The 70,000-nt window shown below is 46.2% G+C and overlaps 3 protein-coding genes across 3 annotated transcripts in view; 1 reads left to right on the plus strand and 2 right to left on the minus strand.

Annotated features, from left to right (window-relative positions):
• march5 (membrane-associated ring finger (C3HC4) 5) overlaps positions 1-19,732 on the minus strand; it is a 26,862-nt gene extending 7,130 nt beyond the window's left edge. The window contains exons 1-2 of the mRNA XM_012819900.3: positions 19,325-19,732; positions 5,229-5,431 (exon numbers count right to left, since the gene is read on the minus strand). Coding sequence (XP_012675354.1) covers positions 5,229-5,431; positions 19,325-19,368 — 247 coding nt within the window. The 5' untranslated portion in view covers positions 19,369-19,732. The remainder of the gene's footprint in view (positions 1-5,228; positions 5,432-19,324) is intronic.
• Positions 19,733-22,326: 2,594 nt separating this feature from the next.
• Positions 22,327-55,789, plus strand: cpeb3 (cytoplasmic polyadenylation element binding protein 3). Its single transcript, XM_031579444.2, has 10 exons — positions 22,327-23,495; positions 29,010-29,094; positions 35,997-36,053; positions 40,081-40,104; positions 41,733-41,900; positions 44,199-44,288; positions 52,236-52,354; positions 52,491-52,605; positions 52,861-53,042; positions 55,094-55,789. The coding sequence occupies exons 1-10, from the start codon at positions 22,467-22,469 to the stop codon at positions 55,319-55,321; spliced, it is 2,097 nt and encodes a 698-aa protein (XP_031435304.1). The 5' UTR covers positions 22,327-22,466; the 3' UTR covers positions 55,322-55,789.
• Positions 55,790-63,085: 7,296 nt separating this feature from the next.
• The window catches only part of btaf1 (BTAF1 RNA polymerase II, B-TFIID transcription factor-associated), a 31,905-nt gene continuing 24,990 nt past the window's right edge, over positions 63,086-70,000 (minus strand). Inside the window, exons 30-39 of the mRNA XM_031579443.2 lie at positions 69,759-69,836; positions 69,517-69,646; positions 68,306-68,447; positions 67,759-67,889; positions 67,113-67,235; positions 66,647-66,799; positions 65,900-66,111; positions 65,021-65,180; positions 64,721-64,891; positions 63,086-64,233 (exon numbers count right to left, since the gene is read on the minus strand). Of these exons, the coding sequence (XP_031435303.1) occupies positions 64,093-64,233; positions 64,721-64,891; positions 65,021-65,180; positions 65,900-66,111; positions 66,647-66,799; positions 67,113-67,235; positions 67,759-67,889; positions 68,306-68,447; positions 69,517-69,646; positions 69,759-69,836 (1,441 nt within the window). The 3' untranslated portion in view covers positions 63,086-64,092. The remainder of the gene's footprint in view (positions 64,234-64,720; positions 64,892-65,020; positions 65,181-65,899; positions 66,112-66,646; positions 66,800-67,112; positions 67,236-67,758; positions 67,890-68,305; positions 68,448-69,516; positions 69,647-69,758; positions 69,837-70,000) is intronic.

Below are 70,000 nucleotides of genomic sequence, written 5' to 3' on the forward strand. Positions count from 1 at the left end.
TACAACGGCTCATTCCGGGGGGGGGGCGGGGGGGGGGTGTGGAGCTGGGAGTAGCCGGACGCTAAAATGAATATTGTTGTTTATTCTTGGGCTTGTCGACAGTGTTGCCACGAGGCGCTGGGTTTAAAGGCGCTCACCCCGGGCAGCCGCATAATCTGAGCCCATCGCTTAATGTGCTCACCTTGTTTCTATGTAGCGAGGGCGCCATAAACAGCACTGCTGCACTGCTTGTGCCCAATCTAGGAAAGAGTGAGGACACGATGAAGTCTACCCCCCCAGACTTTCAACAGGATGAGTTTCCTGATGCAAACGAGTATCATGATATCACGCCCCTACGTCCACTCAGCCTGGAGAGGACACAGGCGAGCCCATCAATCGACCTGGTTGGGTCGGGTTGGCGCTGTCGCAATGTCTTCCGCTTTCTCCCTGCCTAAGCATTACGCCATGGCTGGTCCTGGGGAGCTGGGTATAGTACGTGTGTGTGTGTGTGTGTGTGTGTGTGTGCGTGCTGGTCCTGGGGAACTGGGTCATGCTTAATGGCTATTGGCACAAGAAAGAGCTGAAGCAGTTTCTTTCAGCTCCTGGCAACACTTCCCATAATTAAGATAATTAAAAATAAAAGAAGGGGGGGGGGGGGGCGGCGCGGTGCCAATGTGCCTTTTTTCGGGGGGGAAAGAAGAAGAGCTGGCACTCTTGTTGCACTCTGCTAGTCTGCCACCTCTGTTGCCAGGGGAAGATTACCGGGAGACCGGCGCAGTGGACCTCTACCTGGTGTTACGAGCCGAGGCTCGGTCTCTAATGGAGGACATCCGGAGCCAGACTGCCCTCCTGACGAAGACAATGCCCTGAAACTGCGGATGGATTCCCCTGGCAACCGAGCAACCAGTGGCACAGACACTGCATCACCGCATCACACCACTGCCAAAGCACTGAAGGCGTGATCAGCATCGTCAGTGTTAAAGCAGACACGGACACAGTAGCACCACAGAGGACAACCTGGCAGAGCAGACATTCAAATCACTCATTAACATGGCGTCCTTGTGCGCACCGACTAGGGTGTACTCCTTTTTCATGCCTCTTAACACTTAACACGGTAGAATGACTCAACCAGGCGCACACAGCCTTCCATGACGGCATTGAAGAGCTCCACAGACAGCATATAAGTGAGGTTGTGCCAAAACACGTCTTTACTGCTCGAGCACAGCACAATGGGCCTGTGATCCGCCGTTTGTCTACGTCACACACACAGCGTGATAACACTGGATTGGTGCTGGGCAGTGCAGCGCTCCATGTACCCACCCCCCCCCACACCCTGAGGTGCTCTGGAAAAACACACAGTCACAAACACCAGACGGAAAAGTACACATGTATTTCCCGACACTGACACCTTTTTTTCTACTCAGAGCTGACAGACATCATGACCTTTTTTGCATTGAGCGTTCACCCACAATTAGGAAGACATCACTGCTGCTGTTGCTGCTTCTTCTCAGGCTGCAGATGTGCCGGGGGTGGGGGGGGTGGCATCATTTAAGGTGACTCAGCAGCAGCAGTAAACCCAGCTGTCAGTTCATTTCAGTCTTTTTGCCTAGAGTCGTCCCATCTGACACTTGCTTTCTCTTCATCCTCTTCTCTCTCTCTCTCTCTCTCTTTCTCTTCATCTCTCCCTCCTCTCTTTTCTGACCTTCCAGAGCCTTCTGTGCATCTTTTCCGCTCCCCCACGATGTCTCTATACTCTCCACAGCACTCTGAAACATAAGAACTCCTCAAAAAAGCAGCACCTCTGAGTTTGTGCTCTGTGATCTGTCTCACTCCTTGTCTTCAGAATAACACTCACTAGGAGTCGAGAATGATCCGAGTGGTTTCTTGCCCTCAGTTCAAGGACATCAAAGCAAAGTGAGCTTACATCTTTCTCTCTCTCCTTTAGTTTGGAGTTGAAAGGGGGAGCATATTGGTGCACTAGAGACACAGGAAGAGGAACAGAGGCAATCTAATTCTGGAGAAGACTTGCTAGTAAAGTCAGGGCACACTCGTCACAAGATGAGAAGGAACAGTCAGTGTGTGTGTGTGTGTGTGTGAGAGAGAAACATAAAGGGGAAAAAGAGGAAAGAAACGAACAAGGAGAAAGGGAGAGAAATGACATTTATATTCTCCACACAACTAATGAAGCCCACAGATTAAGAAGAGATGACATCAACACAAAGGCCCACCTCTATTACACAAACAGAAGATAACGCAGGGGTGAAAAAGAAGACCAGAGGAGTATTTCTATCCACGGTCAGAGGGGACTACTATCGCCACTGAAGGAAGCGAGCGCTCCAACTCGGAGCCCAGTGCATCACCGAGCCACGGGGACTCATGAACCCCTGTGACGCACAGGGCCAACACGCATGATTTCTGGGCCCGGGGACCAATTTATTTCAACAGGCCCCCCACCCCAATTAAAGTAAAAAAATAAATAAAAAATGTAAACGCTAGACAGCACACTTGGAATATTCAAGTCCTCGCTTTATTTCTACATCAACTTGACTCTCATTAAAAAATGTCAGGAGTTTGTATGAAATCATATAACAGTTGCCTTGCCTATTAACTCATAAGTTTATAATCACTTCTAATCACTTAAGATATGCATGTTGGTGTTGGTTATTGTTGGTGGTACACTGCAGCCTTGTAAATGTAATTCCAGTCACTGCAGGATGCCTTTGCAAGTCGCTTTGGATTAAAGCATCGCCTAAACACCAGACCTTACCTCATCATCAACCCCTAAGATCACAGTGAATTTGCCCTTATACTGCAATCCGCCACAACTTTTGGAAGCAGTCACGTTTTAGTAGCCAGGCTCCACCAGCCTATTGCTCCCAGCTCAGTTTTCAGGGAATTTGGCTTGCCAGTAAGCTAACGTTAGCCTGTACAGTAGTAGGACCACATGTTGACTAACGTGGCAAACATAGATACAACAATAATGTAGTTCTCATCTTTTCTCCCATTTTCTTTTTGCTTATGAGCGCCAGATACAAGTTTATAAGATATAAGAGTTAACATTTTGATGGCTCGATTTGGTACCAAAGGGGTGTGGAATTAACTAATTAACATATGGCTACCGTTAAGACCAAACCATTGTGCAATATAAAAGGGGAATATACATGCTTGCAGTCAATTCATTCATCTTCATGCTACAATACTCAAAACAAATAATATATACACTTTCTGAAAACATTAAATTGTCTAACTATTCCACTGCCCAGGGACAGCTGACCCCAGAGGTGAACAGCGGGTGTCCCCTTTTGATACGACCAAAAGAGCCATTGCTGATGGGCGTTGTCATGGAAACGACGCGGTCGTCATGTTCTGTATCTGCACAAAGCAGCCTGGGAGATTAGTTTAGGTTTGTCTTTGTTTAGGAAGAGGAGTGACGGAGGAAATGTGCGTGTGTGTGTGTGTGTGTGTGTGTGTGTGTGTGTAAATGAATAAATAAATAAATAAAATAGATAAATAAATGGCCCCATATTCTTTTAACTTCCTGTGGCTGAGAGGCTGTTTGGGAACACAGGGACATTCATGACATTTCAGTCCAGTCCCTGGTGACGGTGGTTGTGCTGACCTGTTAGGCCACCAGCAGCACCCTTTGGTCTGAATGCAGTTGCGAAAGAGCAAGCGACGTGTCTAAATGTAGAGCACAGCGCAACCTCATGGACCTCATGGACACAACCACAGCTCCGAACACTGACCTCGAGTGAAAGAGCGAGAGAGAGAGAGAGAGAGAGAGAGAGAGGGCGATAGAACGGAAAGGGGTGACAGCCCTGACTCAGTCCTCTAGGGGAGCTCCATGCCCTGGGTCAGGGCACTCTCCAGCAGGACTCGCTGATTTTAGTCAGGCTGCCCTTTTAATAGCGCAGAGTGACTGACTGAAAAATACTGGGCTATAAATACTCCAGCCACCATGTGTGTACTGTGCCCCACACCAAGGTGAGGCTCCCTGGCTGACCTCAGCTGCCTGGAGCGCTTTATCTGTACGTTGTTTATCTGTTTTTAATATTAGACGGAGAGAGAGAGAGAGAGAGAGGGAGAGGGGGAGGGGGAGAGAGAGAGGGAGAGAGAGAGAGAGAGAGAGAGAGAGAGGGAGAGAGGGGGAGACAGAGAGAGAGAGAGAGAGACAGAGAGAGAGAGAGAGAGGGGGAGAGAGAGAGAGAGAGAGAGAGAGAGAGAGAGGGAGAGGGAGAGGGAGAGAGCTCAGGCAAAGGTCACTGGGGGACCTCACACCAACGTGACAAGTCTCTTCACATAGAAATCGAGTCAGGTTTGGCGCACATCCTACGGTGTGCAAATCCAACGAAAGAGACTTGATATCCCATCGGGTCTTTGAAAGGACAGTAACCAATTATATGGAGCAGGATGACATTCATAAACAGCTGTTCACACATGGGGGGGTGCAGACAGTTTCATTAGGACACAGGCAGCTAGCCTCGGTCCCAGCTAGCAGATAGAGGACAGACAAGGCTGTCGAGCTTTAGAAATACAGGTGTTAATAACGTGCTCGAACAAAGAAGGGGGAAAATAAATGAATCTTCCTGTCGGTGACTAAGCATGCAGGGCTGGGTGATAGGCTGCACTTTTGTCACGCTGACGTCATGGAAGCCTTGTGGAGTGCGTGGCAGCATCGTCAGCACTGACACTCATTAAAGAGTGTGTGAGAGACATGCTTGGGGGCAGCATCGTCAGCACTGACACTCATTAAAGAGTGTGTGTGAGAGAGATGCTTGGGGGGCACCCCGACAACTTGCTCCACCGTGACGGATCAACTGTTTACTATTATAAACATCTTCTATTATTAACATAGAAGAATTTTACAAAAAATGCAAGGAATACAAACGCAGGTTTAAGCATATGTGTGTCCAAATGCATTGTTTCGTTTTTTTTATCTAATGTATGCTTACTGTGCTTAGACCGAGAACAACAGGAAGTCAGTAGTTTCCTTGCGTTATTTATTCATAGAAAGTAATCAGTAGTTTCTTTATGATGCTTGTTAAGAAAATGAAATGTTAGTTGGTTAACCATGGATGAAACCCCATCATAGACAAGCCCTACTGGATAAGAGCGTAGATTTTTGGGTGCATGTTTGCATGTTTTGTGTGATCTTTTCATGAAGAGAGAAAAAAATCGTAACGACTCGTATCGATATGCAATTCAGTCAAGCAGCGTCACTAAAATGAAGGACTGTACCGTTGCCGTACCGAGTTTTGGGAAGACGATGAGGTACTCGGCGTTGCATTGTGGGCAGGCGACTCTGGCCGTGGAGTTGCCGCGCTGCTTCTCGTCCACCCAGCGCTGCAGGCACGCCTGGTGCACCCACTTGGTGGAGCCACGGCAACGACACGGCCGCACCCACTCCGCCGTCCGGTCATCCTCGTCGGTGGCAAAGCACACCCAGCAACTCCTGCAACACAAAACCCAGGAACACACAAAGCATGAGTAACATTCAGTATTAACACTTGTGACATATTCAAGAACACAATTCTAGGAGTGGGAATTGCATGTAGAAACATGCAACGCTTGTCAATGTAGAGTCAACACCTGGCACGTGAAAGTGTATAAGAGCCACACAACATTGCAACATTTATGACACGTTTACATTTACGGCATGGTGGTCTCCGAAACAACCATTTCCTGACACCTGTGTCTGTGCATCAGCGAATGGGTAAACGGCATATCTCTATCCTATATATCTTATTCCTGCATATAATATCTGCCATAGCATTCATTTGTCTGGCGCAGAAGAGGGCCAGTCTGGAAAGAGATCAGAGATCAGATCTAAACATTACTGAGGAAACTGATCACCTGACTACAACATGGTAGAGCTGGTGACCACGAGAACCACTGGGAATGTTCATCCACAAAACCTGGTCTGTTAAGTTGCTAGAATAGCCTTCTTCATAAACTTTTCATTATTACGACGTCATTTTATCAACGTTTCTGTGTGTACAAGGGATATTGAAGTGCAGCTTTGGAACCGAGAACATCATCAGAAAGAGCTAAACATTTTAGCCATCAAAGACAGCCTTAAAAGACAGCCTTAAAAGCTTTGTGGCAGCACTGTCCATCTAATCTTGGCAAGGACTTCACAGAGAGCGAGGGGGAGAGAGAGAGAGAAAGATGTGGGTGAGGAGTTGAGGCCAAAACGTACTCTTTAAAAGTAGGCACTAGGCAGTCAGCAAAAGCTAGTACCCCAGTGAGATGGAAAAGATAAAAGCTGGGCATCTCCCTCCTGACTAGGAAAATGATCCAGGCCTTTAAGAGGGGGGTGGGGGGTTATCTAGGGAGCCAGTACAGGTATTGGACATTTCACTGGAAAATACGCATGCCATATGGGTTGATGACAAAGGAAAGTCAAAGAAGACCCTTCATATAACCATGACCTAAGGGAAACACACACACACAGTCCGACACACACACAGACACACACGCACACAGATAAATCAATCAGAGTACTACCAGGAAATGTGTCTGCCCTTGCTAGCCCACACAGTTATTGAGCAAACTTGCACAGGCAGGGTTTGACTACTGCTCTTTCGTAAATTGTGACTAAGGTTTATAAGGTTAAACGTGAAGTTACCAAATGCAAAGGAAGTTAGCAAATGTTCTTCTCCCAGGGAGACCATAATGAAAGCCAACGATCCACTCTGAATAAGACCAACGGCTAAATGACTAAATTTGACAAGATATGGGTTTTCCATTAGCTTCTTCATTGTCTCCTGAATTAACCCTCAAGAACTACTTCTACTGCCAATTACCACTTGACTACCTTTGGCCAGTTCCAGGATTGTGATTCAGTAATTATTGGAGCACTTGGTGAGTCATCTGCTTTGCCCTGCGGCTTCATTCAGGAGGAGAGGAGAGGAGAGGAGAGGAGAGGAGAGGAGAGGAGAGGAGAGGAGAGGAGAGAGCACGACTGCGTAATGCCTTGAGCTCTGGCTGCCCTCCTTCAAAATGAAGAGACCATGATGGATAATGGACCCTCATCTTTCTATCCTACTCTTTTTTCACACTCCTTTTTTTTTTTTTTTTCTTACCTTCCAATTTATCCATGTCTCCTGTTGTTAAGTTTTCCACTCTTTGTTACTGTTCCTTCCTATAGCTCTCCGCTCCATCCACCTTAAGGCATCTCCCTCCAACAGTCCTAATCACCTTTCTTTCTCCCCTCCCCTCCACTCTTCTTTTCTCTCCTCAAGCTCCTCAAGGTCATTTGGGTTTGCACTCAGCCATCCATCAGATAGCTACTTCAGCCAGACCTGAGCAAAAAGATTAACTTTTAGGATGCTCAGCCTTTGAGATCTCAGGTACCGGCTTCGCACGCTGCACCGCACCTCCGGATGATGGATTGCTCTCCTCTGCAGGTTCAAAAGCCCACCTCTCATCGCTCTTAAATCAAGAGAATAAGACTCAGTGGACTCAGAGTGGGATCAATTCTGTCTTTTCTTCTTCATTTGTGCATGATGATTACAATGCTATTTTGTCAAGGTCCCTGATCAATCCTATCTTTCAGCACGATGGGTATAGACTTCAGAATCTTTCAGCCGGATGGGTATAGACTTTGGCGCTACTGTAAACAATCTCACCAAACAACAACAACAACAACAAATCATTGTGGTCTGATGAGGAATCTTCACCATGCAGATGGGGCATTCAAGTGACAAAGACAAGATGAGTCCCTTAGAACATCTAATTACAGGGACTTCTCTATGCTGCCCATTATTAGAACTACACAGGCAGCAAAGTAGTTAGTCCTTCTCTCAAGCATCTCTACTGGAGAGAAGTCAGGCTGCATGAGGTCTTTCCCCCAGACAACCATCAGCAGTCATGCCTGGCCATCGCCTACGGCCTTTGTGCACTTAAAGAGGTAGTCCGCAATTCGGTTTCGCAAAAAGGTTGCTGATATGTGCTCACCAGCCAATCAAATTACACCCCTCCCTTACGTGCTCCTGAAGCACCGAGGTGATTGGCTGGGATGTTTCAGGTTCGGTCCGAGCCACTTTTTTTTGTTTCCCATTTACAGGGCCAGGGCTGTGTACAAATATTAGAGTTTTTTTCCGAAGCAATTCGCCAAATTTAACAAGAAGTGGGATTGGGATTACAATCACAAACTGCACCTTGAGCACATGGCCCAAGCAGTCAACAGCCAAAGCCAGTGGAGAACTCCTCCCTTCCTTCCCTCCCTTCTCCCTAGTTTCTTCCTTCCCACTGTGGGCCTCCATAGCTGTGACGTGACAGTGAAAGGAGCAACGAGCATGAGGGAGAGGAAGAGACAGCGATGAAGGGGGAGTGAGAGTGAGAGAGTGAAAGCACGTAAGGAGGGGGGGGGGGAGCAGGGCGAGAGAGAGAGTTTGAGAGGTTCACATCTGGCCCCCATATTTCAGCCGTCACACATGGCTGACCAAGTTATTCTTAGGTCCAAGGAGACAAGGATCTAATAATGCTTCATGGGGTTTCTAGGCCAGGCTCGCTGAAGGAGGTGGGAAGAGGGTGTGTGTGTGTCCTGTGTGTGTATGTGTGTCCTGTATGTGTGTGTGTGTGTGTGTGTGTGTGTGTGTGTGTGTGTGTCCTGTGCACACGTGTCTGTGTGTGCGTCTGTGTGTGCGCCTGTGTGTCAGCGCATCTGTGCGTCTGCGCGTGTTTGTCTGTGCTTGGTGCGTGTTAGGGCTCCCCAAGACGCAGTGTCATCTGCTCCCCGTCCCAGTACACCTGCTAATGCCCCTGTGCCAGCTCCATTGGTGATGCCCCTTGGCTTCAAACACCATGCTTATCTGGCCTGTTTTCACCCAATCTGTCAGGGGATGACATTTAGGTTCCAATCTACATAATTACACCCAACCTTGAGCAGTTGGCATTTTTAATAGATGACTGAGGCCATGTTTTTCCCCCCGACGTATGTCACGGAGATTAATCACAGCCTCCGCAGTAATGTGAGAGGAAATGTGTTCCAACTGATTTGTTTTGGGTTTTCAGGCAATTTGTGATCAGGAAGAGGGAGACAAATGGTGGTAGCATTTGCTGCTGGAGTCCATCGCTCCCCAGTGAGTGTTTGCTATTGATATGGAAATGACAGGGACTAGAAAGTAGGGCATTTGGAAATGGATTCGAAAGAAAACACCTGTGTGCAACTGCTACAGCCAAGCCTGTATTGGCACCACCCTTCAGCTTGCATTGCATTCTACTTCATGTGAGCCTCTGTTTGTTTCATGTCTCCTCCCTCTTACCTACAAGCTCATCTCTCTTTAGCCGTCTGCTTTTACACAGAGATGCCGCTATATTGCTCTTAAGAAGACCCCTTTTGACGGCTTTGCATACTTGCACTGAACCAAACAAGTGTTTTAGACAGCATGTTGGCATTGCAGGAGCAGAGGGCTGGCGTTTGACAGTGTCTATAATGCTGCGTTCTAGACCACTTGGAACACGTATATTTTGAACGCCAGTTGAAGTCAGAGCTCCTACTCAGAAACTCTGAGAGAAGAAAAAAAATCCCTGGCTTCAGTGAGGCATGTCATTAAATCAATTTAACATCAGTATCAATATGGCAACAAACCCAACAGAGCCTAACGGAGACCTTGACTATATCAAAGGTTAAAAACCTTTTTAAATACATGAGATGCACGAAGTGGCAGATAGTCAAAAGGAAAGAGTTGTTCATAATTGTACATTATTGATACCAAGCTAAATCCACCGATGAGTCATCACCATGTTATTGTGTTTACATTTGGCTCAAACACGTCAAAGTCGGAGCTGGGAAATAATGTCGGAGGTTCCAAATTCCGAGTTGCCTCAAATGCACCATAACATCCGCATTGTAAAAATAGCCTACCTGTTACTTTCAAAAACAATGACGGGTGTACTTAGCGTAGGTGAGCTCCTGCAAGCCATGATGCACATGTATAGCAATGTTCAGACTCAAGTAAAGTTGGCGTGCTTCATGTACAACATGTTAACGCTCATCGTGTATAACATGTTAACGCTCATCGTGTATAACATGTTAACGCTCATCGTGTATAACATGTTAACGCTCATCATGAACAACATGTTAACGCTCATCGTGACCAACATGTTAACGCTCATCATGAACAACATGTTAACGCTCATCATGAACAACATGTTAACGCTCGCTCATCATGAACAACATGTTAACGCTCATCATGAACAACATGTTAACGCTCATCGTGTATAACATGTTAACGCTCATCGTGTATAACATGTTAACGCTCATCGTGTATAACATGTTAACGCTCATCATGAACAACATGTTAACGCTCATCATGAACAACATGTTAACGCTCATCATGCCAGATTTGTGTGTTCTGCTCCGTTTTGCTTAGTTGCTAGGCTGCGTCACACCCCCATCCCGCCATGCTGGCTCCCTCTCTCATACAGACAGACATCGATCCAGCTCTGTGACTATCTCCACTGCTGGCTTGAAGGCAGAGCAACAATGACCCCCCCCATTACGTGTTTGGACCTTTCATACAGAACGACGAGGCGGGAATAAAGGCACAAAAATCCTGCCTTAAACAGGCCGTAGAAAAAGGACTTTTCAGTACATCACTCTAGATGCCAGACAGCCAGAGATAATAACAGAGATAAAAAGCTTTGTCCAGAAAATGTTAAAAAGAAAAATAGGTGGTCTATCAGGCCTTCTACAGTTGCAGATCTGTACTTCCTGAAACCTAAGAAACAGCTTCATGAACAAACCCTACTTGCCTACATGTACACACACACACACCCCCTGGCAGTCTGCCAAGCAGTGCCCAATACTGTGCTCAATACTGGGACCACGATATAGATTTAACCACCGGCACTACGGTGAGGAGAGCAGTTCTCTCCGGATGGGGGTGAAACGGGATTGAAAGCACACTGCCCTCCAGGGGCGCGGTTCACCTGTGCCCAGCGGTACCAGAGAACATGGGAGTCACTCCTGTTTCATCATGGTGCTTCTGTGGCGCGTTTCAGGATGTGACTGGGTGTCGGACATGACTGAACCCAATCACATAATACGGCATGTATAATTAAGAGGGCCTGGCTGTGGGAGCATGCATAATACATGGCAAATCTCTGGCCCTCCACCCCCAGTGTCGGCCCCTGTGTGTGTGTGTGTGTGTGTGTGTGACTGTGTGTGTGTGTGCGTGTGCGTGTGCGTGTGCGTGTGTGACTGTGTGTGTGTGTGTGTGTGTGTGTGTGTGTGTGACTGTGTGTGTGTGTGTGTGTGTGTGTGTGTGTGTGTGTGTGTGTGTGTGTGTGTGTGTGTGTGTGTGTGTGTGTGTATGTGACTGTGTGTGTGTGTGTGTGACTGTGTGTGTGTGTGTGTGTATGTGACTGTGTGTGTGTGTGTGTGTGTGTGTGTGTGTGTGTGTGTGTGTGTGTGTGTGTGTGTGTGTGTGTGTGTCAGTGGGGGCCATGCCAGTCCTAACACAGTCACTCATTTGGCCCCTCACTCGGGTTGCTGGCCGATTTTCCATCTTCTGCCACTGAATAAAACATCAGGGCCAGGAGACTGTATCCAGACACATACAGTACACACACACAGACACAGACACACACACAGTACACACACACACACACATCAACTCTTCATCCACTCAATCCCAGGCCAGAACTTTCTGCTGATTATTAGACAGGAAAAACCAGATGACCAGGGCACATATGAGGGGAGACTCACTGCTTCCGCATATTAGGGCTCACAGACAGTGGCTGTCCCAGACAATAGGCAGGTTTCCTTCACCGTAAACGCATATCCGTCAAGGACATCTCGGAGACAGAAGAGGAGGAGAACAAATCCTGTGGCATGAATGCAAGACGAGTGGATGACTGAGACGCTATGTGCTAGGCTTTGTGGAGCTGGTAGAACAATGGCTGAGGGGAATATGATCAACTGAAAGCGAGATGAGGCGCAGTGTATGTATATTCATCAGTGAGTGTGAGTGTGTGTGTGTGTGTGTGTGTGTGTGTGTGAGTGAGAGAGTGTGTGTGTGTGTGTGTGTGTAACGCGAGGAACTGGAGGGCCGCGCTGATTGGAAAGGATGGGGCAGATAGCCATGTCGTCTCCACAGGAGCAGAGAGGAGAGGAGCTAGGCTCAGGGAGACAAAGCCTGGTGTCGCCCTGGTGCTCGAGATTGGCCATCTCCTGTTGCCGTAACTCGGTCCTGGTCCTGACAGCCTATGATACAGGCTGTCCGACACACGATCCACCCCGACGAAACTCAAGCCACCACTGCTGCCCCTCACCATCACAAAACACACCAGCAGCAGATAAGGCACAGGCTCACTCACATACGCCTCAGTATTTACTGACAGTCAACCTGTGTTAATATTCCCCAAAAAGCTATACGAACATATTATGCCTCCAGTGTAACGCTTTTCACCTAAGATGAAAGCGTTTGTCAAACGATACAAAAAATAAAAGGCCTTCACATGTACGTAGCTTACATATACATGGTGCCTTTATAACCAGAGAAATGACAATTAATCCTTTCTCCTTTAGTGAGAAATGAACACCGTCTCTCTGTCAGGTAGGATTTCCTGTATGAGAGAAAATATTGCCTTTTCCACACCTTCCAATGACACGTCACCCCAAGGGACGGAGCAACAGAACCCAGAAACTACTTGGCCAAATCATCGCCACGTCTCATAACACGACGAGGAGGCTATTCAACATTCAACATTCTCCCTTGTGATTCTAACTCTCACTTGAACAACATGCGTTCTGTGCCTCACCCACACGTACACACACACAAACACATGTTGTAATTCCTCCCTCCGAGCCACTCAACCACGTAAACACACACTTCTCCGGGGTGGGGGATTAGCAGTGAAAGCAGAGTCCATCTGTGGATGCCTCTTGTATGAGCGGACAGACTCAAGCTCCTTGGGCTGGGGCTGGAACCCAGGGTGTTGCGTAACAGCAGCATCAATGGGGAGTGGGGGGGGGGGGGGCGTGGAGAGAGAGAAAGCTCCCTTAATTACTGTGAGAACTGGCTGGAGGAGTGACTAGGTAGGGCAAATGCAGAGAGAGAGAGAGAGACACACACAGACAGACAGAGAGATTGAGAGAGATGATGCCTCGGGGCACAGAAGTGGCACCGTGGGGCTGAGTGCCACCCTCGCTGGTAGGAGGGGGATGGTGGCAATGGCACGGTTGGTGCCATCACAGCATTGTCAGTGCCTACCGTGACCCGCAGTGAAATCCATGAGCTTAAGACAAGGCTGTCCGCACTGAGAGAAGAACCAACTTTTTAAATATCATTTCACAGAACTGCAGCAAGGCACTGTTCTCGGTCACAGACTGATTAATAAGTCCCACAAGAGCCTGGGACACTTTTAGCTTCTGCCTCAAAATGTGAAGAATTTCCACAAGTCCTTAGTAGCAAAATAACAATTAGGGATGGTAATGTCAGGAACGCCAGTAGCCCATATGATCTGCCCTGCGATAAACCAGCAGTCACGAGGAACTTTGATGGCATCTCTGAGGCAGAACTCTGCATGATTGTAAGAGAGAGCAAACAGTCAACTTGCTGTCTTGACCCTGTCCCAATTAAATACAAAAATAAAAATAAATTGAAACTTTTTATTAGTGTATCCACATCCTCTCCAACAACACATCTTTTGAAACTGGAATATTCCCCAATGCATTTAAAACTGCTGTTGTGAAACCACTACTGAGAAAACCAAATCTAGACTACAAGTAGTTCACAGGCCTATACCACATTTACTCTTCGTGATCAAGATACTTGAAAAAGTAGCGGGCATTTCAATCAGGTAAACTACTTTTAAAATTACAACGGTATTTTACAGAAGTTCCAGTCAGGTTTCAAATGTAATCACAGAGACGGCTCCAACTTAAAATAGTTAATGATCTTAGATTTATTGGCACTGAAAACAAGGTCTCTTAGATGTGAGTGCTGCGTTTGACACGATTGTCCTCAACATTTGAATCGATCGGCTAGGAAAATGGTTCACTCAACCAGACACTCACGCCATGTTGTGAAGGCCAGGCACCAAAGACTAAAGGGAAAAGGTGTTACAGGGTGTCTGGAGATCCTGACTAAGGCTTTAGGAAAGATATTAATTAACTATTGAAGGCTTAGATTTTATAAGTTACCTTGCTCCTCTCTCACCCCTACTTTTGTGCAGCTGGTGGATGTTTTTTTGTGGGTAAATTAGGCTAAGTTATGCAGATAAACGTATTGGGGAGTTTTGGCTGAAGGGCAAAAGACGCAATGTTTGGAGTCATATTTGAACATTTGACGAGATGCAGCCGCTTAACGTGGTGGAGACTCCCTTTTTCCAAAACATGATAGAGGACATGAAACTAACTGGAGTTTAAGGTAGCCTTCCCTGTTGCACAGACATTGCGTGTTGATAAATATATATGAGGATACCAGTGGCACACAGTCTGGCTCTTCAAAGCCTTCTGAGAAGTGATGACAAAAATTTGAAACATAAAATGCATCATATCTGTTATATAAAATGCTAGTTTATTCAAACAGACTAAGTTTGACAAAATAACTCAGTAAGACTAGGCTAACTATGTTACACCATCTCTTCTGTGTCACTGAAAACACAGAGGAATTTTCATCCGATCAAGTTAAATACTATTGGCCTAGTATTTAACACGATATGTGTTATAAGACCATGTTTAAGTCGGGATCAGTAAGATTATCATGTTTTGTTAAAGTCCCTCTCCTGGAGATCACTCTGTAGAATCAATGCAATCCAGCATGTTCATGGTCAAGTTTGTTGTTTTTGTATTATTTTTTGTCATTTGTTTGTTTGTTTACTTTTCTGTATCTATGTGATAAAACTATATATATATATATATATATATATATATATATATATATAAAAAGGCCCTCTCCTGAGCCATTCATGGCATCAAAATGGCTTGGATGTAACTACACCTTGGCCTCATTTAGTACTTGTGATATGCAAATGCCAGGCTACACCTGGCTTCTCCTCCGATAGCTCTCGTTTCGATGTAACCTTATGCTAATGATACGCAAATCCCCACCCTGCACATTGATGACATTGGTTTCTTAGATAAGTGACGTATGAATCCTAGGCTGTCTCATTCCCTGTTTTCATTGGTACACTACATTTCCACGGTGGAAATACTCAGCCATGGCGTTGACTGCTTATGAAATGCTGTGTATCATATATATATATATACACACACATATAAACAAAAAAACACCAGATGTTTGTGTCTTTATTTTTGTTGTTTATATTTAACAAAAGGTTTAACTATGCAAATGTACTTTCTGATTGGTTGGACAGTTTGATTGTGTCTGACTGTCTTCCTGACCTGAACTGTATCCTTGACCTTGGCATTGACCTTAGCATTGTCAGTACTCTGTTCTGGCAAATGAGCTTAAGGTGGACTTCTCTTGAGGGAAAAAAAAAAAAAAAACACAAAGCAAGCAAGAAAGAGAAACCACACTGTTGTCCAAGCAGCCAAAGAGATATAGAGATAAAACAATGCCTCTCTGCTCCGAGAGCACAGCACTAGGACGATAAGGTGGCACAACAGAGTACAAGTTGCTGCATCTAGTGAGTGTGGCGTGATCATCAAATAAGTCATCAACTTAAAACTAGTTTACAACCAATACTTGTTTAGTACCCCATTGTTTTGTTAACATGATGCCATATCCTATGTGTGCAGCGCCTAGGTCTGAAGCTAGTTAGCAAGTGAGTGAGTGTGCAGGTCAAGGGAGATCAGAGTAGGGCACGCTGACGCAACAAGAGCCCTGTGACAGGGATGAGTGTGGCAGCCCCCACTATTTGCTCATTGCTTTACAAGTCAGCGTCCTGTGTCTCTTAAAGGAGCCCTTAAGCTCCGCCACAAAGACTCCTTTCACCAGGGCTAGGTCACAGGACTGTGGGAATCAACAGGATCCTCCACACAAAGGCCTGCAAAGCCACTACAGGATGCTGGCCTACAGCAAGATGGAGCTCTAGTCCTGGGAGCCGTCTGAAGCCTGCCTAAGTGCGTTTCCCATTTACCAAGAAACAAACCGCTGTCCACCTCAGGGGATTAGTACAATGGACCTTCTGCCTGGTGAATGCTAGGTCTGTTTGGTTCTGATAAGATAAGATAAGGTGATAAGAGCCTCTTCAGTCTCCACAGCCTCCGATTTCACAGAGAATGTAAAACTAACACAGGGCCAGTGAAATCACACCACCATTAATAACAATAAAGAAATGAATACATAACAAATACAGGTGATCTGATATGATCAGTGTCAATTCTATCACAAACTTGCCTATTTCTTCTGCAAATAAGCAAACAAACAGGAATGCCAACCAACTGGACGGGCAGTTACTATATCTTAAGACTGTATTTTCATGAATGCTTATGGTTCAAATGCTTGATTTCTGTACAGTAATGTGTTAAAGTATCTATATACATCTTGAGGCATTGACTGTAGAGCACCTGCCATTTCAACAGTCTTCATGACTCATGTTCTAGCAGTTTTGCAAAGTGACACTTAAACAAGCTTACGGCATTAAACTTGATCTGATCGTTCCCTGAACTTATGGATCAAATGACAAGGTCAACGACTGGCTCTAGTAAACAATAACCTGTGCTTTAAAGGGGGGGCTCTGAAAATGACCAGCAAATATGTAGAATATAGGAAGTGAAAGTGTGAGTGAGTTGTGAGTTAAATAACCAAAAGTGTTGAGACACATCCAATGGCACTCTCCAATTCCTATTCGCGTCACATCATTACAATTTGGCCTACCATAAGAGGGAGGTGGGTAACAATTTCACGCCGTTGTCATTCGGAGAGTTAGGCTACTTGTCAGATACCTCAATATAAACAAAACAGCAGTTGGATTACTTGCTGCCCACCCTTGTTCATCCGAGTGGAAACTAGGCTACATCTCTACAAATCCAGACACAGGATTCAATACATAATTTTATTTTATGCCAAAAACCATACTATCAATTTCTCCCCTTTGTCACAGATTGTATTACAGCAGATTTAATATCCCTCATATTTTTTTTACGCACCACAAGGACTGCATCAAAGATGTCTCCTGCATTATTTGTTTTCTATTGTAATTTAGCTCCACTATGTGAAGAAGTGTCAAAAATGTCTATGCGACTATGCGATGTCTTTGAACAACATGAATAAAACATGTCAGCTCTGAAAGTCTAATTTGCACTTGCACAACAGGATTTTCTATAGCAGGAGCATAAGAGGAGAACAGAGAGAGCCATCTCGGATGACAGACACAACACACACAGCAAGGAGCACGTGTCAGAGAGAAAACTGAAGAGAAACGCGTAGGTTATGTCGGACAGCCAAAGGTCAGACAGGATTTAAGCTCTCGAGCTGCCAGTAGAAGACTGCATTGCAGGGGAGCCAGCTGCAAGTGACAGGCTTCGATAAGGGCGTCATGGCGTTGTGTGCTCAGCACTGATACAGACCCGCCTGCAACACAGTTGCCTACTAGTAGTGTGATGCAACATACGTCTCCTGGTTATCTATGTTTAACACGGGGCTACGGGTTTCAGGAAGGGACATCCACCTGAAAATACAGCATGCTACCAGCAGGCAGCACTGCCAAGAATTGCTCTTAAATCAGCTAGCCTACTTACTAAACAGGAATAGCGCTTACTCATATATCCGTGCAAGCGGCATAAAAAGCTTAGCAAAATAAGACCGCCTCTAAGTAATTAAAAGTAGTGCAGGTGCTCCAGGCCTGTATTATTTCAAGTGCTCCCCTTGCAAATGAAAAGGCTCCACAAGTGATGACATGGGCGGCCTGTCTCGTAAACACTGGTAACAGAACAGTACAGTTTTTCGTCATTCAGGAAACACATGGAGGACTGTACATCTGGCAAAAATGGGAAAGGAAGAAAGCCGTCTCAGTGGAAAAACAGACACACAGACAAGGTCAATGGGACACAGCAGCCCTGGTCAATGGCAGGGAAGAGGGGGAAGAGGGGATGAATCAAAAGCATGCTGGAGGACCATCAGTCATAATGAATGTTGTTAAAAGTCCTCTACAATTAGACCAGTTTAGATGACAATTAATGGATGGAAATAAAACTGCAAGACCACGTGGCACAGGAGAATGCATATCCTTGCTTTTCTTTCCTTTGGGTCACGATTAGATATGCATGACTTTGTGACTGCATGCCAGTGTAATGAATGATCACAACAAGGAGGGAACTGACCTTCATCTGAAATCTAGAAAAATAGTTAGTACTTAGTTCCCCCCCCCCCCCAACAACCACTATGTCTGCACTTAAAAACTTTAGATGCAATGTGTTTAAATATACCTGGAGATTTAGAAGTACAATCTGTCCGACTGAATATGCACAATAAACCAACAGATGCAACAGGATCCGAATTAAAGCGTGCGCCTGGGGTCATTCAAACTTGAACACTTCTGCATTCAGTTTCACTCGAGTTGTAGCTTGACTTGCGTGGGAGTAGAAAACGAAAGAATCTGTACTGTACTCATACTGCACCCCTTAGCTATCTTAGCAATGGCCACACACTGATTACGGGTTTTTTTTATGGGAAAGGGCACGCTTAACAAGTTAAATAACTTAACTTGCGTCTGGAGTTTACGTTAGACTGCGACAAGATGTGTGTTTCTGGTTAATACACTTGAACAATGAAGAAAATAGATAAGTAGGATAAAAATACAGCAACTAACTTGGCTAGCTAGATATGTGACCACAACGTCAGGGCTGTTTCGACTAACGTTAACTTAAATACATTCAGGTTTGCTTCTTTATGTGACCCTAACGTGAAATGGAAATAGAAAACAAATATGGTTAAGATCTACAATCCACTGTAGCGTTTTATCCAAAGCCCAAATAACTGTGACCTAAGGATGATAAGTAAGTTAGCCAAGTCCCACGTCGATGACATCACAGCATTTGTTAACGCAGGCTATCGCTAACACAAACTATCCTAGCCAGCTAAAGTTAGCTAGGCAGTGATCATAGGTGACTGCACCGAAATATAGACAAGCTATCATATCATGACTTGAGCTACAGACTAGAACTGAGAAATGAATTGACTGTTATAACAAACGGTTTATTTTCATAGATACATTATCCTAACGTTAGGCATTTTGACATTTACGGCCAATCTATTCTGCAGCAGAATAGTAGCTGGAAATGAAGGAGGCGGCTATGTAACGTATCTAGCTGGCTAACGTTGTCCATTGGCTGATAGCTTGCTAGCTATGTGGCTCGGTCCTTTGATAAATGATACAGGACCGAGTAACAAACCAGGAATACCTGGCACCAAAAAAAATCACTCACCTGTCCGAAATTTGTTGCATTACGACGGCACTCTCCTCTGCCATATCTGTTTGAATGCTGAATCCTTTCAGGGCACAACGACTGAAATGGGCTGGGTTCAGAACTGACGTTTGCTTTCTAGGCCTCAATGAATCCGATAAACCTGACAGCTAGCTTTAGCTAACGTTCCCTAGCTAGCTAATGTTAACGTGCGAACCGTGATGCGAAATGCACAGCCAACCAGAATTAAGTGGAAAACCACTACTCCCGAAACATGAGGCGATTTACAAACGACCATAGTATGTGGAACCGGATTTAACACCAATAGATGACCGATACTTTGTTTGTTTAGTCTGACCGCTTGACTCCATTAACTGTTCCTCTATGAGGTAACGCTGGGGACCAAGGCAATGCGCACTGCGTCACCAATAATAACAGAGCGTGCGAGGCTGGAGGACGACACATCAACTAGGACTCTGGGATATGTAGTCACAGTTCAGATTTTTCTCCTTCATGTAGCCCAAAATATCAAATTAATGTTCTAAGTCGAGCAGACAGTCCTTACCAGGAGGCACTAAGCCTACTTTGGTTGACAAGCAACATGAAGATACACATATGGCTACAGAATACATCATACTGCGGTAAGATTTTTAGAGACTTCTGTCTCCGAATCCCCATTGCTCCTCTTAGGCTGGGCTATTTACTTCATACAAGCTATAAGCGTACACGATTCCAATAATTATATGCAAAGCATTATAGGCTGTGAACTTCGGAAGGAATGATTGTCACAAACAGACAGTTACTGTTTAATAGTTTCCATAGAAAATATATTCCACGACGTTTCTCTTAGTAGCCTAAACAGCCAATAGAAGACGTCTTTCAAAAATAAACGTTCTGTTTGTAGCATCTGGTTAAATCTTGTCCACGTCAACTAACGCTTTAGGCTAACCTAAGGTATTGTATGCATTACAGTGTTGTTATTATTACGTAGTCAATCATTATGGTGTTATAGCATGTATACTAAGCAGGCTATAACTAATTTTAACTGTTTGACACAGTTCTTGAAGTATTTAAATTAAGGATAGGGGACCATGTGCTTTTTCTTTTCATTGTCTTTATTTCTTTATTTCCCCACTCTGTTTGTTTATTTGTCTTTCTTCATTCCTTTCTTCCTTCATTTGTCAGTAGACAGAACCGTTGAACTGTCTTACTAACAAATGTCAGTGCCACCGCTGTAATAAAAGTGACATAAAAACTACAATTCCCTTAAGTCTGTTCTGTATCATCCATGCGCCGCAGTCAATCAGCTGTTGAGGCAACTGCTGACTCTACCTCGGCAGAAGGGTAGCTCATTTGTCATATCAATACCCAGACGAGGCAAACAGAAATAGCCTTATTTACAGAATCCCAAAAGGTGAACGATAAAGGTAATACCTGCTTCATACAATGGTAAAATATATAAGATATGCATGTGTGACAGAATGTGTGTAACCTGTATTGCTGCAGCGTCGGATTAGGGAAGTGGATACGAACATTTTTCTCGAAATAGGTAGTCTATATGTGTTTCTGACTAAGATGTTGGTTGGGACAAACGTTAAACCATACAGGCGCTTATATTTTAGTCTTTGTGTATATTAATTAGCTTCTTATCTTTTAAACTGTCCCTATGTATTGATTACTTTGATGACCTTGAATAGGCAGCTCCTTTGCAGCAACGAGAAAACAGGGATTAACAGTGGGTGGACAGAATATCGTGCAGCCAGTTTTACAGCGGTGCAATACAGGTTATAGTTTAATTCGAGGATAATATAAGCTATAAAGTGATGCTCGGAATAGCCAGATCACAAAATTAGGTTATGGCAAGCATTGTTCAGTGAAATTAGAATCGCATTCATGGCCGAGGTAGCCTAAGTAAGATAGCTGTAGGTCGCAGAAAGATTAATCGTGTGCTCGATAATATCTCATGACCTTGCAGATTATGTTTAAATAGACTCAAATGATCAGAAGGGAATGTCACATCCGTTTGGTTTTAAAGTTGCTGCAGTGGCACACGTCGGTGAGCAATTTGAAACACCAAACCGCCTTTCATTGCCACAACTAATCTGTCGTTTAAAGTCTTATCTTGTGTCATACAAATAACGATAAATACTCCATATGTAGCCTACCTAATTAAGTATGATTTAGATGTATTCACCGAATAACCACGATGACAGATATCCGTTCGATTTCATCTGCGTGAGAGTGAAATGTCAAGTTGACACCAACAATGCGCTGACAAGCCCATAGCTCATAGAAACTTTTCGTTTTAGAGGGGAAAAAATAATCAGGATGTGAATTTGTGATGAGGAAAACCAAGCCGTATTGACATGTTTTCTGCAACGCTATGCTATACCATGGGTGTAACCCAAGCACTTGTAATAAATATAGGCTAACCCAGTTGCTCAGCCGCATAAGAGAACTCACAGACTCTGGTATATGTTCAGAAAACGCGTTTAAACAAATGCAGATCGTTCCTCCTTTTACGGTGATATTGCAAGCCTATGTCAGAAATAACCGGGACCATCTGAAATTCAGTTAGTCGTTTGGTTGATGTGTTCATAGCCAATGCGTTGAGCCATAAACATATTAGCCTAGTTTGCCTTCATGTAGCCTTCTCGTTCGGACCATTTGAACAGCCTGTCCTGATGACAAACGAGTATGCGGAAGGCTAAGTGAAAGGCTACTTTGACTACAGTGCTGTTGACAACTCGAAAACTATTTCGATGTTGCATACTCATTTTATTGGCCTTTGGATTCTTGATGCTCTACAGAAGGCTACCCCGGGTAGCGCCTTGAAAGCTTAATGCGTCAGTGGTAGGGAAAGGTGCTGTGTCTCTTTAACCTTGCTGAAGGACGCAGCTGTATTTATTGACGTATGCAAATTAATTTAGGGCGGTCCTAAAAAACAGGAACAAGAATCGGTTTCACATTGCAGTCTGGAGTTCCGGTGAAAGGGAAAAGAGACGTGGCGAAAATTGGTGAATATCGGCGTCCTCCAAGTTTGTCCTCTCTATAACGTTACATCTTTGGAGAAAGCTGGAGTCGGATATAGCAAAACCGCTGAATCTGTTCTTGCGGCAAGATACTGTAGCCTAAATGCGCTCACCCCGGCAATTTTTGCTAAATGGGTGATTACGGTTTCGCCCTGCAGTCTGCTTTCCCCAGATATACCAGTTGCAATAATAACATCCCGGCGTTTTCTCCGACCAAGCACTATAGCAGCACGACGAGTGTGGTTTATGATATCCTCAATAATAATTCGTCTTTGTTTTTCCCCGTTGCAGCTCAGCAAACCATGCAGGATGATTTACTGATGGACAAAAGCAAAACTCAGCCTCACCAGCAAGATCCAACAAACGTAGACCCTCCTTCTATCCCGACCCCCTCATTGGAAACCCCAACCTCGGAGGAGAGTCCGTCGAGTGTGACTAACCAAGCACCCTGCGCTCAAAACAACAAAGAGAAAGTACCGATGGAGTCGCCGATCCTGCCGGGGTTGAGCTTTCATCAGCCGCAGGAGACCGGTGGCACCTCCTTGTCCCCATCATTTGGTAGCACTTGGTCTACTGGAACCACGAACACCGTGGACGATAGTTATTTTCAAGGAATACCATCGGTTAATGGGACTATGCTTTTTCAAAATTTCCCACACCACGTTAACCCGGTTTACGGAGGAAATTTTTCACCACAGATTGGTTTGGCACAATCACCGCACCACCACCAACAACAGCAAGCACAGCAACAGCAGCAGCCCCAGCAGAGGAGGTCTCCTGTTAGTCCCAGCCAAGCCTCTTTCCCCCAGAGAAACGCATACAGTCACCAGACCGTCATGAACAGCAAGGCTTCGGCGTCCTCTGCGTCTTCGTCAGCATGGAATAACCACCAGAACGCACCTTGGAGCACAGGCTCCAATCCCTGGAGCGGGCTCCAGGCAGGCAGGGACCCACGGAGAGCGGTGGGAGTCGGTGTTGGGGTGGGGGTCGGTGTCGGGGTGCCGTCTACCCTCAATCCTATCTCCCCGATGAAAAAGCCCTATCCGAGCAACGTCATTGCACCTCCGAAATTTCCCAGACCTGGTCCCATGACCCCTAAGTCTTGGATGGAAGACAATGCCTTTAGGACAGACAACAGCAACAATATGCTACCTTTTCAGGTAAGCTACATTGTTTTATTACTGTGTAACTGAAGTATGTGTCGTTTGAGTTATTTCTGTATAGACTATGCTGAGAACAGTGTTCATTGACTTTAGAAATACCTTCAAAACGGTGTAGTGTAACTGTCGGTAGGTTAGTCTTAAGGATAAAGCAAATATGTTATGATGTCGCCACGTATTTATGACCGCAGCTATATGGACACCGATTTTGCGGTGTTCCTCCGACGGCTCTTGTAGAGCACATCAAATAACCTGTCTAACTCGTGCAGTCAACCAATGTAGTACAAGTTTTAATTTTTTAACGATTAGAAAATGTGATTCTGTAAAATCCTTTATTATTGGGAAAGCAAACTTCATGGGGTCTATGCGCATAGCTGCCTTTCGACCCCACAAACTGCTTGTAGCCTATCAGGGAGAACATTTTGTCTCAATTGATCTTGGATGCAGTATTTTCGACAAAATAACGATCGCAGGAAATGACCTTCAGACCTACAGAACTCTGCGAGTCTCCGAGGATTGATTGGCCAAAAATCAGTGGATTGTAGCCTCCCTGTCCATTTAAATTATGTGCTTCTACGATACAATTTTGTGTCTGTCTATAGGCTACTGCATTATACAGTCGAAACTGCGATGACATGACTGAGGCCTACCCTCTGTTTCAAGTCAATGCCATGTTGGCTATGCTTATTGAGAAATGCTCAGACATGAATACTATGGACCTTCTTTAAGCCTAATAGCCTTTATAGTAGCCTAGTGTAACGTTGCGTTTATACATCTTTTTCATTACATACATTTCTTCTCTTTGACTTTCGGTCGAGCTTCGGTGCCGTAAAAGACATTGAAATATGTCACCTCCCAGTATATTGGGCTACTGTACACCACCAAAGGGTTAATTTATTCCTCATCAGTATTCTGCCAGCTCATTCAGGCACGTTTAAAGGGAAAAGTATTTGCCTGCGATTGGCTCACTAAAGACGAGTAGGCGGTCCCTTACCATTCCCAGCTTATGTGATTGGTGTTTTTTTTAGACCGGTTGTCAATAATGAAAGGTTGTAAGGAAATGCTGTCAGTGTTAGGCTATATTGTATGCGTTTTATTTTATTTATTCATTTGAATACAACGCCATTTCGTTTCACCCCAACAGCAGTCTGGCACTATTTATTTTTTAAATAAACTTGATGCTTTATAGAGGTGAGCGTTAATAGGTATAGTGTATGTGTCATAAATAAGTGTTGCCATTGTTGTACTTGTAGAACGATTTTTGTTGATTCACAGGAGAATCTAGGCTTCATATGGGATCTTTAAGAAAATGAGACTATTGAATAATTTACAAATCTGTGAAATGATATGGCTGTTAACAAAATCAAGTAAACAGTATAATCATGTCTCATGGCTAGTGACTAAAAGTATGACAACCTCACTCAATGCATTGGGAATCCGGTTTGTGTATATTATCCATACACAGCCTGAATGTTCTCCCAAGGATGGACTGTGTGGCTAATGAAGTCTTATGGGACCGTTGTTGCCCACGGGCTCACACTAGAGTGGCATCTAGGGCCAGCACTGCAGCAGTGTTAAAACGATGAGTCATGCAGACTGTTGAGTAGCAGCGGCTTCTGTCCCTGTGCAGTTGATGCCAAACACATGCTAGTATGCTCACATTCAAGCCTGCCATCCTCAGGATTTGCCTAATATCTACCTGGCACAAGTGTGGATCATGGATGAAATGATTAATTGAAGGCATACAAGCAGAGCACGCACTGCTGAAGTTGATTTGCCAGACCAGTTACTAATGTGTCGGAAGTATTCTGGTCTGAATGGGCAGAATTCGCGGATGGTCAGGTGGCTCACTTTACAATGCACAGTAGTACTTCAGCAGAATTAGTCAGGGCTGTACTCAATGTTTCCAGATCGAGGCTGGGTTTACCACAGCTGTGCCCAGCGTTTTTTTTTTCTTTTCTTTTTTGTGAATAGAAGTATTACCAATAAAAACAAATAATAAAATCAGTACATTTTGGTATTCTGGGTGAAAACGTTGATTTTGTGGTAATGGCACTATAGCACTGTGGCCTTATTCCCCCGCAGGTTGCTGGTGGTGTGTGTTCAAACTAAAATAATAATTTGCAACTTTGTGCCAGTCGTCTTTCCTGACCTTCCTCTTGTGTACGGGTTGACAATGGAAGTCCACTGCATTCCCGAGGCAGCCGCTCAATCTCATCACAGGAGATCTGTCGCATAACGAAGTATACTAAGCCCCGGTGCGGCATTAACCAGATTAACGACAATTTTCCAGATGGTGCTTTTTTTATCTTTTGGGTACTTGCACAATCAAGCTATTTCCACATTCAAAGGGCTCACTCTGGAGTGATGTTGCCACGACCACAATGGCTGGGGCCTCATGGTAACATCTGAATTGCCCCCACGGTGTCCCCAGGCCAAGCTTAGTCTTGTTCATATACCATTCATACAAAGAGGGGGTTAGAAAATGAGAAGGGGGGGGGGGGCTTCAGGAATTAGTGTGAGCTCTTTTAAATATGCTCTTGTGAAAGTTTACAAGTATTATGTTAAACTGGGGAGGAAAAAAGAGGACAATGGAATGGAGAATGAAGCCAGGCTGAAGGACATGGCTGAGTTCTGACCAGGATCATGTTGTTGTGCAGAACCTCCTCCAACTCTCCCTCTGCTGATCGTTTTTTTTTTTTTTTCCCCCCCTCTGTTTTGCAAGCTGAGCTTGTTAAGCTGACACTTATCACCAAGGCACAATATCATGTGGGCCCCCTGCTGGGCCAGGGTCATTCTGTGCTTTGTCAGCAGAGGTTAAACCAGGTAAAGACGATGTTGTGTAGGAGAGGATTAAATGAGGAATGCCTCGACCCCTGACCTCTTTGGTGTGCTTATTCTGTTGGTGATTTGGACAATGTTTATTTTCCCCTCAGTATTTGGCTTATTCTGTGATTGTTGTCGTTTTTTTACTCCGATGGTATTTTGATGACATTAAAGTCGTGCCTGTGTGTGATGGCGCCCGGCTTGCGCTGGCCTTTTAGCAGGCAAGGGCTAGAATCCGAAGAATTTAAATTAGTGTGCCAAAGAGAAGCGAGGAGAGAAGAGTCGCATGGACATTCCAGGAGACATCTCCCATCCAGTTTACGCTCGCATTGGACTCCTTTAATTTCTCACCCTCATGTGGTATTTTGCGTAGAGTTTCACTGCTTGATTGTAGTCAAATGAAACCCAATGCTTAAGCTCCGATGGCAAGGTCAGGGATCTCGTATGCAAATCCTGGAGGTGTTTGCATACTCTATCTGTTTTTTTAGTTTTTTTTTAAAGCAAGGTGAAGTCTGGTGCTTTCCTTCCACTTCAGGCCCTACGGGGTGAAAGACTTTATCATAATGACTCCTCTTCCTTCCATTTGACTAGAGGCTGGATCGCCTCCATCATTCAGAAGTCATTGATACTCAGGATGCAGTTGAAAGCAACCTGGGGGGGGGGGGGGGGATGGCGTTGACTGGAGTTTTAGAAAAAGATTTGGACATATTCCAAAGAAGACCACTCAATGAAAGAACAGAGGTTTGAAGTGTGTTAGTGATAGCGGTTTGAGAACCGAGAACTCAGCATTTTAAATGTCCGTCATTTGTACAAAGTGGGCAGATTTTTATCTAGGCCCGGAGAGGGGAAATAACGCTTTTTGAATGCTCAGCCAGTTGTGTGACAATAGCGCTGGTGTGCAAACAATGTGCCTTCCTCTCGCCACTGGGCACAGGAGGCCTCTGCCAAGTCTATAGATCACATATTCACATGCTTTCCAACTCCTCCTCTCGGCCATCACCTCACTCGTTCGTTTGCTCTGTTGACGAGTAATTTCACAAATGTTTCCTTTGTGCATTCAAACTGCCGGGTGCAGACACTCTGTTGTTCCTTTGCTTAATAACAATTTCTCTCTCACTCTCATTCGCTCGCATGTGCTCACACACACACACACACACACACACTTCTACACACACACACACACACTTCTACACACACACACATACTTCTACACACACACACACACACACACTTGTACACACGTCTAGTAACAAAAGCAAACACCCATTCCCTGTTTTATTTAATTCACCAGTTCACTTGTTCAATAATCTTTCATTCATTCCTCCATTTCCTCGCTTCCCATTCACTTCATACATTCTAACTCATTCATTCACTCGCTCCACTCTGTCTTGTAGGTTTACCACACTTCTACATAACTCAAACCTGACCTAAGACTGGGCACACCATCAAAACTCACTTGTGAACAGATGTTTTCCTCAACTCTGTCCCTGTGAAATGAGAGTGATGTATAATCGAGGTAGAGTAAGACCCCTTTTACTGAGTACCGTTCGTATAATATTATATACCTATCCCGTCCCATTACTAATGCCAGCCTACTAAGACCTGCCACAGACTACTGACACTCAGTAAACACTGTTGGAGGTTCTAGATATTAAGGCACACATGAAATTGAATATGACGGATGGATCTTTCAACTTGGATGTTCTGAGGCCATACCCTGTAATGTTGGAAATTGGATGCAGGCGACCCTGCTGTGTTCAAAGGGTTTTGTGTTTGCACACATGGTAGTTTGCCTGTCCACTCCTGCAGGAACATGAAGTTGAATCCAGCAGGATGATTGGGAATGCAGTTCAAAGGGGCTGTGATGGAAAGGAAGTTTTAATTTAAAACATTTTTTAGTAGAACTATCATCTTTATACACATACAGTTATCACCTTGGAGCATGGCCTGTTGTGAGCCTGCAGCTCTCCTGCCATCATCAACCTTTTTTTGTTACGTTCCCTGTGAGTCTCCACTTCTATTGACAGACATGCTATCGCCCTGAAGTAATTCAAACTGATTTTTCCTGTTTAACAGCTTGATCCGGCGGGGTTGCTGTGAACTCTGTGGCCTGTTAACATCTCTCAGTGTGGTTAGATGGATCTTGAAGTGTGCTGTTGTGGTCACAAACACATTGTGGTTGATGCCTGACTGCCTTTATTGGAGCCCACAGCTGGTTTTAGTCATGGCAATGTGGTTGGCTCTCAAATGGTTAAACAGCTGAAGTCCTCTGTGTTTGAATATTTGAATTTGTGACCAACATTCCATTGTCATCTCACTCAGCAAGTTTACATGTGAGCAAAATCCCTTCCCCATATAGCTTCCTGTTAGGCTACCATAGTGCCTAGCTTTGACTATCATCTGAGCAAACTGGCTGTTTTGAATTCTTCTGAACATCTGAAGGGGTGCTTTTACAGAAACATCGTTTTGAGCAAACTGGCTATTTTGAATTCTTCTGAACATCTGAAAGGCTGCTTCTACAGAAACATAGCTTTGTATTTCGCATGACAGACCCAGAGTGTTGTCTGGGTGTAGTCTTGGGTGCCTGTGTCTACCTGTAAGCTATTGAACATGACATGATTGAACGTGACCCTGCCCGTCTAACTGTTCTAACCTCGTGACTGTTTCTCTTCTTGTTCTCCCCTTTAGGACCGGAATCGGCCCTTTGATCCATTTAACTTGCAAACTTTGGAGAATTCCTTAATGGATATGATAAGGACTGATCACGACAAAGGTAAACCACACCCAGTCGGTGGCCCACCAATGACTATCGCTGATATTATATGGAGGAATCATTTTGCAGGTTAGGAATATTCACACACCCTCGCTTATTTTTATTTTTTTTTGGCTTCATTAAAATTCTTGATTGATCTTTTTTTATTTATTTTTTCGTTTGCTCTATTTTGGCTTTTTGACAACAGTTATTTTATTTTTATTTCATTGATTTATTTTCGTTACTGCAGCCATAAATCATTGTGAATTAACCACTGGCCTTACCTGCAAAATTGTACATGTTGTAAGCTACATGTGTCAGTGTGGTGTTTGTAGCTCCTTGCTTCTCTGTCTTCTTCGCTGCAAACTTGACCTTTTGACCTCATGATGACCTTTCCTTTTCTTTTGCTTTTGTATCATCACTCTGCTGCACTGAATATGGGAAGAGGCTGCACTATACATGAATTAGTTTAAACATTATGTGTCTGCGGGAAAGCTTAACCGTCAGTATAGCCACGCAGATGAGTTCATGTGTTGTTGAGTGATGGTGTGTGTATGTCGTTTGCCATTATTTGGTTGTTGGTATAGATTTGTGTTGTGTGTGTGTGTGTGTGTGTGTGTGTGTATATATACCAACATCTGCACGCTGTAGATAGAGTCTCTAGTGTCTTCTGGTCGTGGTCAGGTTTCTGTCAGCCATGCAAAAGGGAGAGATTGAGGAAGAACCTGAAGAAGAACCTGAAGAAGCCTCTTCTGTTGAATCCCATTAGTTTTCTCACACTACTTCACTTTCAGATCAAACGATTCAGCGTATCTTTTCAACACTGCCCTCAGTGGCCGGACACAAACCCATAGGCAGAGAGAAAATAAATAAAAAACAGAGATCTCATTTCCACAAGTTGGAAAAGTCAGCTGCATTAAAAGCAACTTGCGTCTGATCTTCAAAATGCATTTGGTAAAACAAATAATCTATAATTAAAAAATCCAGTAATTCATTCATTCATGCAGATTAATCAGCTCTGTAAGAGAAAGAGAGAGAGAGTGTGTGTGTGTGTGTGTGTGTGTGTGTGTGTGTGTGTGTGTGTGTGTGTGTGTGTGTGTGTGTGTGTGTGTGTGTGTGTGTGTGTGTGTGTGTGTGTGTGTGTGTGTGTGTGTGTGTGTGTGACTTACTGTAAGAGTCTTCATTTAAAGCCGCTGTTTTTTTCTGAGTAGAGGAGTCTATGGTTAAAAAAAGAGAGAAAAAGGAAAATCTCCACCGGATCCAGTCATACCAGACCTCTCCTGTTAAGGCACAAGGGCTGTTTTAAGCTGCATCCCCTCCTACCGTAGGACAATGGAAGATAGAGAGTGAGAGTGAGAGTGAGAGTGAGAAAGATAAAGATAGAGAGAGAGAGTGTGTGTGTGTGTGTGTGTTTTGTTTGTGAGTGTATGTTTGTTTGTGTGTGTATGTGTGAGTGTGTGTATGTGTTCACTTGTTCGTGTGTGTGTGGGGTGGGTTGGAGTGGGGGTTTGCAGTGACTTAGAGGCCTGCAGGTTGGGCCTGTTGCTCTCTCATGCGTTGGCTCTGTTTTTCCTGTCCGGCGCTGGGTAGCCTCTGGGTTGTTTTGCCTAGAGGTCAGTGGGGTGAGTCCCCTCCCTCCCTCTGTGCTGACTGAAGGTGGACTCAGGGCGGACGGGGCAGATCCAAGAAGAGGAAATAGGAATCTGGTTGTAAATCAGCTGGCTGAGGCAGAGGTTGATCGAGAGCCAGATGTGTCCACATTCCAGCCCTGCGCTGTTTACTCCCTGATCCCTGTAAACACTGTGGGCTCCTGTCTGTGTTTGTGGTGTGTGGTGTGTGTGTGTGTGTGTGTGTTTTGTGGGGGTTATTATCTGCTACCATTCATGACTGGTAGTTTCACCTCTTTTTCTACGACACCCTGAGATGCTAGTCTGCAGATTTTTAGAGACCTGGTGTTTCCGGATACTTGTATACAGACAATGAGGCAGATGCTGATGCTCTAGTGAGGCCCTGTTTGCCGGAGAAATGTGTGGAAGAGCAGGAACCCCTCCTGAGGAGAGGAGAGGAGCATGTCTGAAACGTGAGCTTAGGCCGTTGGCATTTGGCATCTAATTGCCAAAGGTCAGACGAGTTTGCCATGCTCGTGTTCATATCTCTATTTTGTACTCCAGTGAGCAGTGAGTTGGTGTTGGGGGGATGGGGATGGATGAGTGATGGCTGGACGAGCACAGGCAGGTAGGCTGTGGGGTAGCAGGGTCACCTCACCATGAAGGAGGCCTCAAGCCTGGCTAGGATGAGGACTCTACTGGGGTGTGTGTGTGTGTGTGTGTGTGTGTGTGTGTGTGTGTGTGTGTGTGTGTGTGTGTGTGTGTGAGTGTGAGAGAGAGAGACCCCTCTTCTGACAGCCTTCTGAACGCTCATTAATCCGATTGGACTGGAATGCGTGGGGGAATTAACACTCTTGTTTTGAAGGGGTCGACATGCAGGACTGGGTGGAAGGGCCTACCCTGAACAAATGCTGCCTTTTTAACTACCACCCCCCTTCCCCACACATCCACTACCACACACTGCAGCAGCTCATGGATTGCCCCAAAGAGGGGTCAGCTCCACTCACGTGGACAGAGTTAGGCCTCTGGAAGCCCACTGTTTGCTACACACACACATACACACACACACAGATTCGTGCACAGACGCAGACGTGTATGTGAGCACAATAGCTGCTAGTGTTAATGTGTTGATACGTATGCATGTTCTCTCACACTCGTGCACGTAAACAAATCTGTTTTCCACTCCAGCTGGCCGCGTGACTGCTGCGCCAGTTACACACTGCTAATGCCTGCTTTATCTGCTCAACGTGGAGCTTTTAAAAAGCATAAGGCTTGACATATTTTCCTCCCCCTCTTTGATTGAAACTCTGTGCTGCCCAGTGTTGCAGTACCCAATTAGTGGTGACAAATGATGTGTGTGGATTTACATGAGGTTGGGGAGGGGGGGAGTGGGTGTTAGGTGGGGGGGTGCACCGTGACAAAACCCTACTGTTAGCGGAGTGCGGGGAGGCAGGTCGGCGGGAGGGAGGGGGTGCACGCGGTTGCAGGACGCCAGCTCTGTTTGTTTGGTTTTCTCTGTGCCACGTCTGGCCAGGTCAGTGCAGCAACCCTTGAAAAAGAGGGGAAAGTCACCCCTGCAGAGGAAACCTCATCCTCCTCCTCCTCCACCTCCACCTCCTCCTCCACCACCACTCGGGCTCCTGCTGCCATCAGAAACTTCAAACGGCTCAGACAGGAGAGGACGGGAAGAGCCAGGGCCAGACGAGAGGAGAGGATGCTGTCTGTCAGAGCAGACTTGGCCCGCTGCATGCTGGGAGGTGACCCTCTGGTCCCAGACTGTAGAGTCTGACACACATGAAGGGGCCAGCCATGGCTGACTGACATGTAGGATCAAGGCAGGCACATTCCCTCGGGACCCTCTGTGGGCAGTGGACACAATGATGTCTTTTTTTAAATGGTAGTTGTCAGCAAGTGAAGCTATAAGTTGGATGCTGAACTGAAGGAAACACAATTTTATCGAAGTAAAAATGGATTGTTTTAATTTCAATCATACTTCAGACTTAGATTTCATCCTTGACATAAACATGTTCTGAACTGCACAACATACTAAGTGCACCGACCATGGCTGGAAATGTCTGGATAAAACTTTGACCCTTTTGTTCGTACATGTCAACGGGTCACTATCAACTGGCTTCCCCTTATCTTTAACAGGAAGTGAGCTCGTATTTTTCTCAAGAGGCCATAAGCCTCCCCCTTGAAGTCCAGAGAGTGGAAACAACAGAGCATGATTCTGCATTTGTTCTCTCATGTCACAGTTGGAGTGTTAATGTGACCGCAGTCCCCCCCCCCCACCCAGTCTTGACATTATCGTTTTGCCTCCAGGAGTAGCGTGTCCACACACCCCCCCCCCCCCCACCCCCACCTGGGCGCATTCGCTTACTCTCTCCCATGGGGCCTTTTTCCTGCCTGAGGCCATTTACGGGAGGCCCTAGCGAGCAGAGCACTGAGACGTGGTTTTGGCCAAGTCCAGGAGAGCTCCAGGTGTGAAGCCACTCCCTGTGCCTGCGCTCGCGGCTCTGTTAACCCTTCGCGGTCACCCCCTGGTAGAGAAGCCGTTCGGAAACTCTGGGCTAGTCTCTCTTTTTACCGTCACTCGTTGGAGCACCGGATCAGTTTTAGTGAGGTGATGAAGGTGACGAAGGTGACGAAAGCAGCCTTCACTGCCAGTTCCACTTGTGGTCGCAGGCTGTGGGGTTATCTTTCTGATTGTGGTGGTGGTTTAGCAAGAAACCGCCAAACCGTCAGACACCGAGAGTGGATTAATGTCTGTTAACTGATTTACATATTGCGTTACCTGTCATGGGTAGCTCTTGAAACATAAGACTTCACATGTTGGTGTGCTAGTGGAACAGATACGCTCATTATTGTGGTGTTGGCTTCAGCCTGCTGACCTCTTCTCTACAGCTGTGAAAACAAACACACACTCACACACACACACACACACTCACACATACACACACACTCCGGCATCAGCATGAGCAGTGGCCATGTGTCGCCCATGCTGTGGCCCCCTGAGGGAAAGCGGGGAAACTGAGACTGAGAATAGCCAGCCCTGTCTGTGAGGAAATGTCACTTGCACAGCGCTTTGTTGCCATGTCAGTGCAGCCATATGGCCAGAGATATTTCTGTCTTTGTGTGTGTGTGAGAGTGTGCGTGTGTGTGTGTGTGTCTGTGTGTGTCTGTGAGTGTGTGCGAGAGTGTGCGAGAGTGTGTGTATTAAACATAGGAAAGGAAAGAGATTTGTGTGTGAAAGGTTAAGGGTGTGTTGCTCTGTTTTTTTTTTTTTTTAATCTTAAGGATGAGCGGTGATCCCGGCCTCTGAACCGACAGGCTCAGCTTTGGCACTGACTTCCAGTGTTACAAAGGAACATTGAGTTTTGGCGCCCGGCCAAATTTCTCACAATGACTCACACATCTCGAACAAGCAAGCAAGCCACCCTGCTGAAGGTTCGTTCTGGAAGCTTCCATGAAGGTTTTGGCAGTCTGTCTGCGGCGAATCTGAAGACACAAGACTTTTGAGTCTCGTCTTCTGACTAAAGGGGCCTGTGAAAGATCTGATGCACCCTAAATTTTTATCGATCTGCCATTCAGATTTATTCAGTGGATATCAAGTGCGTTTATCTTCAGACAAATGCTCAGATGATGGCCTGTTGAATGCATGCGTTTCAGACGGCTGCAGGTGAATGAGTAAGGACTTCTGGGAACTGATCCTCTATGCGAGAGTTGTGTGGCGTTTCCTACAAGAACAGACTGATGAAATCGGGTGTGTCCTTGATCCCTGCCACAGAGCTATCTGAGTGTGGCAATACCTCTGCTGTGTGTGTGTGTGTGTGTGTGTGTGTGTGTGTGTGTGTGTGGTGTGTGTGTGTGTGTGTGTGTGTTGCCTCTCACATAGTTATGAACACATGCTGTGTCTTATTGCTGTGGTGTACATGAACAGTATGCTTCACTGAGAGATGCTCATCAGCATGTTAAAGAGCCATTAGTTTGTTGAGGCCATGCTGTGGAATGGATGTAAAAGCTCTTTAAAAGATCTCTGGCTCAGCCCTCTCTCTCAGTAGCGCTGCTAGAATTGCCACCCTTCTCATAAACCCTCGGCCTCCATTGCCCAGGCCTTACCCTCGTTTAAATGCACAGGGCATTCCTGCCGTGGCTTGGCATGGGGCAGGGTTGTGTGTGTGTGTGTGTGTCTGTGTGTGTGTGTGTCTGTGTCTGTGTCTGTGTCTGTGTCTGTGTCTGTGTCTGTGTCTGTGTGTGTGTTTGAAAGGGAACTGTTAGGGTGTGTGACTGCTGTAGGCAGTCATTGTGTGTGTGTGTGTGTGTGTGTTTGCCAGCAAGCGGGTTGGACGGCTACGATCTGTTGACACGCTGTTTCACATGCACGCCCAACACTGAACTAGCCAAACAGTCAAATAGGCAGCAGCCTTTGTTCACAGTGTGAACCTAACTGACAGTTTTCAGTAAGTTTCGTGTGTGTGTGTGTGTGTGTGTGTGTGTGTGTGTGAGTGTGGTAGGCTCAGATTAAAATAGCACATCCACCTGTCCTAGTGTGTGCTGCAATTCAGAATTCACTGACACACCCAGTCTGCAAACCCACGCACGTTAGAACATCTTTAGGTTGACTTTGCATAAATACAGCGTGTGTGTGTGTGTGTGTGTGTGTGTGTGTGTGTGTGTGTGTGTGTGTGTGTGTGTGTGTGTGTGTGTGTGTGTGTGTGTGTGTGTGTGTGTGTGTGTGTGTGTGTGAGCAAGAGCTGCTCATCAGCATGTTAAAGAGGCCCATTCGCAGGGCCCGGTGTGGGGGTGATCAGTGTGTCTCGAGCGGCACACTCTCCGCGGGCCGAGGCCAGCCGAGCGCTCCCACACTGCCGAGTTCTCCACATTTTTCTGTCCATTGTACGAGCCGACGAGCTGAGCCGCGCTCCGCCAGGGCAGGGGGCTGGGCTGCGCTCAACACGGGCGTGTTGGTGAAACAAATAGATGGATGAGAGGGCGGATGAATGTGAATTGTGCTTATTACCACAGCGCAAGCCAAATAGAAACGCGCGCACACTCGACACACAAACAAAAACCCACACTCCTCTCTGTTTGTCTGCATCCGAAGCAATTTAGCTGTCAGTCTAAACCAGTGTAGGTGTAATGTACAACAGACCACTAAAAACAATAAGGAAACACTGGTTGCAGTTAAAGGGAGAGCCGGAGGAAAAAAAATAGGTGAGGTAATGTGTGGTGCATGTTTTAATGCCGTTTCCTCCGAGGACTTTGCGTTTAACATGTTTGTTTGTTTGTTTTTTTTGTTTGTGCTTTCTCTAACAGGACGCATGGGTTTGAATTTTCCGCACCCAGCAGCTGACCACATCATGCCTCTGAACAGTGAGTGCAGCTTTTCATTCTAATCATGTTTTCCCCCACTCTCAATGTATTGATTCCTCTGCCTTTGTGTCTTTAACTTATCACAGTAGAGTGCAGGATGTGGGGGGGGGGGGGGGGGGGAGTAGGCCATCCTCTCTGTCCTTGCTGTCTTATTTGATTCATCCCACACTCTGGGTAGCGTGTTTGAACAGATACGTGATACGTGAAGTTGGTCTTCAGTGACGGCAGGCGCTCCGTGTCATGTTGGCCCGGTAGTGATGTGTGTGTTGAGCTCCTTGAGAGCTATTTGTATCATGTTTATAGGGCTGCCCTCACCGACACGCATGGGTCACCCTATACTGGCCACCCTATACGCTGTGCCCATCCCTAGCCCCTGCCCCTGCCCCCCCCTACTCTTATGACGGCCCCTACACACCAAAAGGCGTGCACACACACACACACACACACACACACTTCAGATCAGGGACTCCAGGACAGTTGCCCCTCATGCCTGAGGGTGAGAAGGCCAGAGGTATAAATAGCAGACCTGTAAAACTATACACACATGCTGTCCTCACGGGCAGGTGGCAAATGGAGCAGGTTCTAGAAGGGGAGGAGGAGGAGGAGGGGATGAGGTAGTCAACTTGTCATACAAGGGACACCCATGAGCAGGCTGTAGAAAGGGCCTGTGCCAGAAAAACCCCATGCTGGCTGGAGCTGTGGGCTCGTGAACCTCCTTCCTAAAGTCCTCTATGCCAGGGACCAGGGAGGGAGCTGTGGGCTCTTGAACCTCCCTCCTAAAGTCCTCTATGCCAGGCACCAGGTAGGGAGCGAGTGGCTGTGTTAGGTTCCTTGGTGGAGCGTCTGTCTCCCCAAGATCACAGGTTTGAGCCCCGCGCAGCAGCGGCGGTCTGCTTGCCTAACGCAGGCGGCGCCGAGCTCCGGGACGTGTTGAGTGGGGGTTGGAGGGGGAGGAGGCAGGCCTGTTGGCCAGGGGCTGGTGACATCACCGGGAGGAAGCGGTGTGAGGATCCAGGCCGGAGGAGCGCAGTTAGGGAGCAAATAAACAGCAGGGCCACTTAACGAGCACAATCTCTCTCCCTCTCTCTCTCTCGCTCTCTCTCTCTCGCTCTCTCTCTCTCCTGCACTCCGCCTTCTTCCGAGCCTCCGACAGGATGCTCTGTCTGGTATGTAATGAATGGAGGCGAGCTGGAGATCCTCCCCCCCCCCCCCACCTCCTCTCCTCTCGACCGCGGCTGCGGTTTGGCCCCGGTCTCTGTGCCTCGTTAAATCTCCTGACGAAAAAAGGAGGGCCCCTGTGGTCGCTGTTCTTTTTATTTATTTTTTTCTCAAACATTAACAAATCCACAACAGGGCAGGCCTCTCACTTTTCCTCTCCCTTCTCTCCCCTTTTATTTTTGTGTTTTATTTTTTGCTTTTTGTCTGGGAGTTAGAAGTTAGTGACTTGAAAAGATTCCCTACCAGGGTTTAATTTCCCCGTGGTGCGGAGAAGAAGCTGTTGCTGTAACAGACTGAAATGTGCTGTGGCTTGTTGAGTCCCCAATAGCGCAGATTACAATCTAACACCCGGTCAGGCCCGGGGGCAAAATGGAGAGAGAGAGAGAGGGAGGGAGAGAGAGAGAGAGACCCACCCTACCAAACTCCCCTCAGCAGCATCTCCCTCTGGTTTCCCTTTAGGCTCTCGTCAACTTTGAAAGAAGTTTCTTTCTTTCTTTTTCTTTCTTTTCTCTCTCTCTCTCTCTCTCTCCTGTCCCTCTTCCTCTTCCCTTCCTAGACTGCTCTCTCTGTAAGAACTGCTGAGGGGCTGAAGGCCGTCACGGCAGCAGCAGCAGCAGCCGCCGCAGACTTTAATGAAAACTGAGGAACTGAGATCATTAGGCCCCCCACAAAGACAATATTTCCCCTCTGACACTCAATGTCACCCCTGTTGGTTTACTTCATTGGTTTTCGTTCTGTGTTGATGACGCTTCTTTGTTAGAGGGCGTTTGGAGCACCAGTGAGTCCATTTGTTCCCCCCTATCCAACTGTTTCTCTCTCACTCACTCATTCACTCACTCACTCACTCACTCCCCCTTTCTCTCTCTATCTCTTTCATTCCGAGACCAGTTTTTCTAGACGTATTCCTCCTTTCCCTGGTAGAGGAGACACACACATTTACACACTCACACACACACACACACACACACACACACACACACACACACACACTCAGCTGAAGAAACAACAGCTAGTGCGGCATGACTTGTGACCCAGAGCAGCAGTAGCTGGTTGTTTTCTAAAAGTATTCCACTTATCCCTGTTAGAGGACACACACACACACACACACACACACACACACACACACACACTCAGCTGAAGAAACAGCAGCTAGTGTGGCATGCCTTGTGACCCCGAGCAGCAGTGGCTGGTTGCTGGGCCACGCAGGGCGGAGGGGAATGTGGGTGAAGGGCCCTTCAGACTGTGGGAGCAGCACGTGTGGCCCCCAGGGCCTCTGGAGCGTCTGCGTCTGGTTTGCTCTGCACCACAGGCAGATCTGTGTGTGTGTGTGTGTGTGTGTGTGTGTGTGTGTGTGTGTGCGCACCACAGGCAGATCTGTGTGTGTGTGTGTGTGTGTGTGTGTGTGTGTGTGTGTGTGTGTGTGCGCACCACAGGCAGGTGTGTGTGTGTGTGTGTGTGTGTGTGTGTGTGTGTGTGTGTGTGTGTGTGTGTGTGTGTGTGTGTGTGTGTGTGTGTGTGTGTGTGTGCGCGCGTACCACAGGTGTGTGTGTGTGTGTGTGTGTGTGTGTGTGTGTGTGTGTGTGTGTGTGTGTGTGTGCGTGTGCGCACCACAGGCAGATCTGTGTGTGTGTGTGTGTGTGTGTGTGTGTGTGTGTGTGTGCGCGCACCACAGGCAGATCTGTGTGTGTGTGTGTGTGTGTGTGTGTGTGTGTGTGTGTGTGTGCGCGCGCGTACCACAGGCAGATCTGTGTGTGTGTGTGTGTGTGTGTGTGTGTGTGTGTGTGTGTGTGTGTGTGTGTGTGTGTGTGTGTGTGTGTGTGTGTGTGTGTGCGCGCGCCAGCCACAGGCAGATCTGTGTGTGTCTGGTTTGCTCTGCACCACAGGCAGATCTGTCTCTCTGTTGACTCGCCCCGTCAGTCTTTCGTCAGGGAAGACAGTCCTGTGAAGTGGTGTCTCAAAGTGTAAGAAGGGGCACAACAGAAATGGCTGAGCTCAGATCAGTGTGTGTGTGTGTGTGGTGAGTGTGACTGCCGGCTTATCTGGCACCACCTTACCTTTGGCCCAATTGCCACATGCACACGGAGCGGAATGCGCCGAAGCAAGCGCAATGCGCAGGGATCCGCAGTCACGGTTCTAGACGTGCTAGAACTCGGGGGCTGAAGCCAGCCTGACGGCATGCCTCACTGCCACTTGTCTGTTTCTGCCCACCTGTATCCACCCGATCACACGATGACGAAGCCAGTCCTCCTCCTTGGAAGTGCCCTGCCCATGTGAAGAAAGATTATTGCCTGATTGCACTTGGCTTTCTGTGAGGAGGCGTGCGTGCGCGCGCGCGTGTGTGTGTGTGTGTGTGTGTGTGTGTGTGTGTGTGTGTGTGTGTGTGTGTGTGTGTGTGTGTGTGTGTGTGTGTGTGTGTGTGTGTGTGTGTGTGTGTGTGTGTGTGTGTGTGTGTGTGTGTGTGTGTGACCCAAATTGCTGACCTCAGGCCTGTTTCAGTCAGAAGAAGGATAGCCACTAACACTGGCCCTGTTACCCATGAGTGTGTGTGTGTGTGTGTGGATAGCCACTAACACTAGCCCTGTTACCCATGACGAAGTTTGCCTGTCTGTGGTTTCACTGTTGCCTTGGTGATCTTTTTTATTCTGGTTGTCTGCCCACAAAACCCATATCTCTATCTCTCTCTTTCTCTCTCCCAATACCCCCATTCCAAATTCCTCTCCCTCTTCCACTCTCTAAACCTCTCTTCATCTCTCTCTCTCTCTCTCTCTCTCTCTCTCCCACCCCTTTCCTCCACCATGTTCACAAGCAGCCAGGAGCTATGGCCGCAGAAGAGGTAACCTTGTCGCCTTTCCTCCGTGTTGTTGTGCTTGCTGAGTGGGATGGGCGGGGCTTGTGGCTTGTGGGTGTGTCGCCAGAGCCTGTGATCAGCACCTAGTCTGCTTCTTCTACTTCACGATTGGATGAAATTGAATAATTTCATGCTCCTTTTATTTTTTTTAAGATCATTTGATGAGGTGGATGATTTTAAGTCTCCGTTATCTGAGTAACTGTATGCTCTTAAAACACTGCTAAACACTTAGCACGACTTAATATTAGCTTTAGTTCCTCTTGCATCTCATTGGGATTTGCTGTGTTTCAATTTCACTTATATTTCCGTCTTCATGTTGGGTCTTGTGTTGTTAAGGCCAACAATGACAACAACTAAAACACCTTAAATGACATTCCTAGCCATATCTTCTTTTACTAGCAAATGTCCTCACCCTTGCTAGGCCACTGAAGCAGTGTTGTGTGAGCATGAGGCCCATCAGATGTGACTTTATTATTTAACATTTAATTTCTTAACAGGTATTGTCGACTTTGTTTTAAAACGGTTTTTTTTTGCACTGAATTTTTAACTAATGCTGCGGATGTTTTAAATAGAAAGGCCCGTGCAGCCGGAACATTCTCCCTTCTTCTGAGACGGCCAGAGAACTGAGAATGTCGACGGGTCAGGCGGGCCGCTGTTGAGCTGTGCCGTGTTCACGTAACCTCTCTAAGGCACACGGACGCAGACCAGTCCTCAGACCAAAAAAGGTCGTAGCAAACATAACGGCAGTCAGTAATTTAGCAGAACATCAATTGAGGTTTTCACCATTCAAGGCTAATCATATTTCAGCATGCATTTGGAGACGCATGTGGCCTTGGAGTGGGATTTGGTTACAGTACAATAATAATAGGCTAGGCTTCCTCTGGCTTTATTGTAATGGTGGTTTTCATTAAGGTCTCATTCCCTGGCCATTTTTGTAGGCATTTTTTCATTAGAGGCAGCAGGCTAAAGGCCCTGGAGTTATTTTCATCTGGTGAACTTTGACCAGTGTTAAATATGTGGACGTATAAGAAAGGCAGAAATGCCCCGGCCAAAAATGGTGAAAATGAGCGCTCCTCGCACCTAAACAAGCAGTAATCTCATTTCCGCCGCACGCCCGAGACAACTTCAAATCTGACCTCTTGGAAGATGCATACAGATATGGATGATTGGAGCATGCTATTCGCTCATATCATACATTTATTGAACTTACACACATTGATCGAAATAAACAAACTATAACTATACAAATTAAAAACCATATCAATCAAATGGAACCGCGATCTGAAGTTGAAATCTATCGGTGGATGCATTTGTTTTGATTTGCATGTCTTAGAAAAACAGTCAGTATACTCAGTATCAGATTCCCAGGTCTTGTTGAACTGTCACTCTCACGCTGAACCAATGCCACATGTTGCTCAACCCATTGTTGTCACGCTCACCGCCAAACTTGCTTAAGGCAAAAACTGTTGTATGTCAGGATATGCATTAATAATTCATACCTCTTCACTCTGTCCCCCCCCTTCACTCAATCTCTCTTTTTCTCCCTCCCTTTCTATTTTTGTCTCTGTCTATCCCTGTACCTCTTCACCTCCCACCGTCTTCCCACGATGCAGGTCGTTCCTCACTGTTTCCTTTTGAAGATGGCTTCCTTGACGACGGCCACGGCGACCCTTCCCTGACGCCAGGGATGAGCTCTCCGACGCGTTGCCAGAACGGAGAGAGGATGGAGCGATACTCCAGGAAGGTGTTTGTCGGAGGGTTGCCCCCCGACATCGATGAAGGTATGTCTCATTTCACGTGTGGAAAAGGCATTATTCACACACACACACACACACACACACACACACACAACGGCCCCCATTTTATCTCCTCTGTCCTCACAGGCATTCTGTCCGTGCAGCCGACTGTGGTCTTAGTTGTTTTCACAGCTTCTATGCCTGTTTGTTTTTTCTAAGCTAAATTTGGAAAGGAGTAAGAATTTTCACAGATGGCACGGTTTATTTTCTGTGTACAGCTGTTTGCCACTAAATGATAATTCACACGCAGCACATCTGGGAAAATACCACCAACACCAATACCACCTAACAATCTCAGGTCTTCACACACACACACACACACACACACACACACACACACACACACACACACACACACACACACACACACACACACACACACACAGAGGGAGACCAAAGGGAACAAACACACACCTATCGCTCAGATCATTTCACTCCCCTCTCTGTCCGTGCGTGACCCCTCACAGTGCCCCCTGTAGGGTGGCCGAGGGGTTGCGTTACATGGGCTGTTTGGCCAGCCAGGCCTGAGACTGTGGTTGGCCCTGGAGCCTGAAAGGAGAGGCAGCCTCCAGCTGGGCCCATCTCATGATCCCGCAAGGCCCATCTCCCCTCTCCCCTGGCCCTTTGGCCTCACGAGGCTGATTGGCTCACAGCGTGGGTGGAAAGTGCGAGCCCATTGGCTGCCTGGGTGGGTCCATCGGGCGGCCTTGCGAGCCCATTGGCTGACTGGGTGGGAGCCTGTTGGCTTCCCTCATGGGTCTGATAATCGGTAATGTGTCTGTGTGTGTCTGTGTGTGTCTGTGTGTGTCTGTGTGTCTGTGTGTGTGTAAGAGAGAGAGAGAGAGCTTTTCTTACTGGATGTGTGCTGTTGACAGTGATCAGGCAGGAGGGGGGTTGTTGTGAGTGGCAGCAGGGCTGCAGCTGTGGTGGCGGGGAGCAGAAGGAGAGTGTTTGTTTCTAGGCAGATGTGACAGCACCTCCCCTTGGTGTGAACACTGCCACAGGGAGAGACCAGGCTGCTCTGGGGATCCACACACACACACACACACACACACACACATACATATATATCTATATATATATATATATATATATATATATATAGTAGTGCTGTCAAACGATTAAAATATTTAATCGCGATTAATCGCATTTTTGTCATAGTTAACTCAAAATTAATCGCGATTAATCGCAAATTTGTATCTATTCTAAATGTCCCTTCGTTTATTCATTTTTTCCATCATTTTATTTTTATTTTAATGCCCTTATCAACATGGAAAAGTGGATTGGCTGCTTTAAGCAAATGTTTTATTTTATTGAAAACCAACATTGCCAAACAGGGCGGTACAAAATAAAATTATAAAGTGCACATTTCAGGTAAACAAGGACTCAGCCTATAGTGCAGTTAAACCATGGCTTAATATTTTCTTTTTTTCAAGTTTGCTGGGAACATAGCAGTCAGGCCTCTTATTTCAGAAACAATGAACCGTAACAGTTAGGTTACCAATAAAAGGTAAGCCTACTACTTCTTTGATTTCAGCCAGCTGCCTGTTGACATTTTCAGACAACAGTGAAGCTCGCTTCTTTTGCACAACACAACTTTTAAAAGTAAACTTTCCATTCAGAAGCTTTTTATCATCCATTTCGCCGTATCGCGCTCACCATTCACTCAAACCGTAACGTTAGCCTACTACACAGTTTGCGAGGCCAAAAAGAACGTTAATCAAAAAAAATTAAAAAAAAATAAATAAAAAATGAATAAAAAAAATAAATCGCGTTAATCTCGCGTGTGCACAGAGACACACACCTAACCTCTCTCTCTGTCACACATTCACATACCTTCACATATGCTCACCAGTGCTCTGTCACTCATGCTGTATATACTCGTGGAAATGTATACACAGCACACACACACACAGACACACACACACAGCAATGCACTTTACATCTTCCACACTCTTCTCGGACGGACACACACACACACACCCACCCACACACAAAAGGCTGGTTTCATAATGCCCACTGGCCGGATGGCAGCGTGATGAGGCCACAAGCACAATGACCACAGTAATAACACCGAGTGTTTAACGACCACCAACCAGTGACAGCCAACCCTGCCCCCCCCCACCCCGCCAGAGCACATACCAGAACCATGACAGCGCAGCTACAGCTATGACCAGTCAATGATGTCAGCTTTTAAACACAAAACTCCTTCTCACGCCTGTCTGATCTAATTTCATATCTCTTTCTTTCTCTTTTTGTTTTTCTCTCTCTCCCTCAGATGAGATTACAACAGTTTCCGTCGCTACGGACACCTAGTGGTGGACTGGCCCCACAAAGCCGAGAGCAAGTCCTACTTTCCACCAAAGGTAACAGGTAAACGCCCCAGGAACGCTAACGCTACAACACGACGCTAATAGGGTTTGCAGCTGTCTCCTGCCTGACCCTTACAAGATAACACCAGTCTGCTGCCCAAGCCCTGTGCACGACCACGGAGATTGTTCAAGACACACACTCACTCACTCACACTCACACACCACTCACACACACACTCACACACACACTCACACACACACTCGCACGCACAGACTCACAAGCGCACACACAGACGCACACACAGACGCACACACAGACGCACACACATACGCACACACACACTGTGAATTCTGGAGCCAAGCCCTCCACTTCACTTTAATGAGATGAGGATTTGGAGGCAGATTTAGAGAAGACCCCTCCACCAGCCCACCCACCCCGCCCCCAAAAAATTACTTTCTCCATCCATTCCTGCTCCCAATCCCCCCCCCCCCCCCCCCCCCTTTCCTCCAATCCTTTCTCTCGGTCTTTCTCTCTCCCACACTCCTCTCCTCTTCCCTTTTACTCATTCACACACACACACCCTCTCTCCCACACTCAAACACACACGTGTTTGACTTTCCCCATCCCTAACCCACAGAGACCCAGAGCCTGGCTGGACTCATTTCTCCTACTGTTGGAGGTTATTGCCCCAGCGCCAGCGCCGGCTGGAGCGCTTTGTGTGGGCAGCGCTGGGGATATTAACTGGTGCTGTGTGGGCAGCGCTGGGGATATTAAACTGGTGCTGAAAGTGAATGGGCCCCTGAGGAGAACTTTGTTGGCCTCCTCCTCAGATACTGTGCCCAGGGTGTGTTGCAAAACGGATGGAGACCAGGGTGCCCTTGAAGACTGTGTGTGTGTGTGTGCATGCGTGCGTGTCCTATGTTGAGGTGTTTGTATGTTTTGTTCTGTTTGTCTGTGTGTGTTGTGTGTGTGGATGGTGTGTGTGTGTGTGTTGTGTGTTGTGTTGTGTGTGTGTGTGTGTGTGGTTGTTGTCAAACAGTTTAAATTGAAATTGGTGTTTGTTGAAAAATAATGTTTGCCTGGCCTGGAAAGAGTAAGTCAAGTGGGCAGGTGATGTGTGTGTGTGTGTGTGTGTGTGTGTGTGTGTGTGTGTCACCACGTTTAAAATTTGAAATAATGTGTTTGTTGAAATAATGTTGCCTGGCCTGGAAAGAAGTAAAGTCAAGTGTGTGTGTTGTGTGTGTGTGTGTGTGTGTGTGTGTGTGTGTGTGTGTGTGTGTGTGTGTGTGTGTGTGTGTGTGTGTGTGTGGTGTGTGTGCGCGCCACAGGCTCCAATGGGCAGGTGATGCCACAGGCTCCTATGGGCAGGTGATGTGTGTGTGTGTGTGTGTGTGTGTGTGTGCAGGTGATGTGAGCTCAGAGCTCCGAGGCAGGGCCAAGCTCTGCGTCATTCCCAGAAGGCTCGGCGGCGGCCATCCATGCGTCAGAGTAGGGAAGCTATTAAGGTCTGCCTGGAAATAGCTGACATTCTTCAGGCAGATGGTAATACATTGCATCTGGTTGAGGAATGAAAAAAAAAATCTTGCTAGTTATGCTGTTCCCTCTTTCTCTCTCTGTTTGTCTGAGCATCTTGTTACTCCCATCTTTGCCCCCCGCCCCCTCAATTTATTTCTCTCTCTCTCTCTCTCTCTCTCTCTCTCTCTCTCTCTCTCTCTCTCTCTCTCTTTGTCTCGCGTTCTCTCTCTGTTATACTTTTGGATAAAAAAAAAAAAAAAAACGGGATGTTAAAATAGATTTTGTGTTTGGGAGAGAAAGCCCAGGTCTCCTTTTAAGGAAAGTATCTGGACCAAGGGTCGATCTGAAGCGGGATGCACACCTTCATCTGTAAGACCAGTCTCCTGGGAGCCACTGGCTCTATAGAGCCTAATATGGAGGGACCCGCGGGGCCACACTGCTCTACTGGCCTATATGAACATGAAGATGATCACAACATATACGTTTTTGAAAACCTTGACTATAAATAGGGATTTTCAGGGCATCAAGCATGACATTGATGTAATTTTATACACATTTGAGTGGACACACACATAGTATGGAGGACAGCATGTCAGGTGTGTGTGTGTGTGTGTCTGTGTGTGTGTTCGGTGTGTGTGTGTCTGTGTGTGTATTGTGCATGTGGTTTCTTCATTCCCCATGCTGTAACCAGTGCACAGCAGATGTGGGATCCCTGTCAAGTGGCCGTCAGTCTCCATCCTTATTTATTTATTTATTTTTAAAAAAGGGGGGGGGGGGGTAAAACGAAAGAAAGAAAGGAAAAAAAGCAAAGGCTTCTGGGAGCTTAGCGAATGGAAGATGATGCTCTCTTTCCATCCTGGCCCTGGCTGGCCCGGGCGCACCAGCGGGGAGTTATACGTCTCGGTGCGTTCATGAAACTCCTGCCGCTCGCCGGGGTGTGTGACTCACTCAGTGGCTCTCAGCCCCTCAGTGCTGCATGTGCTCCACTCTGCTCCGCTCCGCTCCACTCCGCACGGTCCAGTCCCTGGGCCTCGCCGCGTGGAGGACACACTCCACTCTAGACACGGGCCTCTCTCTCACACACACACACACACACACACACACACACACACACACACACACACACTCCACTCTAGACACGGGCCTCTCTCACACACACACACAACACACACCACACACACACACACACACACACACACACACACACACACACACACACACACACACACACACCACAACACCTCCACTCCAGGCACGGGCCTCTCTCACACACACACACACACACTCCACTCCAGGCACGGGCCTCTCTCACACACACTCTCCGGATGTGGCCTTTACTTGGCATTGCAGGCTGCATGGGATTTTACATAACTGTTTTTATTTATTTTGTATTATTATTTATTTTTTGGTTTAGCCTTTCAGCAGGTGAATGCTGTGCCCTGTAGGTGTAGGCGGGGTTTGTTTGCTGCCCCGTATGGCATGGGATTGGGATTTAACATTACCGTTTTGTTATATCATTAAGCAGGATCATTTTGATTCATAATTGAATTGGCAAGCACTGCAGTGACCTGTGTGTGTGTGTGTGTGTGTGTGTGTGTGTGTGTGTTGTGTGTGTGTGTGTGTGTGTGTGTGTGTGTGTGTGTGTGTGTGTGTGTGTGTGTGTGTGTGTGTGTGTGTGTGTGTGTGCGCGCGCATGAACGTGTGCGTGCTTGTGTGTTGGCCACGTAGATCACGGTCGTAATCCTCTTCGGTGTCCGGGGGCAAACATCTGTGTTGTGTGCTACTAGTGCAGGAAGAACAGTCATGTGTGCTTCTATCTACCTTGATCTTGCTGCCTGTCCCTTCACTAAGTACCATTAGGCACAGGAAGTAGCCTGTCCCGGAGGGCCTCCAGCCGTTAATGGCGCCCAGTTTGTCATCCAGTTTTTTTTTACTGACTGGAGTGTTACAGTTCAGGGCAGCTCACCAAACAAGCTGGTCGGCATCAGAGTGTTTGAACATCCCTGCGTGACGCCCCAATTACAGACCCCACTGCGATGGAACTGCAGACAGGACCTGAGGCTATGAGTGGACGTGATGACCGTAATGGCAGTGTCCATCTGGATCAACCAGGACGCTGTGCAGTGCAGTGGCCAGCCTGATTGGATTTTACCCTCAATATCAATGCAGGACAGGACAGGACAGGACGGTGCAGGCAGGGCTTTCCTTGTTTTTTTTTTGTTGCTAGTGGCACAAAGACGAGTCTGCTTTCAATTACAGACTGCATTGGCGTGGTTTACGCACACTGTCCAGCTGATTATTTTGGTTGGAGGTGCTTGTGGAAGTCAAGAGGGTGGCCGAGAAGGGGAGGAAGCGTCGGGAGCTTTTGTTGTTTCTTTTTTTGCAATGCGTAGTGTTGTCGTTTCTTTTAATGACTTGGCCCCGGCTGTTTAATGACTTGGCCTGGCTGTTTGCTTTAGCGGAACCCATGTTTGTTTCACTTCCCACACTCAACTCGCCGCTTAACGGTGCCACTGCAGCCTCGTGAGGGAAGCAGTGCGAGTCTGTTTTCTTTCCCTCCCTCCCTCCCTCCCTCCCTCCCTCCCCTACTCTGTCATTTTCTCCAAGCCTCCCTCCCTCCCTCCTTTACCTCCTTCCCCCGGCAGGATTTATAGTAGTTGGTATGAAGGTGTCTCTCGGATCCGGATTGGAAAGGGAAGATGGATGCTCGCACCAGCTCTCTGGGAATGACTCTGGGAATGACTCGGACGGATTGTCTTCTCCTCTCGGGTCCTGGGAGGTCTGGAGTCTGTGATTTACTCCGTTCCCTCTGAGCCCAGACAGTGACCTGCTGGTCCGCGGGTGAAACCCCGCCTTCCGTTTTGGCAGCAGAAGCTGTAGATGTATGCGTGTGTGTGAACGTGGAGAAAGAGACGGGGGGAAAACTGCTATGAGCAGATGTCAGTAAAGAAGACGTAGGAAACGTTCCAATGCACAGCAGCAGTCTCCTGAAAACCAGGATCTATTTGTTTATTCAAACACAGGGCAGACATACACATACATATATACACACACACATATACACACATATACACTCACACACATATACACTCACATACATATATCCACACACACATATACACACACATATACACTCACACACATATACACACACATACACACACACATATACACACACACACACATATACACACACACATATACACACACTTATCTATTTATACACAATCTCCAATCTCCCTTGGCACACTGTTTTAAATAACTCAATCGTGACCTTGAACTCTTTCACAACAAACAAACAATCACGTTCCACCTCTTCGCCCATAGCATGATCACAACATGATGTCATTTACTTGAGGAGTGCGGTTGTCGTGGTGAGGCCTCATCATTCATGGCTGCTCACGGCTGGCTCTTATCAGTGGCCCCGCTGGGGAGCGGGGTCTCGGGGGGGCCCTTTGGAGGGCCGCTATTTATCTGGCAGATAAGCAGTGAGTGTTTGTCAGGGAGTTCATGTGCGGAGGCCTTGAGGCGCTGGGCGTCCGCAGCTCACTGTTTATGAGCGTGTGAGGTTAATGGTTACTCTGGCGTACTGGGGGGGGGGGGGGGGCTGGGCTGGGCTGGGTGGAGCTGTATGTTTGTGTGTGAGAGAGTAGAGAGAGAAGTGTGTGTGAGTGTGTGTGTGTGAGAGAGTGAGTGTGTGCGTGTGAGAGTGAGAGTGAGAGTGTGTGTGTGTGTGTGTGTGTGTGTGTGTGTGTGTGTGTGTGTGGTGTGTGTGAGTGTGTGTGAGAGTGAGTGTGTGTGAGAGTGAGTGCATGTGTTTGTTCATGTCCTTGTTTTCCCAGGGTACTACTCAGCAGTAAAGCACTGCAAATCTTAGGCACGAGCCACTGCGGATGTGAGCTCTCTCTCTCCCTCCCTCTCTCTCCCTCTCTCTCTCTCTCTCTCTCTCTCTCTCTCTCTCTCTCTCTCTCTCTCTCTCTCTCTCTCTCTCTCTCTCTCTCTCTCTCTCTATCTATCCCTCTCTCAAGCCCAAACTGTGAAAAGCTGTGCTATTGGGCAATGTGAGACCCAGCCTATGGGGATGGAGTGTCATAAGATAAGGCGTAAACCTATCAAAAAAAGTCCACTTACAGTATTCTTCTGCAACCAAGCTTCCTCCAGAAAGGATTTTTTGGGAAGGAATTAGGGCCAGTCCTTTGTGTTACGTAATCCACTTTTAATAGCCCCGGCTCCTTAATAGCCCCGGCTCCCTTAGGTAAAGGTGAGATAAATGGGCTCTGTGTTTGTGGAGAACGTGCCGTCCTGACCTTACACGTTCAAACTGCCCTTTTTTCACTTAGCTGCAGTCACATGAAGTCCCTCATTCACTGCACTCTCCCACACGCTTTCTCATTGGTGTGACCGTCTCATTCCTCTCTCGCTCTCGCTCTCGTTGGCTCGCTCGCTCGCTCGCATCTCTCAGAACCACTAGTGTACCTAACTTTCATGTCTCTTGCCTCTCTTGGCTTGCCTCCCCTCATTCTCACTGCAGCCATGTTAGAGTAGCTGCATGGACCTGTGGTGTGTGTGCTGTGTGTTGGTGTGTGTGTGGTGTGTCTGAGTGTGTGTGTGTGTGTCTGGAGTGTGTGCTGAGTGTGGTGTGTGGTGTGTGTGTGTGGTGTGTGTGTGTGTGTGTGTGTGTCTTCTTCACACACACACACACACACACATACACACATAGATGGGATCGAAGTGTCTAAGTGATACACACATGATCTTAGAACAGACAAATGCTTGTAAAATAAATGTATATGCTGGCAGTAAACTGCAAGCAGGTGAGGCCTGCCCCCATGTCACTGAGAGGGCTCGTGTTCTGGGTTCTCATCCCCCCCTCCAAACATGGAGGCCAGTACAGTAACTTAAAACAGCCCCAGGGATCTCCACCGCTGCCTGGGCCAAGCAGAGGTGCTGGCATGAGAGGCGTAGGGGCGATGGGAGAGGGTAAGACTTGTCTTTTGGGCCTTTTTTGTGCTCCTATCTAAAGGAGTCCCTGTGATGGTCAGTCTAAGCTCAGTCTGTTTGGGCCTGGTGTTGTGTGACGTGTTGGACACTTGGGCCGTGTGGTGTGACAGTCACGTGGTCATTCCTCGGCGTAAGCTGACCTGCTGGAAACCCTCACCCTCTCCATGCTCAGAGACTGGCCAGCACTAAAATGGTGTCCCTTTTTTGTTAATGGCTGGGGAGTGGCAAGTTGAGGGTGTATTTGTGTGTGTGTTTTGTGTGTGTGTGTGTGTGTGTTGTAGACATAGAGGATTATTGACTAAGCCACAGAGTTGACATGTTGTTGTACAGGTGCAACCGAGAAGTGTGTATATGGGCTCTTGCTCTTTGAAGGGACTGGTGTGTGTGCGTGTGCGTGTGCGTGCGCGTGCGCGTGTGTGTGGTAATGATTGATTACTGTGACCTTAAACAGCCACATATTGGAGTGGGCTCTCATGTCATGGTCCGTCGAGTCGAGGGTGTGTGTGTGTGTGTGTGTGTGTGTGTGTGTGTGTGGTGTGTGTGTGTGTGTTTTTAGTCATGGTCCACTGAGTCGAGTGTGTGTGTGTGTGTGTGTATGTTAGTCATGGTCCACTGAGCACTCTGCTCAGAGTCAGAAGTAATTTTTTTGTTGTTGTTTTTGTTTTTCTCGCTGCGGATAATGTGTACCTATTTTTCTTTTCCTCTTTCATCTCTCTTACCTCTATCTCTCTCTCACTTTAACTAGTGTTCTCACTGTCACTCGCTCACCGCAGCAGGCGTCTCCTCCAGCCTCTGCTGACTCAGGCCTTACTGCAATCTCCCCCCCCCACACACACACACACACACACACACACACACACACACACACACACACACACACTCAGGAATGCTGAAAGTAAAGCGTGACAGTTGCGCATTCCGGCGCTTTCCATTTCCACTACTGCGCCTGAGAGGCTGAGGAGGCTGCTGCTGCTAAATTCTAAATGCAGCCTCCTCAGCAGGCGCTCAGCACTCAGTCCTCCTCTCAGCCCGTGCCATATGCCCTGCCTACACGTGGCCTTACACACCAACCGTGTGTGTGTGTGTGTGTGTGTGTGTGTGTGTGTGTGGTGTGTGTGTGTGTGTGGTGTGTGTGTGGTGTGTGTGTGGTGTGTGTGTGTGTGTGTGTGTGTGTGTGTGTGTGTGTGTGTGCTGTGACACCACTATATTAATGTCAGGTAGAAGTGCTCGTTCTGGTTTTTAGTTAATTTGCTATGGCCAGGTGTGGGTCCTTTTTGCCATAAGGAAAGACACCCCCTCCCTATCTGATATACTGTTGTGTGGCCACACACACACACACACACACACCCTCGCTATTAGCTGCCGAATGTGCAAGGAATTCCAAATGCAAACCCAAAGATAAGATGAACAACATTTTACCTTTTTCTAGATTATTTAGGTTCTATTTTTTTATTTGTTTTAATTCCTTCTCTTCCTGCCCCTCTCTTCCAGGCTACGCCTTCCTGCTGTTCCAGGAGGAGTCTTCAGTCCAGGCCCTCATCGACGCCTGCATCGAGGAGGATCAGAAGCTCTACCTGTGTGTCTCAAGTCCCACCATCAAAGATAAACCGGTAAGAAAAACAACACCCCATGTTTTGCACTGGTGCGCTTTGGGTCTGATGCATGATGGCTCACCAAAAGATGTAAAATTGGTGAGTTAAAAAACTGTGGAGTGAGCAGCCGCACTGAAGGTCTTCCATCTCCCAGGTCCAGATCCGCCCCTGGAACCTGAGCGACAGTGACTATGTGATGGACGGATCACAGCCGCTCGACCCGCGGAAAACCATTTTTGTTGGCGGGGTCCCACGACCTCTTCGTGCAGGTGGGGGATAGGAGAATGGACAGGGTGACCTTTTGGAGAGGGAGGGAGGGAGGGAGTGGGGCAGGTCACCAATCTGGGGCTTATGATAAAGGGTTCAGTGGAATTTTAATTAATTATTAAATTAAATTAAACATTAAATTAATCTCACACTGTTTTAACCAGACAACCAGTGTCAAAATGTTTCAGTTTTCAGAAAATCATAAAAAAGGATATGGATCTATGTCTACGCGTCATTACATTTATTTGTTCCCCCAGTGGAATTGGCCATGATCATGGACCGGCTGTATGGAGGTGTGTGTTACGCTGGCATTGACACTGACCCGGAGCTCAAGTACCCCAAGGGGGCGGGCCGTGTGGCCTTCTCCAATCAGCAGAGCTACATCGCCGCAATCAGTGCCCGATTCGTCCAACTGCAGCACAACGATATTGACAAGCGGGTGAGCACTCTCAAAGCGAATCATTCACAATATAAAAAAAAAACAACGGCTTCCTATGGTGTCAAATAGCGTTTCTTTGCACCATATGAAGCATTTTCTTTTCCAGAAGAATGATGTCTGTATGCACTGGGCAACATGAGCAACATGAAGTAGAACATGAAGTAGAACATGAACGAACGGTTCTTTTGTGCTTTATTGAGTAGAACATGAACGAACGGTTCTTTGGTGCTCTATTGAGTAGAACATGAACGAACGGTTCTTCGGTGCTCTGTTGAGTAGAACATGAACGAACGGTTCTTTGGTGCTCTGTTGAGTAGAACATGAACGAACGGTTCTTCGGTGCTCTGTTGAGTAGAACATGAACGAACGGTTCTTTGGTTCTCTATTCCAAATGCATACAATACAGTAACCACACACACAGGACACGTCCTCACATTTGTTTACATTCCTATACTAGCCATCATTCAATCAGGTCCTTGTAGCTAACATGGCTGTTCATTTCAAGCCCCCAGCCCAAGACTCCGTCCCCATCAGACACCAGTGTGGTTTTGTACACTGTGACATCTCCTGGTGCAGCAGGGCCCTGGCTGCATGCTAGCCGCGTGCGTCTCTTAGCTTGAGTGCTCCTCTGTGTCCTCGCTAGCTGAAGTGCACACAGACTGCTTGCGAGCAGCTAAACAGAGAACCGAGTTAAATGCTACGTGGAACGTCTGTCCTCATGCGTGCACTTTGATGATGGGCCTTGGCAGCCGTCGCTCAGCGGCGGTCCAGAGGCCAATCACTGCAGCTAACAATATGTATGGAATCCCCACTTCGTGGCCATCGTCGCCATGCAAACCATCGCGCTCTGGAGAGCTGACAGCCATTTGAAGTTAGCGGACGGTAGCTGGCTAATTATAGGCCTCTGCCTTTTGCTCGGTGGATCTCCACTGAAGTTGGCTGGCTATTTTGGGTGTGCGTTATCCCAATCGCGTGTAGCGTGAGGGCGACTTAGCCGGGCCTGGACGCCTGCCAGTCATCCAAGACTGCCGGGGTCTGTCATCAGAACCAGCCCGCTGGGCCTAGAGCCGCTATTGTTCAGCCTGGCCCCTTCGAGGCCAGTTTAACCTGCCTTACAGTGGTGTGTGTGTGTGTGTGTGTGTGTGTGTGTGTGTGTGTATGTGTGTGTGTGTGTGTGACCCTTGGGGACTTATCCCAGTTTTTCTGCCTCTGAAAAGCAGACAAGGTGTGAGATCCTCACAGGATATCCCTCCTCAGGAGTCTGTGCCCTTTTGTGTATGTTTTGCTCGGCTCAGCGTTTGTCGCTGTTTGTTCTCCTTAAGTCGTGTTCATGTTTTCACCGAGCAAGCTAACTCGCTTCAGTTCGACGTTCTGGATACACAGATTCAGCTGACACCAGCGTTGACCTCCGACCTCTGACACATTTCTCCATCCTCCGCCTGTAATAATTTCAGTCTGCGCCGGTTCCATTTGGCCCTTTTGCGCTCACTGCTTCCCCCTGTGAACTATAATTTGGTCTGTCAAGCGCCACTTAATTAACATTTGGCCAGCTGCGTATGACATTTGCCCATGAAAGGGACGGTGACCTTTTTACATATCTGCATAATTGGGACATTTCATGACAGGTTGGAATTATATCGTTTTTGAACATATTTAAAGATTTGAATGGAGTGTCGTTTTTGGACTCGTTGGACAAAGACTGGGAGTCATCTTCATGTGTTTTGGATACACGCTATGGTTTAGTTGATTGCAGGGCATTTTGAGGTCTGCTATGTCTGAAGTGAGAACCTGCTGAGGTTTCATGCGGACAAAGGTATTGCTCCTTTGGACTGAAATTGTGCGGCACTTTTCGGTTGCGATGACAAAGTCTTCTTTTTTCCAACTCCGTCTGTCCTCCAGTTGTTTATGTTCAGCTGTTTCATGCCTTCAAATCTACCCCAAACTAGTGGCCACTAACGTCTTAACTACTCCTCTCCATAAGAAGTCTTAGGAGACATGCACCTATGGCTTGAATAACCCTTCCCTCTTTTCTCCGCCTCTTGGCTGCACAGGTGGAGGTGAAGCCCTACGTCTTGGACGACCAGATGTGTGATGAGTGCCAGGGGGCACGCTGCGGGGGCAAGTTTGCGCCCTTCTTCTGTGCCAATGTCACCTGCCTGCAGTACTACTGCGAGTACTGCTGGGCCAGCATCCACTCCCGCGCCGGCCGCGAGTTCCACAAGCCCCTGGTCAAGGAGGGGGGCGACCGGCCCCGCCACGTGTCCTTCCGCTGGAGCTGATGGGTGGGGGGGGTCGTTAGAGACAGACCTGCCCCCCCCATTCCCCAGAGCCCAGATAGATGCCCCATCACCCCACCTGCCCCCGTCCTCCCCCTTCCCCCCAGTTTCCAACCCAGTGACCCACTCAGTCAGCTCCCCAGTCATCCACACCCTATTCACCTCTACTGACCTCCTCCATCATAACCACCAAATCAACCACCCCAAATACATGGGTCTTTTTAAAATTCCTTAACTTTTTTTTTGTTTTGGTTTCATTTTTTTTAAGAAATAATGCAGTTTCAATGCTCTTAAAGTTTTGCCCAGTGTTTGGTTTTGTAATAGATTCAAAACAAAACAAAAAAGGACTAAACCGACAACAAAAAAAAAAGAATCGTGACCGTTTAGCCGCTCAGAAAATGCACTTTTGCACGTCAGCCCAAACAGACCATCCTCATGTTAGACAGTCCTTCAGACCCGGTTCTATATCTGCCTATCCTCTTTCAAGGTTCTTGTTTTCCTTGCCTCGTGTCGGGGTGGGTCTGGGGTTCCCAGAGCCCGCTTTCAGGCGAAGACACGAGTGAAATTACACATCTATAAATATATAAATTCTATATTTTGTTTTTATATCTGTCTATCTATCCATGTAGAGATAATTAATTTTTGTGTGAAAAGAGCATGCACTTATTTTCAGAAAAGGTAGAAGATTGCCCCTATTAAAAAAATTACCAAAGGTAATTATGTAAAAAAAAAAAAAAAAAATTAAGTAGGTGGCAAAACTGTAGCAAAATTGACATCTATCCAATATTCAGTAGTGTGGTTCAAAACACCCAAATTAGAATAACAAACCTTATATTTGACCTCCATGTTTGAAAAGGTTAATACCTCATACAGGCAATCAGATACTTCTCCTCCCTTCCCCCTCCTTGTTTTGAATTTGTTGGTCTTTGTTTTTTTTTTGTTAATGAGATACATTTTTAGTGTTTTGTAAATGTACTGCTGCGATAGCTTCTGCTGCTAAACCCATGATGTGAGGCAGATACATTAGTACTTTTGTCAGGCCGAGAGTGTTGAAAAGAGTCCCAGTGAAGACACCTGATTATTATAATTTTATTTTTTTATTTTTAAAGGGACGAGAGGCTGGCATGAGAGGGGGGTGGGATGTGGGATGTGGTCCCCCTTGAACTAATCCCTTTTGACTCGGGCCCAGGGTTAGGGGAGGGCGGGGGTGGGGGTATGATGACCTCGCCTCCTAAGTGCATGTTTATCTCAATCAGGTTGCTGCATGCAATAGAGTTTTCAGTATCATGTCTACTCTTCAACTCGCCCACTTATTTTGCACAACACGAGATATAGACAAGACTATTTCCAGCGCGGAGCTGGACGCGATACCGGGGAGGTTAGCTGAAATGAACATTCTAATAGGACCCTCCAGTACACCTCTGTGGTTTTGGCTCGCTGGCTGTTTGGTGAGCTAAACCCTAAGTAATCAATAATTACAGTTACAAAATAAAAAAAATAGATGTAGGATATACTTTCAAAACAACTGTCTATGATAGGTGAAGTACGTTTTGCAGTGATTGTTAATATAATTGTGCAATTTTTACACAGTATGTAGTTAGGTCTGAGTATGCCTAGAACTGTGATTCGCTTTAACTGTTTTTGATGTCCGACATAGAAGTCCTGTGAAACTTCATAACCAGTGTATGTATGCATACTGTATGTCCAAGCTTATGCACGTACCACACTTACACAACACATACACACACACACACACACACACACACACACACACACACACCACACACACACACACACACACACACACACACCACACACACACACACACGTCTCTCCCTAAATAGTCCTCACTCAAACAAGAGACCTGTGTTCACACACTTCAGTATACATACATTTTTCCAGTACTTTTCTACTAGCTCCTCACATGGACACACACGCACACGCACACACACACACACACACACACACACACAGTACAGTACAGTACAGGAGGTGAGTTTGACTGAGTCTCCTCCATTGACACAATATATGATCATGTCCCCCCTGAAAAAAGGAAAAAAAAAAACACAACCAAAGAGCTCACTTGTTTAACATTGAAACCACCAACACACTACCACAACAAGCTGATACTGTGTTGGGCCATTTGTCTGATGACCTGACTAGCAGATGCATTTTGGGAGAAAAAGAAGAGGAGGATTTAATAATTAAAAAAAGAAGAAGAACACTGGCTCTATAGAAAACAAAAGACTGTGTGGAGATTGAGATGGGGTGGGTGAGATTACGAGCTCTCTCGCAGCCTGCACATAATGTTGGATCACCGTGATTATGGCATTATGTGCTTCAACATTGCCAGAACATTGTGTGTATTTATATCCAGATTCTTTCCTGCAAAGCTTGAAGTATAGAATAACGACCTGCTAAAATGGTGGACTTTTTTTTCCTTCTTTTTTTTTTTTACACTAAACAAAAGGCTGAAATGATGGTCGGGGATCGACCACATTGGGTAGTTACAGGATGCAGTAGCTGAGAAGCCCAGTTCTCGTTGCAGAGGAAGGGATTGGTTGAGCTGTGTGGAGGGTGGAGTTATGGGGTGGAGTTTTGAATTTTTCTTCCTTTTTTTTTTTTTTTTTTGTTCAAAGCTGTTCTGAGGACAATCTCCAGAGCTGCTCCCCCCAACACTGCGCTAAACACATGTGTGTGTATCCCGTGCCCCTCTGTCCTAGCGGTGTGAGCCCCTGGTAAACCGCTAAACCCCAACAGTCTTTCTGCTTTTGGTCACAGGCTGTCAGGTTTAAGGTTAGAAGGCTAATCTTTATGTGTTTTATATTTGTTTCGGTTTCAGGAAGCTTATATAAACAAAACTACTTTTTTTTTTTTAGAGGAAGAAAAAAACTTAAAAGAGGCAAACCATGAGTAATAATTCTGATCCCTATGAAAGTGAATTCTGGGTGTTTTTGTGATGTTTCTTTCTCCACCCAGATGGGTTTTCTATGTTAGTTCCTTCTCTATGAAACACCTTTGTTATGCACTACTCTTTCTATCCGGATAGTTTTGGACAGTCAGTTATATTTTTTTTAAAAGAGAGAACGAGCGAGAGAGAAAGAGAATTAAAGAGATGCGTGTGCTTTCTGACTGACATGATCTTTTGCAATACCTCAATTTTGAAATATAATAGGAGAGAAATTGATATTTTCTAAGTAAGTTTATTCAGATAAAAGAAGTATATATTAATTTAATTCTGCAAGAAAAAAATGATTTAACAGATGGTTAATTTTATTTTTGTCATGCTTATTTGCTTTTTATTTTTAATTTTATTTTTGGAGAAAATGAAAAAAAAAATCCTGAAGGAGTTAGAGCTTTATAACTTTAATATAATGACGTAGTTAGCTGAAGTACAGAGTCTACCTTATTACCGCGCTAAAGGAGAACCAGTCCCCTCACTGGAGCGCTCGCTCACCGGACGTGGTGATGCGAGTAGAAAAGCAGTCCCTGCCTATTCGAACCCAAGAACAGAAAACCATAGTCCCTCAGGTGCTGAGGACATGCAACTGAAGAAATGTTCCCTTATTTTCTATATTTATAATCAATCATTTACTACTCTGACCAGAATTGTGAAAGAGATCTGTTGTTGTTTTTTTTTTTTTTTTTTTTTTTAAGAAATTCTTTTTTATTATTATTTTATGTTTCTTAAAACTATATGTTCCCTTTTCTTGATTACTTTCCCCCCCCTTTTTTTGGTTAATTTTGTAAAAGCAACATAAACCCTGATTTAGTAACCTGAAATCACTAATAAAGCCAGAGACTTTTGAGAGAGAGATGAGAGATGAAAGATGGAGGGATTGAGGAAAGAATGTTCTTTTATAAAACTACAAAAGATACAAAAGTGTTTAAACTGTAACTTGATTGAAAGCCCCCAAGGTGCATCAAAGGAGTGGTGGCCTTCTGTTCACGCAAGACTTGAATTAGACCCATTTTTTAAGGCTAAGAACCTTCTCTGTTGTAATGTGCAATACTGTTTGTACTGTTTGTAAAAAAGAAGATAAAAAAAGACAAGAAAAAGAGGCGTAAATCTTTATTGCAAATTTATTTTCATTGCAAGCATTGTGATTCACTAAAATCATTTTCTACTGTGTATTTACCTACTCTACATGCTAGTATCTTCCAGTAGTAATGTAGCCTTTGTACTGAGAAATTTTTCATTATTTTTAGAGATTTTTGCAAAAAAGAAAATAATTAAAACATATTTACATATTTTTCATTTTTATTTGGTATTTTCTTTACAGACTTATTTCTCAACCATTAATATAGCTATTTCTGGGGGAGACTTTCATATCTGGTCAATGTCATTAATATTATTTTGTATTTTTACTTGGAATAAATTAATTTTATGATGATTCTTAAAAAGGTTTATTTTTTCTTTGTTCATTTTATTTTTTTGAAGCTGAAAACCTTTGTAATATTGTTACTAAAGTGTCTAGATTTTTGAAATGCAAAGCTTTACGTGTTACCTTGCTGATATATTGCTGACATTAGTGTGAAAATGATCTTACCTTTAAAAAGGAAAAAAAAAAAAACTCAAAACCATGGAAAACAATAATGGTTCGTAATTGAACGTGATCTGGTTCTGTAATGAATGAATTGGCAATAAAAGAGATTGGTAGAATGCAGCACACATTCAGAATGTTTTGATCTTGTGCAAAGCAGACAACATTAATGATCAATCGCCACTGATGTTGCCTCTTCTGCACATAGTGCCATCCCACTCTCTGTGGTTAAATACAATCAAGAAAAAAAAACATCTTTTAGCAGGCCATGGGAGATTTCAAAATAATTTCTGGGTCTTTGACATATTCACATCCTCTCTTGATTCCTTTATAGCTGCCCTCTGGTGTTGAGGCCTGAAGTGATTGTCACTCAGCTTGATTGTATTGTAGACAGGGTCCATTCTGTTCTACAGCGTAAGTCATTCCGGTTAAATTAGTCATTTCAGCTCAACCAAATTTTTCTCAAACTCAAAAGTCATGATAAAACTTTACTTCAATAGTTTTTTATTTTTTATTTGGCTGAATTACTTTCAATTTTCAATCTTTTGGGAGAGCGCTGTCTGGCCACAGTCCCTCAATCCAGGATGGCTTTCTACACCTTCAGGGTGCAGGTCTCAAAATAGTTCCCCTAGTTCCCCTTCCTTAGCGATCGCTGAGAGGTTCCAGAGAGGTTTTGGCGTCTCCTCTTTGGCCATCTCCATGGAGGTTATCAGATCAGAGAATGTTCTGTCTAGCTTGCCCCCTTTTGTATCCTTTTGTACAGGTGGTCCTTCACTAGCCTCACATCTTGTAGGAACACCATGGTTTCCCCCCCTTCCCCAAGGGCCAGTATTACTTTCATACCACCAAGTATTGATCTATTTATTCCTTTGTTTGATTAATCCATTTTTTGCAACCAATTTATACCCTAACAAGTGATAACTGAACGACTGTCACAAGAGTTGGTGGGGGACACAAAAGAAATAAAACTTACAAGAAAAAAAGGGCAAAATGCAAAGAAAAACCAACAAAAAGCCATGTGTTTGGTGAAGGTGGCCATCTCATTTTCTCTATAAATGTCTATATATTTCATGTAACAATATATTTGGGTAGTATGTATTCACTTCTGTTCCATGGACGTTCTCTCTGGGCAGTCTATAGCCCTCTCAGTCATGTTGTGATTTCAGAAAAAAAAGGAAAACAAAAAAAAGAAAATATAAAAGGTTGAAAAACTGCTACCCCCTAGCTGTGTTCAGAGACTAACCACTACTTATATAAATGTACCTTTTTTTTTTTAAGATGTATTTTTTTCTAATTTATCTTTTTAATTTAAGTGACATTACTGGTTCTATCTTGACACGGCTTTGAGATTGTTGACCTGGACCTATGCTTGTCTGAAGTTGCAGTAAAACTGTGATATAAGAAAAAAAAAAAACACAAAAACAAAACATGGAGTGCAATGCTGCTAATGCTTTCTACTCGCTTCGAAGTTTGTAGTTCCAACCTTCATGAGTTCCCTCCTCCCCCCTCCCCTTTTCTGTACTAATAAGCAAAATCTTATTAAATGTAGTTGTATGATGCAGTGAAACGTTTTGTCTTCTTTTGCATGGGTGGGTTTTCTTCACTTCTGCCTGTGGCCTGTTAGTTTCACTGGCAGGATCAATAACGCCTCTTTGCAAAGCGCTCACTGATGCTTCCGTTACCCTGACTTCCAAGTTCTCTTAAACTCATTTCTCAGATGAAGATGCCCATTCTTCTTCCAAAGGGCCAGGATTGCAGCAATTTCAGTTGTGTTGTATAGATGCAGGTGTCCAGTGACATCATTAGTAAAGTCTGATATGTTCTCATCTCCACCTGCATGAGGGGAGCACATAAAGAGGAACCTCAGGGAATCGCTGCTCTGTGTAATTCCAAGATGAGGTTAAAGGTACAGAATTATAAATTGAGAGAGGAGGAAGTGGGTTCTCCTGCTTGCACTGTATTTAGAACACATGGGCTGATTTAGCTCCTCCTATCTCCCTGTAACTGCATTCAGAACACATGGGCTGATTTAGCTCCTCCTATCTCCCTGTAACTGCATTCAGAACACATGGGCTGATTTAGCTCGTCCCAGCACCTCCTATCTCAACTGCATTCAGAACACGTGGGCTGATTTAGCTCCTCCTAGGCTTTCAGGTCTTTTCAGCACCTCCTATCTCTCCCTGTACCTTAGTAGCTATACTGCTGCATGGCTGGGTGCAAAGCTCAGGTTGCAGATTACAATGCATTCTGCTACTTAAATGGCAGTAAAAGATGACAGAGTGAATTGTCCACGGCTCTGGTACTCATGATGATGACAATGAGGGGGGGGGGAGAGAGAGACAGATGAGGACACTCGGAGTAGAGTGACACTCGGAGTAGAAAAAGCAGCCACCAGAAATAATTGCTCTGAGCGATTTAGCGCTGTGCAGCTAGCAGCTAAGAGTCGGGTCTAAAAACAGAGCATGTTATGTCCGACACACTTTACACTGGTGCAATCAAATATACAGCAGCTATAGCCAATGCAGTCTGTGGGCAGGGATCTGCACACAGTACGTTCATATGACCTATACACTGCAGTGGACTCTGGGTTTGCCTGTGGCGGCACATTTAAGCTACACCACATACATCAATGGTGCATTTGGACATCCCACAGTCATCAGGACAGAAAGGTTTACAGGTTTACTCTAAACTGATATTTAAAGATGAAGCTCCAAATAGGAACATGTGGATTATTAAATTATACTTTATATATTATAATAAATATATATATTAAACACGCCAAGGTTGGTCCAGAGGAGCAGCAGCTGAAGCAAAGCTCAGATGGCAATGACAGGAAGTGGGAGAAACTGCTTGAAGGTTAGTCACGTCCTCAGCAGCTCCACATCACTTCGTGGAGGTGCTCACAGCAGGTCACTTCAGAAGAAAAAGGTCACCATATCGGCTGTTCACAGAAAGGCCACACATCGAAGCGTTATGACTCATTACGTGGTTTTACCATTGAAGTCGGAATTCATGAAAAACACACGTACAATTTAATTAAATTACAGCCCCCTTGGGAGTGTTGACCTACCTGCAAGGAAAAGGTGTTAATAGAGTGTCAGGAAGAATTTATGCACGTCCAGATTGACTCAGAACCAGCATTTATCAACCCTTCTATGACAAATAAAAATGCAGAAATCAAAGCATTTATCAACCTTATGACAAATTAAAAAAGGCAGGCATCAAAGCTCAGTAGAATTTATTACCATTCTATCAGCTTTTACAAAGGCAAATTACAGAAATATTTACAAGTCTGTTTTTTTTTTGTATAGATTCTGTTGTCGTCACTTCATTTTACAAAAGTCTGGCAATGTAAGGGGAGCTCTTGGGGGGGGGGGGGGGGGGGGATGGAGGGGCACGTCCTGGTAGCCCTTTTGCAGTGCATTTCCAAAGGAGGCCGGCTAGTGAGGAGAACTCAGTTTGCAGCCATGCAGTGGATGTCTGGGCGTAAAGTCTTTCACCTGAGCACACCGAACAGCAGTTAAAAACACCAACAGTGACCGAGGGGGTGGGTGACAAGTCATGGAGCGCTGACTGTGTGGAACCTCAGCTGGAGGGGGGGGGAGGGGAGTACTCATGGCGCCCCCTTGTGGCTTGGAGGTCATTTCAGTCAGGGGTCTCCACAACACTTCCAGGGATCTCCCATCCTCCATCAACATGCCTTCAGCACACGGTAGCACCAAAGGTAAGCTGGAGTATGGTGGAGGAGAGTCGGCGTACATTTTTTTTTTTTGCCAACATGTCCAATCTCTACCCAGACGAGCGCACTACATCACTCTCCACCGCCCAGAGTGTGAGCCTGTTGGGTTACTGCGCGCCTCGTCTGTGGACTGGGAGTCAATGATTCGAGGCAATTCATTCCTAATTTAGAAAACGTTCTCATGGTCACTCCACCCAGTCTGAGGGAGGGAGTGTGTGTGTGTGTGTGTGTGTAAGGGCATTTTAAAGAACTGTTTGGAGAGGTAGGGAAGGAAGGGTGGAAAGTGGGAGGAAGGGTGTGTTTGTACCCTACATATTAAGTTGTTCCACACACACACGTTCCCCACACACACACCTATGTTCCACACACATACACATATGTTCCACACACACATACACACAGCACCCTGGAGACTGGGTTGGGGGTGTGGGTCACTGTTGGCAGTGGGGTGAGCCTGGGGGTCAGGTATGAGGCTGCCCAGGGGGTCAGGTTTACTGAAGAGAGTGCATGAAGCTGTCCAGGTCGTACTCCGTCTCGTACTGCTGCTGGTCCCACAGGTCTCCCAGGCCGTCCAGCACGGACTTCATGGAGGCCTTCTCCGGGTTGGAGGAGGACGGCTCGCTCCGGTCTGCCTTCTCGTCCTACACACACACACACACACACACACACACACACACACAATACAATGAGGACTTAGCCAGCCATCAAACAATGTGTGGGAGTATAAGTGGGCGGATGAGGGATGATGGCTGGGTTAAAAGTGGGTGGGCGATGACAATGGCTGATGCATTCATTATTTATTCCTAGAAGAAATCTCGTGTGTGTGTGTGTGTGTGTGTGTGTCACGGAGAATAGAGGATGGAAGGAAATGACCCACAGAACGGAATTTACAACAGTGAATTCCTATGTCATATGTGTGAATGTATACATGCATATGTGTGAATGTACTTATGGATACATGTATACATTCCTGTGTAAACGTCATGTTCATGACACCAACATCACGGAGGGAACACAAAAAGCAAGCACTGTGAGTCCATGTAAATGCATTAACTGTGGGTGTGTGGTACTTTCACATGGACATCCACACGTAGCGCGAGCGATCGCATGAGCACTGACCCGGTCTAGTGTGAAGAGGTTGAGGAGCTGGTCGGTGCCCATGCTCTGGAGGCTGGCGTTCTCCTGGCTGATGACCGTGTTGGCGATGCTCATCTTGAACTTCTGCAGGCCCATGATCTTCTCCTCTAAGGTACCTCTCGTGATCAGGCGGTACACGTTCACCACGCGTTTCTGTGGGGATGAGCGCATCACGCCCCCAATTAGCTTACGCACTCGTCACACGCGTGTATTATATACATTCATAAACAACTGGAAAAACCAGGAGGCCCCCCCAAGTCTGGCCCTGCCGGACTGCCGTACCTGTCCTATCCTGTGGGCACGGTCCATGGCCTGCAGGTCCCTCATGGGGTTCCAGTCGTGCTCCACGAACACCACCGTGTCTGCGCCGGTCAAGTTCAGGCCCAGGCCACCGACATGGGTGGTGAGCAGCAGCACGTCGATGGACGGATCGTTGTTGAACCTGAGCGGAGGGAAGCAGATGGGTGTGTTGGAGAGGCAAGCAGTAGTACTGGTATGGATGTCCGCTCACAATGAAAATCAGGTGAAATCACGAGATGGAAAACATTGGCACAACAGTGGCCCTGGCTCCACCAACACCAAGTACCATTCAGATGCTAAATCAGTGCAACAACAACTACAGCAACAACAACCACAGCAAGTACAGCTAAAACACACAACTACACATGAGGTCATTGGGACGTGTAAAACATCATAAACATACAGTATGTAATGTTATTATTCCAACTCCAGCTACTGTTCTAGATATGTAATGTTATTATTCCAACTCCAGCTACTGTTCTAGATATGTAATGTTATTATTCCAACTCCAGCTACTGTTCTAGATATGTAATGTTATTATTCCGACTCCAACTACTATTCTAGATATGTAATGTTATTATTCCAACTCCAGCTACTATTCTAGATATGTAATGTTATTATTCCAACTCCAGCTACTGTTCTAGATATGTAATGTTATTATTCCGACTCCACGTGAGGTCATTGGCAGCTGTGGCTACTGAGGTAGCTTACCACCACCGGTATGACTGTGTGTGTATGACTACTGGACTCTGGACTTTGTAAAGCGACTTCGGGTATATAGAGAAGCGCTATATAAAATTGAATTGATTGATTGATTGATTGGGACATTGACGGGTTTGCGGTGCGCTGAGGGGCCTGTACCTGGACACTATGGAGTGGCGCTGGCCCGCGGGCACGCTGCCATCCAGCCGCATGTAGGTGACGGAGGGCAGCTGCGGCTTGAGCAGGTCCTGCTCCACGATGTCCAGCATGCTCTTGAGCTGGCAGAAGATGAGCACGCGGTGCTGCGCCACCACCGCCTCCGTGCCGCCATCCGCTCCACCCGCTGCGCCCAGACCGCAGTCCAGTAACAGCTACACCAGAGAGACAGAGAGAGACAGAGAGGTGAGCAATACTGCACGGTATTTGTATCTTAAATCCAGCAGTTATACATTAATACAATGCAAACACAAAAGAGAGAACAAACTGAAAAAACATGTCTCAGAGAGAGTGTGAGTGTGAGTGTGAGTGTGAGTGTGAGTGTGAGTGTGAGTGTGAGTGTGAGTGTGAGTGTGAGTGTGAGTGTGAGTGTGAGTGTGAGTGTGAGTGTGAGTGTGAGTGTGAGAAAAGAGAAGGAACAGAGAAAACATTCGGTGGAATAAGAAGAGTGTCCAGTCAGCTGCCATGTCATCATTTTTGAACGAGTCAAACTGAGTGCTGACATGAGGGCAAGGGGAGGTGAAGGGGATGTGAGGGCAAGGGGATGTGAGGGCAAGGGGACGTGAGGGGGATGTGAGGGTTAGGGGATGTGAGGGTTAGGGGACGTGAAGGGGATGTGAGGGTTAGGGTAGGAGAGCAGGCCCAGACAGAGGTCCCGAGCTGGCTGCTGTGGCTCTGGTCCTGGTTCACCTGTTTGAGGGCGGAGAGTTTGGGCGCGTGCTGCATGTCCCTGAGGCTGGAGCTCTGGGCGGCGAGCTGCTCGATGACGCGCTTGTACTCGGGGTGCTGCGGCGTCAGGACTAGGGCCGGGTGGTTACACAGCTTCCGCAGGTACTGCAGCGCCTGTGGGGTGGGGGGGAGGGAGAGGGAGGGAGGGAGAGTAGATATGTAAATGAAATGGGTCTTCTGAGGTTTACTGACATGCAAAAATAAATGATGGCACCATAGTACTGCAGGCCCTGAAATCCCATACAGAATCAAAGGCCTCAGTCCTGTTCTAAGTTCCCTGAATGGAGGTAGCCATGACTACCTCGTCTCTGCATTAACACAATTTTAGCCAACACACGAAAGCCACACGGCCCTCAGGACACACTTCAAAATGTTGCAGCTACGCTTTCAGACACCAAGGCAACCTCTGGGGGGAGAAGAGACTCACCTGGAAGACGTGTCCAGTGGCCTTGAGCTTCGGCTTCTCCTCTTCCTCTGGCTCTGTAGTGGAGATGGTGTCGTCCACGCTCACCTTGGCTCTGGATTTGGCAAAGTCTTCATACAACTGGACCTGGAGGAGGAGGAGGAGGAGAAGGACTGCGAGTGAGTAACTGACACTCCCCTAACCACAAGGCGAGTTCTGGGGAGTTCCTGCTTTTGAGAGTCCAACAAGTGTCTTCCACAAAAAAAAAACAAAGTTGAAAGTCCTGTTAAGATTCAGTCTAATCTGATCTAGGTTGCAGAGGTTAACACTGCAGTTTGGGAGCATGGGGAGAGAGAGAGAACTCGTCTATAACAGCACATTCATCAAGAGTTACACCCTGAACACGACGGAAGTCCACTTCCAGCTGGAAAGGCACATTGTAATTCCTCTTCCTCAAGACGTCCCCTTGCGCTCCGGCAGATGTGTCTAATTACCGTCAGAGCTCCGCAAACGGGTGTCTCCGCCCACGTATCAAGTTCAAGAATGTAGAACAGTGCAGTAGTATACTTTCAGTATACATATACATTTTCAAGCACAAGTACCGCCACAGTGTAAACCATAGCGCTGCTACATTATGTGTTGTGAGCAGAGTGGGAGTCGTATACTGTACCTGTAGGGGGCTGAGGTTGCAGTAGTAGTCCTGGATGATCTTGGGAGGCAGGTCTTGCAGCACGTCCTCCTTCATCCTCCTCAGGAGGAAGGGCAGCACTTGTCGATGCAGAGCCTCCATGGCCAGCACCCCTGGAGACAAAGCAGAACGGTCAGCTCCGACCAAAGACCCTTTAACGCCACCTTCGCTCTGGTTCGAGTGTGTGTGACTGAGTTAGGATGTGCATTCAGCTGCCAGACTACTCTAACCTATGGTAAACTGTCTAAACTTGTGTCTCTGCCTAGTTTTAATGAACTAGTAAAGGGGTTTCACCAAATCTTGATACAGTTTGACAATATGTCTTGGGAACTTGGACAAATATTTCCCGAGTTACCAAAACCGCATCATTAACAGCAAGCATCCCTGGAGACACCAAACTGGGTCACATTTTCACAAATAACATTCCATGCAGAAGCGTGACCGCAAGCAGAATACATTTACTCCATAATTCTGATACACAGTAGGAGGAAAGAGACACACTGGTTGAGGAGAGCCTGAGAGGACTCACCTGCCTCCTGCTCCCGAGACGAGCTCTTGGCATCGCGGCTGGCCAGGATTGGTTTTCCGTAGCGGGCGGCAAACTGACGCTCGGTGCCCAGGAAACCGGGCATGAGGAAGTCGAAGAGCGACCAAAGCTCCAGAACGTTGTTCTATGAGGACAAGGAGAACAGAGAAAGAGTTGAGAACACACACAGGACACACACACACCCTGCTCAGGCACAGACAGACAATTAATATCCTGTACGGAGTTTCGATGGACCAAATTTAGCAGATGGGAAAGACTTAACTACATCAACAAAATGTAGAACATAAGCCACACACACTTGTCTGCCAACAATCTACAGTGGGTGTAAGAGGAAAGCAGAACATGTGAATTCAGCTGGCCTATGTCCAGTCAACAGCACTCCGTTGCAAATACAGCTTCAATGACCAAACCAGGAAAAGCTTGGAAAAAGGGCCTGGCAGCTCTCCAAGCTGGCTTCAGAAAACACGTCAAAATCTACGTCACCATCATGACTAAGCAAGAGTTTGACAAGATGCCAACGGAGAATTTCTCTCTCTCGCTCCCTCTCTACTGAGTTCACGAAATATCAATGCCATCCACTGGCATGAAGAGTGGAAAAGGGAATCATTATTGAGGCTTAATGCGGGTTTAGGGTATTGATCTGGAGTAGTGAACAAAGACCATGGGCAGTCTGGAGCTCAAAGGGATGATCTCCTTTAATTACACATCTGAAGGTCCCGAGGCACACAGAAAAGGAAATCCACGGCCTACGGCAAAAGTTCATCTCACATTCACCACAATCAACCACAATCAACATTAATCTTTCACAGCTGCGGCAGTATGTTGCTTTCTATTAACAGGGATATAAAGAGTTGCAGGCCTGTTATTTTCAACTCTTTGAAGTATGAATGCAAACGCTGAGAGACAGGCTCTCTCGTCATCGCCCATTAGGACTATTACAAATCAGTGAAATGCACATTTACGTGGTGGATTAAACTTTTCTACAGCCATATGTTTAATCAAATAATAGCCTTGAGGTTTAATGGCCACTGTGGTCTATGGAGGTACAATTCTCAAAGAATCAGAGCAGCTGCCAAGGACCTTTTTTAGGGTTTGGAAATGTCTTGAGTGAAACCGCTGAAAAGTTCTATGCAAAGAATATACTTCTCATATTAAAGACTAAACCCTCACCACAGAGGAGGACATGTTCTCACCTGGATTGGCGTTCCCGACAGGATGACACGGAAGTTGGCCGCTATCTGCTTGATGGCCTTGGAAAGCTTGGTCTTCCCATTCTTAATGACATGGCCCTCATCCAGGATACAATAATTAAATTTAATATTCCTGAAAAAGAAAAAAAAAACACCTCACTTGAGCGCACTGGGGTAGAATGAAGAAAGCGTAAACGTGATAAAAAAAAAAAAGAAGTTTAACAAAAGACGGCCAGTGGTGTCACCTAAAAAAGTCGATGTCATTCCTTACGACATCATAAGACGCTACCACGAGGTTGTGTTTCTTCACCTGATGCTGTAACCTGTGGAGAGGAGACAGTCGTTCACTCTTCACTTTCTAATAAAAGATGACAAGAACCAATTTGGATTTCCTACGGGGCTGCTTTCAAAAACAGCAACAGAGGCATAACATATGGCAGCCGGTGAGTAACAGCAGAGCAGTAAACAATGATGCTAATTATTAGCA

This window comes from Clupea harengus, chromosome 13 (genome assembly GCF_900700415.2).
Source record: "Clupea harengus chromosome 13, Ch_v2.0.2, whole genome shotgun sequence".
Taxonomy (NCBI): Eukaryota; Metazoa; Chordata; class Actinopteri; order Clupeiformes; family Clupeidae; genus Clupea; species Clupea harengus.

Bases quoted from the DNA above. Each gene is read 5' to 3' on its own strand.
- cpeb3 (XM_031579444.2), top strand. From the start codon at position 22,467: ATGGGTGATTACGGTTTCGCCCTGCAGTCTGCTTTCCCCAGATATACC. The intron at 36,054-40,080 runs GTGAGTGCAGCT...GTTCACAAGCAG, and splicing joins CCACATCATGCCTCTGAACA to CCAGGAGCTATGGCCGCAGA. The intron at 40,105-41,732 runs GTAACCTTGTCG...CCCACGATGCAG, and splicing joins GAGCTATGGCCGCAGAAGAG to GTCGTTCCTCACTGTTTCCT.